The sequence below is a fragment of the Schistocerca gregaria genome, chromosome 4 (genome assembly GCF_023897955.1).
Source record: "Schistocerca gregaria isolate iqSchGreg1 chromosome 4, iqSchGreg1.2, whole genome shotgun sequence".
In the NCBI taxonomy this organism is placed as follows: Eukaryota; Metazoa; Arthropoda; class Insecta; order Orthoptera; family Acrididae; genus Schistocerca; species Schistocerca gregaria.
In genome coordinates this window covers 611,831,087-611,903,175 of record NC_064923.1, presented here as the reverse complement: position 1 = coordinate 611,903,175, position 72,089 = coordinate 611,831,087, and positions in this window count along the sequence as shown.

The following is a 72,089-nucleotide window of genomic DNA, read 5'->3' as shown; positions in this document are numbered from 1 at the left end:
AAAAATTTGCAGTTCACGGTATATTTTGAACTCACGACCCTCCATGCAACAGTCTAGTAGCATAACCACTACACCACGGTCTCTGCAACAATATTTTGAAAAGATTCCACGTCGACGCTTGTACGTGTCATTCACACTGCGTGGTTGCTAGGTACAATGTTGCTATGCTTGCTTACACTGTACGGGTGTGTTCAAAATGGTTGAAATGGCTCTCAGCACTATGGGACTTAACATCTGAGGTCATCAGTCCCCTAGCAGTTAGAACTACTTAAACTTAACTAACCTAAGGACATCACACACACACCCATGCCCGAGGCAGGATTCGAACCTGCGACCGTAGCGGTCGCGCAGTTCCAGACTGAAGCGCTTAGAACCGCTCGGCCACATTCGGTTGTGTTCATTAAGTGCACTGCGAGTTGCTGGTCAGTTAGTGTGTGACAGTGCAAGCAGAAGGTCGTGACTGGACAACGCGATTTACCAATGCAGAAAAGGCCGACGTGTTCTTGTTGAATGTTGAGTGTAGAAAGAAAGCGGTTCGGTCTTGTACGGTGTATGCGGATCTCAATAAACGTCAACTATATCGCCTAACTACTCGTAACGTTACAAATACCAAGAACGAAGTGCACCAATTGGAAAGTTTGTGAAAGAGGGATTTAGTTTTTCGTCTCTGCTGTTCAATCAATAATGATGGAAATAGGAGAAAGGTCCAACAGCGAGATTAAAATTCAAGGTGAAAGGATATCAATGTTAAGATTCGATAATGACATCGGTATCATCAGTGTAAGTGCCGAAGTGTTAGATTTGTAACTGGTAGGTTCCAACAACTGGCAAGAGTTACGGAGAGGCTTCGGGAACTCAAACAGGAATCCCAGGAGGGAAGGCGACGTCCTTTTCGAGGAACACTATTGACAAAATTTAGCGAACCGGCTTCTGAAGCGGGCCGCAGAACTATTCTGTTGCCTCCAATATACATTGTGCGTAAGGTTCACGAAGAAAAGATAGTAGAAATTAGGGCTCTTACAGAGTCATATAGACAGTCATTTTTCTCTCGCTTTATCAGCGAGGGGAACAGGAAAGGAAATGGCTACAAGTGGTGCGGGGTACACTGCGCCACGAGCCATAGGGTGGATTGCAGAGTATCGATGTATAAGCTGATATAGAAAAATTACAGGTGCTGTTGAATGGAAGAACCACTCTAATGAGTACAGAATATAGATAAGAGTTAATCGAAGGAAGACGAAAGCGAATAGAAGTAGCAGAAAAAAAAAATGAAATTATCGTACGGCATTGTTGGCCAGGAGACCCCATGCGGAGTGTTCGTCCGCCGAAATTGCAAGTCTTTTTTTACTAACGCCACTGCGGCGATTTGCGAGTCAGTGATGATGAAATATACACAAGACCCAGTCATCTCGAGGCAGAGAAAATCCCTGACTCCGCCGGGAATCGAACCCGGGACCGCGTGCGCGGGAAGCCGGATCGCTACCGCAAGACCACGAGCTGCGGACATATGTAGCAGAAATGAAAACAGGGAGAAATTTTACATCAGAACTAGGGATCACGAAGTCGATGACTTATGCTACCTAGGCAGCAAAACAACCCGTGGTGGATGGAGCAAGGAGGACTTTAAAAGCAGGCTGGCAGTGACAAGAAGGACATTCTTGGCCAATAGAAATCTGTTATTATCAAACATAGGTCTTAATTTGTGGAAGAAACTTCTGAGAATGTTCGTATGGAGCACAACACTGCAGGGTAGTGAGACATGGACTGTAGGAACTCTGGAATAGAAGAGAATCTAAGCTTTTGAGAAATGGTGCTACAGAAGAATGTTGAAAATTAGGTGCTCTGATAAGCTAAGGAATGAGAAGGTTCTCTGGAAAGTCGGGGACGAAAGGATCATCTGGAAATCACTGACAAGAAGAAGGGACAGGAGGACAGAACATCTGTGAAGACATCGCAGAATAACTTCCGTGGTAATAGACGGAGGTGCAGAGCGCAAAAACTGTAGAGAAAGCAAATAATTGAGAACGTAGGGTGCAAGCGCTACTATGAGATGAAAAGGTTGGGACAGGGCCGCATCAAACCAGTCAAAAGACCGGTGACTCAAAATTAAAAAAAAAAAAAAACTGCGCATTGGGTAGCGTTCATGGTATAAGCGACGTGAGACCAATGCGTTGCCATCCACCGCACTGTCTATGTAACGCATGGTCGCGAGCACTTGGATGATATGCAATGATATTTTTTGAATTCTTCTCGGGTGCGTAGAGTTGAGTGAGGCCTAGTGTTGTCGTGGAGAAGGAGAAGCTCGTTTCATTTTTGTGGCAGCGAATACGCTGAAATGGATTCTTCAGTTTCCAGAGGGTAGCACAGTACACTTCACAGCTGACCATTGCTTCATGAGGTAGAACATCAAACAGAATAACCGCTTCAGAGTCTCAGGTGACTTTCGCCATGAGTTTACCGCCTGAGGGTGCGGCTTTGATCATCTTCGGCGGAGAGATGATGTAGTGCCACTCCATGGAATGCCATTTTGTTTCCGATTCGAAGTGATAAACTTATGTTTCATCGTCTGTAACGGCGTTCAACAAAAAATTATCAGCTTCGTAACGTGCAAGCAATTCCGCACAGATGGTTCGTCGTTGTTTTTTATGGTCTTCCCTCTGGCGGCGAGGAAACCAGCAAGCACACACCTTTGAGCACCCCAGGTGGTGGTGAAACAGTGTGTCAGCATCGCCAGCAGAGACAGCCAGCTGAAGAGCGAGGTGTTTGACTGTGATCCGCCGATCACCTCTAGTGAGAGTGTCCTCACGTTCCAACATTGCAGGAGTCACAGCTGTGCGTGGCAGGCCGGCAAGCAGGGGATGATGATGATGATGATGATGATGATGATGATGATGCTTGGTTTGTGGGGCGCTCAACTGCGGGGTCATCACTGCTCATACAAAGTCCCAATTTCTACACAGTCCAATTTTTTTTACACTGTGAGTCCAATTTTTTTTACACTGTGCTGGGGATGTGACAGGCTTGCGCAACCGTGCTGCGATGATGACACACACCTCGCCCAACGACTCACCTTGCTATTTTTCACTGTCACGTCTCCGTAGAAATTCAGCAAGATGAATATCTGCAGTGCTCTGGTTTTCTGCTTGAAACGCACCTCTGTAACAATATTCATTTTGAAGGTTAGGTATAGCGCCGCCACCTGTCGGAAATTCGTGAAACTATAGAGACTGAAGCGGGAAAATCATATGATGACGCACAACATATTCTGCATTTTGCAACCGAAACTGGCCAAGAAAAAAAGGGTAGCATTAATTATTGAACTTCCGTTGTACATTTTTCTCCAGCAAACAGCAAGTGTCTGTGTACAACGTGTAAAACTACCTTTTCGAATAATTGAGTAATTACCCCTTTTTCTGTCCTTGTTGTATGAGGAACCCGTTTCTGAAGTTTTGCTTTCGAGTTTAGAAACGCCGTGTACATGGAGAAATGTTTGTCCAGTGAAAGTGCGTTAAGAACAGTATTTGTGCTTCACACGATTATCACACCATAATAACAGACACAAAACCAACTACATGCTGCATTGGCTGTGCTGTCACTCACAACAGTGAAGCATACCTCCATACCAGCAATAGAGAACACTGGATATCGATTTCTGACCACTCACTGTCCACCACTACCCCCTTCCAAATACCGTAATAGCCTCTACAGCTGACGAACGGTAAACAAAACGGGTCTACGACATTTTATCTTTAAGTAAATTCTGTATGAATAAACGTCTGAGTATGGTCAGAACGTGATAGAAACGTGTTGCAAAATGTTAAAATAAAGATAAAATAAATAAATGTGACTGCTACTGTTGTGTTGGCAGAAGAGCCAACACCGTGTTACGAGGGGAGGCCGAAATGCATGCGTTTTAGCTCACGCAGGCTGGCGTGATGAGGGAAGGACTGTACTGACGCGAGGTCTGGAACATGCCAAGGAATTAGAATTCAGAAAGCGGACATAATTAGTTTGATACTTAACTTTAATCCATTAATGATTAACGTCGCTCTTGACGGTACATGATTCACAATATGGTCTGTTCACAATACGTTCTTGAAGTTATTACTTATAGGAACTGAATATGGCGCCTTGCTGGGTCGTAGCAAATGACGAAGCTGAAGCCTGTGCTAAACTGTCGTCTCTGCAAATGAGAGCGTATGTAGACAGTGAACCATCGCTAAAGTCGGCTGTACAACTGGGACGAGTGCTAGGGAGTCTCTCTAGACTAGACCTGCCGTGTGGCGGCGCTCGGTCTGCAATCACTGATAGTGGCGACACGAATCACTGATAGTGGCGACACGCGGGTCCGACGTATACTAACGGACCGCGGCCGATTTAAAGGCTACCACCTGGCAAGTGTGGTGTCTGGCGGTGACACCACAGCTACCATAAAAATACTAATAATTATTCCTGACAGTCATGATCCCTGGACTTTGGCAGCATGACCACAAGTCAATACTTGGAGTGGGTATGACTTACGATGAGGCCAGACTTCATCTGTTTAGTACTTATGACCACTCCTTGGTGGGCTTTCGAGAAATGTGATATACTTTACTGCGTGTTTTGTCTAACTGTCCGTGTTCCGTACTATCACATGTTAATCGTTCACTGTACGAACACACTCGGTGCATATCTGATGGGAGTAGCTGGTTCGATAGAAATAGGAAGACACGTGAACTCACGTAAGAAGTATGCGCCCATTTTATGTAATTTGAAGTTTATGCCAGTACTGTTACGGACGCTGTAAAAATACATGGAACTCACAGTTGTGTAGTGAATACTTTCTTTAATTAAGTGTTTCGATTTATACATCATCATCTGATTCATCTGAAAAAAATCCTTAATGAATGAAAAATAATATATAGTGCATAGTAGTAGTTACTGACCACTAAAAACAAAGACGTCATATGTCAAGGTGTAATGTGAAAACACGAAAGTTTGGGGGAACACATCATGCATAAATATAGTTACCTTATCCATAAGACAGAGCAAAACTGAATCATTACCCCAGTTGCGCTGTTCAGGAAGACAGGTAGACGTCAGATGGTAGTTCTGGTGAAAATTGGTTTTTCTCACTTAAATACAATTAGTACAATCCTATGAAAATGACGAAGAGACGACCTGGTGGCCGCGTATAATTACAAAACGAATGTACATCATATCAAACACCATAAAATAACGACTGTATCAGACACAAAACCAGATCACATGTTGTAGAGGAGGGCAGTCAATAGGGGATTGCCAGCTGAAGGTGGAAGGGGACTGACCCATGATTCGGAACGGAAAATAAACTTTTTATTACAAAAGACTTATGATTAAAATAGATGTATTACTCGTAAAACACACCGGGAATACCCGACTGCATACCACATCAGCCACAGGAAATAAATTTTTATGCATGGTTTGCCAAGTAACCCATACATCTAAGGTTATTGACAAATGACAAAAAGAAAGGAAAATCTAGAGATGTTAACATATTTAGGTAAAATTTTCTGGGTTAGATAATCACACAAAAGTAGTACCACGGAGGCTTCACAGGAAACAGTGGTCAACAGAGTAAAATAACAACTCAATAATGATAGGAGTTACAGCATACAATGAAGATGGCATATAAGTGAACATACAATCATACATTATGTAAAAATGGCCCAAGTGAGGGAAGCTGGGGCTAGATAGTGGGCGAAAAGGGGGGAACAGCGGGGTCTGTTGGTGGACATCTGTGTAGTAAAACTCAAATGTGGTTACGCAACTCATACTGTATAAACCTACCGCAGTGATATCGAGTTTTTACTAAATTCCAATTTAAATCAGAAAGTATGTAGTCTTTAAAAATGATTCCCACTAAAACAGGCCTGTAGTTACGTACTCATTACATCACTGAAAATTTTATAGTACCACTATCGTGTTGTTCCTGCCTGTTCATTTACTATTATTGTGGAGTCTTTAAATCGATGCACATGGATTTCAAGTTCCTCCAGAATACCAAGATTACGACCCTTCAGGTCCACAAGTAGAATTTTTAAATCTTTTGAGATGTCGGAAATGACATGGTTCTCATTCTTAAATTACAAAGCAAAGGAAATGTTATTTTTGCACGTATGTTCAATAAATCTGGTTTCAAATTCCCTCACAGTCTGACCTATACAGCGTGTATCACCTAAAACTTGTGCTGCGTGTATTGCGGAAATAGAAAGTGCTATTGATATGCGGTTTCCATATGACTGATTAGTAGTCAAGGGCTCGTATTGCTAGCCAATCAATAGACTGCAATAAAACTTATAATATGTGTATTTTGTACATACATACACTTTTTTTTTACATGGAACAACGCTTGCTAACATTAACAAAATAAAAGTAGGAGAAATTAGAATGTCAATGGTGTTTGTTGCAGGTTTCTATTGCAAGTCATTTATGACATATCGTATTTTGAAAAGTTCCCACATCGACCTCGTACAATACCTGTGGTACTGGGCCGATCAAGGCACAGGTCCTCTGAGACCAATTCGTGAAGACATACCGCAGCACTTCGTGCATGCACTTCGTGCATTATGAAATGGACCGCAATCATGTTGGCACCACACGTTCGTGGTGGTCTGCAGGGAAACGTCTTCCTTGCGTCCGTGGAAGATGGTCTGTTAGGAGTGTGCGATACTTGTGCGCGTTCAGCGTTACGTCTATGCGCGTTCAGCGTTCCGTCTATGAAAAACGGTCCTATGAGCGGATGGTTCACTACCCCGCACCTTACGTTTACACTCCATGGACGCTGGCGTTCCACCTGACGAAGCCAACGGGATTGTCAACGGACCAATAGCGTATGTTTCGGCGTTTTACGGAGCCATGGTTGGTAAACGTGGCTTCATCACTAAACAAGGTACACTGTACATATGGAATATCCTGTCTTAATGCCCATATACAGAAGTTAACACGATTCTCATAATCGTTTGCGTACTGCCCTTGATAGAGAGAGAGTGATAGGTTAAAATTCAAGATGAAACCATCAGCTGTCATTTATTTTGCACAATTCGCATCTAGTTTCGGTCAGTGGTTGTCAGGAAGCTTATCATTGATCGAAGTTAGTTGCGAATTGTGCAAAATAAATTACAGCTGTTGTTATCACCATGAATTTAAATAATTATTTGGCGGCTGAATATCCCCCTCTCCCCCCTGCAAACATACATAAAGACGTGATAGGGGTGGAACCTATGTCGGAGGAAAATGCTTAAGACACTTGCCTCAAGCGTGTCACTTCGCCGTGCGATTGCGCAGGAGCTAACATGATGATCAAATACAACAGTAACAACAACATTAATTCCTCCCTCTTCTGTCGTCACTTGTTATCTTCTATTACGTTGATTAGGTGTTATATTACCAGTTGCAAGTAGCTGGTCGAAGAGGCTGATAAACAATTGCCGAGATTGTTGACGTCTATTGGTATATCTTGCAGCATACCCCGTTCAAGAATGGACCACATTCTTTCTACACTCTTCATACACCATAAGCATGTTGGCGTTTTCTGCATTAGTAAGTACCATTGTCAACTCACGACCAATTGCTTGGACTGTCACACACTATCTGAGTAACAACATCTCAGTGCACTCAAGGAATACTTCAGCACAATGTCAGCAAACATAACAACTTCGTACCTAACAACCGCACAGGTTGAACGGCACATATGTGTCGATGTGGATACTTTTCAAAATACGATACCTAATATACGACTTACCCTAGAATACTGCAACAAACACCAATGACATTCTAATTGACCCTTATTTTAGTCTGTTAATATCAATAGGAATTGTTCTATTTAAAGAAGTGTAAGTTTGTGCAAAAATACACTTTTTAAGTGTTATTACAGTCTGTTTAATGGGTAACAGTACGAGCCCCTGTCTACCAAACCATTCTGTGAAAACCGTACATCAATGGTACTCCCCATTTCAGAAATATATGCGGCGAAAATTTTAGTCGCTTCATCATGCATAAGCATAATCACACGATCCGCAGGTGGTTTTATAGACACCAGTCTTTTTAATTTATTTTTTTCGCTTCGCTTCCTTGACTAAGAAATGAACCAAGTTAAGTGTTCGTTTGATAGCCAGTAGTGGAAACCAAAAGATCCTGAGGAAGATCCCAGCAAAGGGGTCGAAACGTCGAACATTTTAGAAGAAGCAAGACGCGGCCTAATAACCCAGAAAATTTTAACTTTAGTGACAACTGCCACGAAAGCCTGCAGACTTACATAGTATTAACATTTGCCTGTTTGGAGGTGTTACCTATGTTTTCATATGAAATGTCCCCTTAGAAAAACTGTACAAGACTGTGCTTAAACTGACACACATTATTTTTAGCGCAACGCTATCTGACTTTCAAAAATCACTACAAAAGAATGGCCCTATACCTTTCACAAATCACTTACCTCACAAAAATCTTCGTTACTCGAACTACTGCAATACAGCGAGCACCACTACTGCCAGCTAAATAAAAGATTCAAACTACGGAGGGCACTAAGTACTGATAGGTATAGTTAGCAAATGAAAGATTTTAATAGAGAACAAACAATGTAGTTACCTTAATAGTGTTCAAAAGTGATAATATATATAGCAGTTCATGACATCCAGTCTTACAAATTTCAAAACTCCGCCATCTCTCTCCCCACATCCACCACTGCTGGCGGCTCACCTCCAACTGCGCAACGCTACGCGCAGTTAACATCCAGCTGCCCAACACTACAATGGCGAGTATTACAACAATGCCAACCAGCCACAGACTTCACACAGCACAGCCAGTCATTTTCATACAGAGGTGGTGTTACAAATAAAAAAGCCTAAACAGCCTACTTACACATATACTGGAACAGAGTACGGTAACAATGTGAAATTTATTTCATTGTTTTTTAGTAAAACTGTCACGTTTTTCCTACCGTCCTTAAGATTTTTTTCCGCCATTGCCCGAACAGTGTTTTCTGGAAAACCACTTTCCAGTACCACCTGCACAGTCATATCAATCTCCTTCTTAGCGGCATCCTCATGAATTTGTGATTTAGTATGTCTATTAAACATTGCTCGGAAGTGTCAATGGTGTTTAAGAGTCGTCACTAATGATTAAATCTGTGGACGTGCGTTTCCGATAAATACTGATTAACAGTTGAGAACTCTCTCTTTTTAATGCCAGATCCTGGAAATCTAGTGACGGATTTTCCTGTAGCTTCACTGTGAACAGCATATTTTCATGCGTCTGACTGAATAAACCAGCGAAGCTCTTAATGACTTTATTCTCCGCTTAGTATATTCGACAGGTTTCATCTACATATCTACAGTACAAAGAAATATTACCATTAAGATTCAGGCTCAAAGCAAAGAATTTATTTCTCAGTTCGTTGACAAAGGTTAATGCTACAACGACTGAGTGAGAACTGCCTATCGCTACCCCATCCTTTTGATGATACATCTTGCCGTTGAACAACAGTGAGAACTGTAATAAATTGAGTTATTCACTATCTTCTCCAATTCACAATTTATTGCGTTTAATTAAATTTTTCATAGTAAACCAACGTTTCCTCAAGGGGGATGATGATGTTTAAATTTTTGATGCCTAATAATGCCTGTGTCGCGTTCTGTGGGATAATAAGCTCTCTAACAATGTTAGCCAACATGTAAATGTTTTTTCAGGGAATAGGACAAACACAATCTAGGCCCAGGGCATTGGAGGGTGTGGATCAAAGCAGTCACATGTTTTTTTTTATTTAACAAGGATTACAGAAGGAAATTAGAGGAATTAACGTGCCCTTTAAGTTTAATAACAATATATAACATTAGACCAATATTCATTTTTTTCTGGTAGTTACCAACCTTAGCTTTCAATATGGCGTACAAAGACCATCTTCAATCAACATATCAATAAAATTAAACCATTTGAATCGCACTTACATATAACTTTTTGTGATGTTTAACTCCACATATTGCATCTGCTTCTGTGTACTAGCACATGCATGCAAGACAATGTCGGCTGTTAACTGACTAGGCTGGCAGCGTCGAGAAATCTATCGACATCTACGCGATTCGACATTATCGATGAGCTAGTCGGCCGCGGTGGTCTAGCGGTTCTAGGTGCTCAGTCCGGAGCCGCGGGACTGCTACGGTCGCAGGTTCGAATCCTGCCTCGGGCATGGATGTGTGTGATGTCCTTAGGTTAGTTAGGTTTAAGTAGTTCTAAGTTCTAGGAGACTGATGACCATAGATGTTAAGTCCCATAGTGCTCAGAGCCATTTAGAATCGATGAGTTACTCCCTGCTGCCCCCGGGAGGAGCATTTCATTTCAGCCCCATGTATCCTTCCTGAAGTTGCAGATTGTATGCAGACTTCACTTTATTTTTCGTTACAGTCGACAATATTTTCAGAACCATTCATCCAGCGTGCGGATACTGTTGTATCTGCCTGCCTGGTAGTGGTTTCCTTTCCAAACATCGCCACCGGGAGGACTCGCGCTAACAGCTCTCATAAGCACCGGGATTTTTTTCTTGTATGGCCTCGGCTGTTAACCCTGGAGTTACACGAAGCCTCCACACAGTAGTATCAGCAGTTCCGTCTGGCCATATCAGCAGTTCAGTCTCAGCGATTCAGTGTCAGCAGTACAAGATGGCAGTTCCAGCAGTTTCGTCTCAGCGCTCCACACCAACATCACCGGCCCACTAACGTTCCAGGTGTTCATGCAGCCGCCTACCAAGACTCTTCGTTTCGTAGTGTAGGCACATCACAGCCAACGTCACGGGAGATATATTTCTGTTGTATGTAGTTGTATGGATATTCATCCAAGGATTTTATAAGAGAGTTTCGTTTTGGAAATATACACTACTGGCCATTCAAATTGCTACACCACGAAGATGACGTGCTACAGACGCGAAATTTAACCGACGCTTTGATATGTAAATGATAAGCTTTTCAGAGGATTCACACAAGGTTGGCGCCCGTGGCAACCCCTACAACGTGCTGGCATGAGGAAAGTTTCCAACCGATTTCTCAAACACAAACAGCGGCCTACCGACCTCGCCTGGTGACATGTTGTGATTCCTCGTGTAAGGAGGAGAAATGCGTACCATCACGTTTCCGACTTTGATAAAGTCGGATTGTAGCCTATGGCGATTGCGGCTTATCGTATCGTGACATTGCTGCTCGCGTTGGTCGAGATCCAATGACTGTTAGCAGAATATGGAATCGGTGTGTTCAGGAGGGTAATACAAAACGCCGCGCTGCATCCCAACGGCCTCGTATCACTAGCGGTCGAGATGACAGGCATCTTATCCGCATGGCTCTAACGGATCGTGTAGCCACGTCTCGATCCCTGAGTCAACAGATGGGGACGCTTGCAAGACAACAACCATCTGCACGAACAGTTCGACGACGTTTGCAGCAGCATGGACCATCAGCTCGGAGACCATGGTTGCGGTTACCCTTGCCTGCATCACAGGCAGGAGCGCCTGCGATGGTGTACTCAACGACGAACCTGGGTGCACAAATGGCAAAACGTCATTTTTTCAGATGAATCCAGGTTCTGTTTACAGCATCATGATGGTCGCATCCGTGTTTGGCGACATAGCGGTGAACGCACATTGGAAGCGTGTATTCGTCATCGCCATACTGGCATATAACCCGGCGTGATGGTATGGAGTGCCATGTTCGCATTAATTGCACTTTGAACAGTGGACGTTATATTTCAGATGTGTTACGACCCGTGGCTCTACTCTTTATTCGATCCCTGCGAGACCCTACATTTCAGCAGCATAATGCATGACCGCATGTTGCAGGTACTGTACGGGCCTTTCTGGATACAGAAAATGTTCGACTGCTGCCCTGGCCAGCATATTCTCCAGATCTCTCACCAATTGAAAACGTCTGGTCAATTGTGGCCGAGCAAGTGGCTCGTCACAATACGCCAGTCACTACTCTTGACGAACTGTGGTATCGTGTTGAAGCTGCATGGGCATCTGTACCTGTATGCGCCATCCAAGCTCTGTTTCTCTCAATGCCCAGGCGTGTCAAGGCAGTCATTACGGCCAGTTGTGGTTGTTCTCGGTACTCATTTCTTAGGATCTATGCACCCAAATTGTGTGAAATCACATCTCAATTCTAGTATAATATATTTGTCCAATGAATACTGGTTTATCATCTGTATTTCTTCGTGGTGTAGCAATTTTAATGGCCAGTAGTGTAGTTACTCTTCTAAGGCGTCTTCGATCACTTATGAGGACGAGGACACTACATACAAAGACCGCTGAGTCAGACGGCAGCTCAGCTGATGGTGTGTTTGCGCGACCTGCTGGAGACGCCGGGCGTAATGAGGGCTCAGGCGGGCAGCGGCGGCCCTTATCCCGGGGTCGGCAGCGGCGCCGCCGCTCATGTTTTATGCATGATTGATTAGGCCGGCGATCGAGAGGCGCCGCACTGACTCATTAGCAAAGCCGGCCGCGCCGCTCAAAAACTCATCTGTCCGGCAGCGACGCCCGGCGCAGCGACGCATCGCACAGCTCTTTCCCACACGCCTCTCCACCCCCCCCCCCCCCCCCCCCACCCCTACCACGGCCAATGCCACTGCCTTCCGGCTGGCACTGCCTTTCGATAGCACCGAGGAGCTACACTCTCTGAGGCTGACATGCAATCTAAATTTTCCAACAGTACCATCTACATCTACATCTACATACATACTCCGCAATCCACCATACGGTGCGTGGCGGAGGGTACCTCGTACTACAACTAGTATCTTCTCTTCCTGTTCCACTCCCAAACAGAACGAGGGAAAAATGACTGCCTATATGCCTCTGTACGAGCCCTAGTGTCTCTTATCTTATGATGTGGTCTTTCCGCGAAATGTAAGTTGGCGGCAGTAAAATTGTACTGCAGTCAGCCTCAAATGCTGGTTCTCTAAACTTCCTCAGTAGCGATTCACGAAAAGAATGCCTCCTTTCCTTTAGAGACTCCCACCCGAGTTCCTGAAGCATTTCCGTAACACTCGTGTGATGATCAAACCTACCAGTAACAAATCTAGCAGCCCGCCTCTGAATTGCTTCTATGTCCTCCCTCAATGCGACCTGATAGGGATCCCAAACGCTCGAACAGTGCTCAAGAATAGGTCGTATTAGTGTTTATAAGCGGTCTCCTTTACAGATGAACTACATCTTCCCAAAATTCTATCAATGAACCGAAGACGACTATCCGCCTTCCCCACAACTGCAATTACATGCTTGTCCCACTTCATATCGCTCTGCAATATTACGTCCAAATATTTAATCGACGTGACTGTGTCAAGCGCTACACTACTAATTGAGTATTCAAACATTACAGGATTCTTTTTCCTATTCATCTGCATTAATTTACATTTATCTATATTTAGAGTTAGCTGCCATTCTTTACACCAATCACAAATTCTATCCAAGTCACTCAACGACGACACTTTCCCGTACACCACAGCATCATCAGCAAACAGCCGCACATTGCTATCCACCCTATCCATAATATCATTTATGTAGATAAAAAACAACAGCGGACCTACCACACTTCCATGGGGCACTACAGACGATACCCTCACCTCCGATACCCTCACCATCGAGGACAACGTACTGGGTTCTATCACTTAAGAAGTCTTCGAGCCACTCACATACTTGGGAACCAATCCCATATGCTCGTACCTTAGTTAGGAGTCTGCAATGGGGCATCGAGTCAAACGCTTTCCGGAATTGAAGGAATATGGCATTCGTCTGATACCCTTCATCCATGGTTCGCAAGGCTGCCATCGTAGCATATCACTCCTCAATAGATCGTGGCTTTCTGTATTCGAAGTACCGTATGGACTGGAGTATGGCAGGGCAATTTTTATTTCGTCCTTCGTCCTCGGATCAGTCGGTAAATTAAAACCACAGTGGAGATCCGCGATGCTTTGCGCAAGTGGGTTGCTCAGTGTCTCTAGTTGAAACTTCTTTATTTAAATGAGTGTGTCTGTACTTAAATTGCAGAAAGACTGAGAGGATGAAACTTCTACATTATTTCATTATGAAGCAGCTGAGTAAAACTGAACGTACTGAGCCTACTTTCCCTTTACTTTTTCTTATCATGTCAAAACTGACCCATAATATTCTAGTGCAACGCAATCTGACTGTTCAGAAATATTACAACCTGACTTCAAATAATTAATTCGAAAGAATAGCGCTGACTGAAAAGAAATATTAACAATAACCTATACATTTCATTAAGCACTTACCACACAAAAACCTTCATTACGCGAACTACTGCAATACAGCCAGCTAAATAAAAGATTTTAACTACTAAAACCACTAACTACTAACAGGCATGTCGTTAGCAAAGGAAAGATTTTGTTGCAAACCAAATAATGTATTTTTTTACCTTAATAATGTGACATCCACTTCAAACACGAATATAAATCGTCATTGACATCTAGTACCAAGGTACATAATCATGAATAACATTCAATCTCCAACATGTATATATCGTTAGCCTACGCTCACACTTCAGATCTCTACCCTCCATCAGTGCTAACTTCTCACATCTAACATCCATCACTGCTGGCTTTTACCTTCAGCTGCCCAACAACACTGGCGATTAACTTCCAAGCCGGCCGCGGTGGTCGTGCGGTTCTAGCGCTGCAGTCCGGAACCGCGGGACTGCTACGGTCGCAGGTTCGAATCCTGCCTCGGGCATGGATGTGTGTGATGTCCTTAGATTAGTTAGGTCTAAGTTCCAGGGGACTCATGACCTAAGATGTTAAGTGTCATAGTGCTCAGAACCATTTGAACCAGAACCATTTGATTAACTTCCAACAACGATTCCAACCAGCCACAGAGTCTCTTACAAAGAAAGCGCAGTGAGAGATCCAATGCAAAGCGCTACACAATGCTGCCTACACAGAAGCAGCCCACTTACATAATAACTAGTTTTATTTATTTATTTATTTTTTCGGTGGCAGGGGGGGCTCTTTGCAAGAGACTCTGTGGGATGGTTGGACTCGTTGTTGGAAGTTAATCGCCAGTACTGTTGAACAATTGGAAGTTAGTCGCCAGCAGTGATGGAAGTACTGTTGGGCAGTTGGAGGTGAACAGCCAGCAGCGATGGATGTTAAATATGAGACATTAGCATTGATGGAGGGTAGAGGTCTGAAGTGTTAGCGTAGGCTAACTATCTGTACATGTTCGGCTTGGAGATTGAATATTATTCATGTTTATATACCTTTGTACTAGATGACAATGACGATTTATATTCGTGTCTGAACTGGATGTCACATTATTAAGGAAAAATATATTATTTGGTTTTGTAACAAAATCTTTCCTTTGCTAACCACATGGCTATTACTAGTTATTGGCTTTAGTAGTTAGGATCTTTTATTTAGCTAGCAGTATTGACGCTCGCTGTATTGCAATAGTTCGCATAATGAAGATTTTTCTGAGGTAAGTACTTAATGAAATACGTAGGTTATTGTCAGGATTGCTTCTTATTCAGGGCCATTCGCTTGTATTAATTACGGTATTTGAAGTCAGGTTGTAATTTTTTTGAGCAGTCAGATTGCGTTGCGCTAGAATATTGTGGGTCAGTGTTGATATGATAAGGTAAAGAGAAAGTAGGCTCACTACGTTCAGTTTTACTCAGATGTCTCAGGATCAAATAACGTACAAGTATCATCTTTCAGTCGTTTAGCAGTTTGAGTGCAGATTCACACATTTAAATAAAGAAGCGTCAGAGTCTGCCCATCTGTCGCGCCACGTCGCACTTTTCAGATCTGAGCGCACGGTGAGCACTTAAATATGGCTAGAAAACAGTGTCACCCAACAAGTGTGAGGTGCCTGTTGAGAAGTTAAGCCTGATTTCGTGCAGCCTATACAACGTAACTGTTAATCACTTCTATCTCCATGACAGTTCTCGGCTGCACGCTGCAGGGGCAATTAAGATGATCCTGAAGCGTTTACTGTCGGAAGTGCTTGACCACCCACCACACAGTCCGGACATGACTCCCTCGGATTTTCATCACTTCGCTCACATGAACTCCTGCCTATAAGGACGGCATTTCGGCGCAGAAAACGAGTTGCAGGCCAGCGTAGGGAATTGGCGGAAATCACAGGCATTTGCCTTCTACCACTAGTGTATTGCAAAGTTGATACTACACTATCACGAACGTCTAAGCCGGAACGGCAACTATGTAGAGAGGTAACTGGAAGGTGTAGCTAAATGTTGTAAATTAAACTTTATTAATTTTCACTGTAATTACCGTTTCACGACCTGTCGGAGGTTGAAACAAAAATAGCCTTTGTAAGCCACACACTTAGGTTTGAAGGGAGGAGGGAAGAGAGAGAATTTCAATGGAGAAAATCTTATGCCTTATAACCCACTTACTTTTTTTCTTTAATAATCGTGTTCTGACTGATTTGATGTGGCCCGCTACCAATTCCGCTCCTGTTTCAGTTCCTTCATCTCAGAGTAGCACTTGCACTCATCGCCCTCAATTATTTGATGGACATGTTCCAACCCTGCCTCCTTCTACAGTTTTTACTCTCTACAACACCCTCTAGAACCATGGACGTTATTCCCTGATGTAACGCATATCCCATAATTTTGTGCTTTTTCTTGGCAGCGTTTGCCATATATTCCTTTCTTGGCCTATTCTGCGGTGTATATCTTCATTTCTTGTCTTATCAGTCCACCTAATTTTCAAATGGTTCAAATGGCTCTGAGCACTATGAAACTTAACGTCTGAGGTCATCAGTCTCCTAGAACTCAGAACTACTTAAACCTGACTAACCTAAGGACATCACAAATATCCATGCCCGAGGCAGGATTCGAACCTGCGACCGTAGCGGTCGCGCGGTTCCAGACTGAAACGCTTAGAACCGCTCGGCCACCCCGGCTGGCCACCTAATTTTCAACCTCCGTCTATAGTATCACTTCTTAAATGCTTCGATTCTCTTCTTTTCCAATTGTCCTCGGTCCATAATTCACTTCCATGCTACGCTGTGCTCCACACTTACATTCTCAGAATTTCCCTCTCGAATTAACTTCTACGTTTGATACTAACAGACTTCGAGTGACCAAGCTGGCCCTCCACGTCTGTGCTAGTCACCTTATTATATCATCCCTGCTTCATTCGTGGTACATAATTTTCTTCCAAGATAACAGAACTCTTTCACTATGCCTAGTTCATGATCTCCAGTTCTGATGTTGAGTTTATCGTTATTCTCATGCCTGGTAGTTCTCATTTCCTTCGTCTTTTTTCGGTATTATCAAGCTATACTTTGTGCTTATTAGAATGTTCATTCAATTCAATAGGATCCTAAGCTACAATTCTTTCTCTCTATCACTAAAAATAGTGATGTCATAAGCGAATTTTATCATTGATTTTCTTTCACATTGAAACTTCACCCCAATACTGAATCTTTCGGTCTTTCTTTTGTTTCTACCATTGCTTCTTTGATGTACAGATTGAACAGTGATCGAGAAAGACTGCGTCCCTGTCTCACACCCCACACCCTTTTAAGTCCGACAGCTTCTTCTTTTTACGTTATTATGACTATAAATACTAGTCTTCTACTGATATCACTATTAATTTCACTACCGCTATTTGTTTTGTCAAGTCAGTACTTTTGTCACTCTGCTCTCGAAGTATGTTGTTCTCACCACCGTCCAGGGCAATTGACGCGCGGCACTTCTCAATTACCTTGATAATACAAGCTGGTGCTGCTGCGCCAGTAAATATACAAACCTTTCACTCATAAGGCACAACTGTCGTCGGCTTCATTCTTTGTCGTCCCCACAGCTACAACATTGTAAGACTGTTAACTGACAGGATATAACTAATATTGTACAGGCATTATCCAGTGGCATTTCTCCAACAGTTAAAAATTGTAGGGCACCTTTGTTGTCATTGTCCTCAGACATTATTACCAAGCAGAGTCCCTTCCGTTTCCATGCAATCACCGAGAGTCGTAAATATTTGAAAATTGATTAACTATTTACTGCCAGTTTTGTTTGTCTGCTAATGATCAGTTTCAGTCTAGATTTTACTGCCTCAGCAAATGTTCATTCTTGCTTTTGTAACAGAGGCTTAACTAATTTGCAGTTTCGAGTATTAACTTTACTCACTTAAAGTAACGTAATATATCGCTGGAAAAACTATTAAATAAAGATGCAGCACAAATTAAGGGTGCGCAATTTCATTTATTCTGTATTAAGCTTAGCGAGTGACTTCTGCTGTCTTGGTACGTATTTTATAGTTCTGATGTTAAAAATAAAACTAGTTGCTCATTTTCTTAAAGTAAATTTAATTCAATCTTTCAATAAACAAAAGTAATTTGCTTGCCTTTTTACAAATTTTGTATTGTGATGCGCTGAGGTTACTGAATATCATTTTTTACTTGACAAAGTTTTAGTTAAAGCCAGTCATTTGTTTAACCAGCAACTTCATTTAACTTTTTTTCCAAAATTTAGTATTTCAGAACACGTAACTGCTAAATCAGTGCTTTCTGATTCAATTATTTTCTCGTGAACAGTTGTTCAACCTTGTGTTGCCACGCCATGATTATTTGCTTAATTTTCTTTGCCATTAAGTTTTGTAAGGTTCTGGATGTTCATTGCCCTGGCGTGCTGGCGACCGTTTAATTATCCCTTTTTGCTAGTCACTAGTTTTTGTATTGTCAATATTTTTTTCTATTAAAATATTACGTGATACCCTTTTCCCCTGTGTGTGTGGTTCGTGAGCGACTGGACTGTATTCCACCCATTTAAAAAGCTTTATCAGTATTTAGGCTAGGTTTAGAATAGATTCCTCTTTCAGAAGGACCTGTTGTACAGTTTCCTCCTACTAACCGGTATTATTTTCCTTCGGTAACGATAGCCTTACTCACTGTAAAATTTCAGTAAGCATACGCGATCATGGTCAATAATATCGCGATCCTGTAGACCGATTAGGAAGAGGGAGGTATAAGTTCTATTACAGCTTTTTGCTTGGTGACTCCATAAGGAAATTTTTCCTTGTGCACAGTTTTACGCTGCAGAATGACAATGGGGGTAGCTTTCCTCAGTCCGCAGTAACCGCCAACATCATTGCAGTTCCTTGCTTTCCCTATCTGATGGATGGTTCATCACCAAAAGTGTTACGTTTCCTCACTAGATGAGATACTGCAAAGAGGTCCGGAATTAACTCAGGGCATTCTAGCAATGTCCAGTGACCAGAAATTTCTTGTCACCAACTCTTTTTCCAGGTCTAATCCAATGATTGAATATGAGCGTAGACTTCCGGGACCGTTATGACTGACAATCAAATTCTTCAGAATGTGTGACCGCATTGTCAGTGTGTAAGATTCTCCGACGTTAAGACCACCGTTGTAAGTACCTTTTTCAAGATGTTTTGCTAACTGACAACAAAACTCCCTGAGCAAGGCTGTAACGTCGGAGAATTTCACAAACTGCTAATGCGGTTACATACCCTGAAGAATTTTACGGACAGTCCAGGATTTAATGTTATTGGTTTGTGACACGATCGTGTTACACCTTGCGTAAGAAGGAGAAACGTCTACCAGTAACTGTCGATAATCGAAGCGGCAATATTGTGGCTGTTTAACGTTCATCCATACTGATTCTCACGTTGGCCGGTACCCCACGAGTGTCATGCGAATATGAGTTCGGAGGACCTTACTCAACGCCGTACTGGATCTTAATGTCCCCGCCTGACTAGCGCCCGTGAAGACAGACATAAAGGATGATTTAAAAGGTTGCAGACAAATTGAAGGAACTGGTAGAGGAGTCGAAATGTACTAGATTTTGAATACAAACTTAGAGTCTTGGAAGAAATTTTGAGTCAATGAAAGCCTTACAATGTCAGGAACAACAAGGACAGTCAATGCGTATGCATCTTCAAGTTCAACAAAGAGAATGCACTGTTTGTGGTATCACGTATGGATATCACGAAGTTGGCAATTTAATTGCAAGTTTCCGTCAGTCGCCGATAGCAGTCATGGTGGATCTGGCGGACCCAGTATCATACAAGGCAGCTCTCGTTTCGGTTTCCACTTGCCAGAGGTGGATAATCATCTGGGATCCCCGAGCGTTCGCTCATCCTCCCTTCAAGCCCACCACACTTATCGATTACCCAGTTCCACCACCACGGAGAAACCCGGCTTGGGAAAACAACCACCTTTATGAGGGAACCGATCTTTCAGTTTAAGAGTATCTTGTGGGGTGCCCACGGGGAACCATCTGGAGGTGGGGCCACAACTGCTGACAGCGACCTTTTCGCCAACAGTAAAGCGTCCGCTTATAGTATGGTCGTAACTACTGGAGACCTCTGGTGGCCTATAGTCCCCAGGCTGGCCAGCCAAACAAGCTGACGATCATCAGATTTCCAGGATCTTGGCACGTTTCTGACCATGAGACTGGTCAATCTCAACCTTCAACATACCCTACATGCCACTGGCGTCCTAGGATCCAAGTAAAGATGTCATCGGTGGTTTCAAGAGGTAGGGCGTCACTCTTTTACACTCACTCATGCTCCTCAAAGTGTCCAAGAATTTAGAGCTGTATCGGAATCGTTTGGGTCCTGAAAAATTTGCTGTGATTTAATCGTTAAGATGAGCTTTCTTGCCGGCTGGTGAGGCCGAGCAGTTCTAGGCGCTTCAGGTTTGAATCCTACCTCGGGCATGGATGTGTGTGATGTCCTTAGCTTAGTTAGATTTAAGTAGTTCTAAGATCTAGGGGACTGATGACCTCAGATGTTAAGTCCCGTAGTGCTCAGAGCCATTTGAACCATTTGAACCTGCCATTCTGTGACTGGTTCCACCTCTCCTACCCCTCTTCCTGCAACATTTAGTTTATTTGTTTGCGACGTGGTACATCTAAGGTTTTGTCCTACAACAGCTCTCGGAGCCTGGAACTCAGCAATAGCGCCAGGCATTCTGTGTCTACTATCGTATAGTAATGTAAGGCTGCTTTAATTATCTCCACGTTAAATGGCATACATCCCGTTAGTACCTGCAGAGCATCAGTTGACCCAGTTCGACAGGCTGTCGTCATCAGTAAAAGAAATGGTCTTTGGATTGGGTCCATTATTATTTTTACGTATCACTGCTTCGTCTGAGCTGCCCATGGTGCTGCACAGTACTTGTAGACGGACATACATAGACCCTGATATATTAGTTTTAGGAATTTCTTTTATAGACCCCACTCTGTTCTGAACATCCACAGGAGGGAGCCTGAGGTAGCACTTAGCTTACTCCGCATATTTCTCACATGGGGTGTGAACCAGAATCTCTCAGCAAGTGTTACTCCAAGATTCGTAAATTCTGAGATAAATTTTATGTTCCCATCTTCAAATGGTATGGTCAGCGGTATATGTATATCAGAGGTGCTGTTGATGGTCATGGTGACCATTACTCAAACGACCTACTGGGTAGGAAGAAGTACAGACACCAGTGGCAGAAAGCTGTGTTTAAGGGCCAGTAGCCATCTCATCCTCGTTGATGATCGTCAGGCATTGGAGTGACGGAGAGACTGTGCCACCCATCACCGCCACCAGCTCAGGGTCGCACTGTCATCGCAGTAATCGTAATAGTGACTGTCGTAATGCAGGTCGTTGCGTAGGATGCGCCAACTGAGGCTGCCGCTGTAGCCATCACCGTCACTGTCGTCGGACGCTGTCAGTAGGCAGCCGCCTCTAATTGAAGTCATCGCCTGGGGTGCGTTGTGGTAATGCTCTGTCGGCATCATCCTGGGACGCTGCCCCCAAAAACAGCGTAAATGGGGAAGAAGCCAATGCCCTCAGCCGCGATCAAAATAGATGCTCGCGGTGCATGGTTCCAGCCGCCGCGGTGCGTCCCAGCAAGGCCACAGCCCCTCCCAAGGCAGCGGATTCTAGTTATGTTACTACAGCTGCAGTCACAGCAGTGGGTGCAGGTGTGAGCGTCGCCGCCGAAAATATTACAAGCAGAAGCAAACCTCTCCCAGAGGGTCAACAACGATTGTATTGCAGGTGCAGTTTTGTCGTTTCGACATCAGGAGCCATCCATCCATTTCCTCACGCCCAGCTGAGAAACCACATTAGAATCCGGTGATGGGCAGTGGCGTGCCTGTTTACACTGGTGTGAGGAAGACTGCTGGGGCATCATGGAGGACGTAGCTCGTAGAGTTAGGAGTCACTAGTATGGAGCACATAGAGCGACGGTGTACCACACAGCAAGTGCTGATTTCAGTTATATTGGTGTTGAGCCATTCGGGTTGTCCCTTTTTCTGTATTTTGCCTTTATCATTTTTGTATTCTTTGGGTGTACTTTTCTCTTGATTAAATTTTAATGATAGCGAAAGAACTTTCAGCCGATGAGGTTATTGAGCAACTTAGGGATCAGGTAGATAACTTACAGATAGAGATCAATCATTTCAGAGTGGCGGAGCGGGAACAGTCACATCCCAACTCACCCACCCTGAATGGCACTGCTGCAGGATGGCTACCACACTTTCAGGGAAATGGGGGGAAGATGTTTACAGCCTCCAAATCAGGGGGCTGGAGTAATGAGCATTTATTATGTGTTGCTGGGCTGACTGGAGTTAACGGAAAATGCCACAGCTCAAGTTATGTGTAATGAGAAAATGAGAATCTGAGGGAGACTAAAACATTTGAGGATTTTTAGGAATTGTCAGTAGAAGGATATCAAAAGAAAAACACTGCAAGATGATATTGGGAACAATTTACTAGGGTTTTTTGTAAGCAAGATGAATCCACTGAAATTTTCGTCGACTGTTCAAAAATGGTTCAAATGGCTCTGAGCACTATGGGACTTAACATCTATGGTCATCAGTCCCCTAGAACTTAGAGCTACTTAAACCTAGCTAACCTAAGGACATCACACAACACGCAGCCATCACGAGGCAGAGAAAATCCCTGACCCCGCCGGGAATCGAACCCGGGAACCCGGGCGTGGGAAGCGAGAATGCTACCGCACGATCACGAGCTGCTTCGCCGACTGTGTTAGTAAAATCAATGTAGGTACCTAGGAGCTCATGGGTGATGATAGGGTTAACCCAGTAATTTCGGGGAAAGCAGAATAGAGGGCTATTAGCGCATTTTTGAGGTCTCACAACCGGAGATGTCAAGAAAGGTTTGTTTGGAATTTCTTAAGTGTTTGAGTGAAGCAATGGATATTGCGTTGTCACCAGAAGAAATTAAGTCATTCGCAATGTCACATGGACGTCGGACAGTGTATAGTGCGGTCATAAATTGTTTCCTGTGTGGATGAAAGGGTCATGTACAAAGAGACTGCAGACAGCAACGATGCAGGTGTTGTAAGAAAACTGGTTACTCAAATCGGCAATGTCGTAACAAAAATCAGCAACAACGGAAATTGGCAGGGAAGCTTTTTCTGCGGGATAAATTGTGTAAAATACTGTTGGATACTGGTTCTCAGGAATGTATTGCAAGTGAGCGAGTAGTTGGTGCAAACATGTTAAGTACACCACGCTGGAGGTTAGGTGGCGTAGGTGTAGGGCATATAAATTCACTCGGCGATGAAGTGGTAAGTACCAAGTGGGAGAGGTTTAGTTACAAATGGATGCAGAAATTCTTTCCATGATTAGCAGTAGGTTCGACGTTATTCTCGGACTCGATTTCCTGGTTGCACATCGTACCATAGCTGACCTGAAACGGCATACGGTACAACTGGGTGAAAATTTGTTTCAGCTAGGCTCTGCAGCTGCAATACCTTCACTGTAGCTAGGCTCGCCTCATAGCCAGGGGAAACTAATTAAACTGCGCACGAGATCCCGTAAGGTCAATTCCTGGGCTTACATGCCGGAACGTACAGGAAAAGTATTCTGGATTGTGCTGAAACTGACCTGCCAACCTTTGAAGACTCAAGAAGTACTAGGTGCAGCTAGTTGTTTTATACTATGTAGCATGTCCTACGTTCGAGAGGTAGACAACAAGACGGCAGTGCCTGTTAGTATGGATAATTAATGCCCTGAGGAAGTACTGTTGTCACAGGGTACGCTGGTTGCGAATTTCGAAGTGTTAGATGAGGATGAACTAGACGGTTATTTTACAGCAAATTATACAGTACCGGGAGCGTCTGTCTACCAGTCAGTCCTGACGAGTAAGGTAGCACATCTTGAACAACAGGATAGAGCAGTAACGGAAAAAGAGTTGAGTGAGTACGTGGAATTATATAATCTGTCAAATCAATTACCCACAACACCGCTTTTTCAGCACCAAAGTCGTGCTGGGAGAGAAGCGCCCATCTACAAACGACCATATCGAGTTTCAAGGCATTTTCAGCTGATTATGGAAGAGCTTATGGATCAATAATTAATAAACGGCTTCATAGAATCTAGTTGTAGTCACTGGTCTGCTCCCATTGTAATTGTAAGCAAAAAGTCACTAGATGGTGTCAGAGCATAGCGTCTCGTTTATGACTATCGTTTCCTCAACCAGAAAACGGTGTTAGACGCTTATCCTTTGCCTAATGTAACAGAGACATTGGACAAGTTACGCATTGTCAGTAGTTCACAACACTGTATTTGTGTAGTGGTTACAACCAGTTAGAAGTAACGCCAAAGGACCGCCCCAAAACTGTATTCCCAATGTTGACTGAACACTTTCCGTTTTGGTGCATGCCTTTTGGAGTTAAAAATTCGCCGGCGACCTTTCAGCGTTTGTTGGGTAGTGTGTTGAATGAATTTAAACCAAAACCGTGCATGGTGTACCTGGACGACATAATCTTGTATTCAAATGATATTCCAGAACATATGGAGTGGTTGCTGTGTTTGGTCATCTGCACACAGCGCCGTTAACGTTGAGTTTAGAGAAACGCCATTTTGTATTGCAATAAGTTCAGTATTAGTGTAAGTAGGCTGTTTATGTTCTCATATTGGTAACGCCGCCGCCACGTAGCGCTCTGTATGAAAATCACTGACTGTGCTGCGTGCAATCTGTGGCTGGTTTGCATTGTTGTCTGCCACTGTAGTGTTGGGCAGCGGCAGCTGGATGTGAACAGCGTGTAGCGTTGCACAGTTGGAGGTGAGCCGCCAGCAGTGGTGGATATGGGGTGAGAGATGGCGGAGTTTTGAAATTTGTAAGACTGGATGTCATGAACTGCTATATATGTTATGACTATTAAGGTAAATACATTGTTTGATCTCTATTAAAATCTTTCATTCAATAACTATGCCTATCAGTAGTTAGTGCCTTCCGTAGTTTGAATCTTTCATTTAACTGGCAGTAGTGGCGCTCGCTGTATTGTAGTAGTTAGAGTAACGAAGATTTTTGGTGAGGTAAGTGATTTGTGAAAGGTATAGGTTAATGTTAGTCAGGGCCATTCTTTTGTAGTGATTTTTGAAAGTCAGATTGCGTTGCACTAAAAATATTGTGTGTCAGTTTATGCACAGTTATGTATAATTTTTCTAAGGGGGCATTTCATATGGCGACCCTACCAGGATTCGAACCTGGAATCTTCTGATATTTTCTTGTAGTTTGTGTAATTAGTGTAGATTTTGTTTATTGCTAGTGCATAATTGTAGAGAGAATCTCCTTTGTAGTTGTAGTTTTTCATTGTTGTACAGTAAAACAGTTGTGGCATGCATGTAGATTTGCACCAAGTATTTCGCAGCTGCGTTTGCAATTAACTAGATATTATTTTCAGTGCTATGTTAATGTGTTCTCTTATTTTTGCTCTTCAAATTGTGATTTTCTGTGTTGTCGTGTGAAACATTGTGAATATAATGGGGTGTGAAAAACGTAATACTAGGCTCCAAAGTAAACTGAGAAATGACAGTGAAGATGAAAGCAGTGTGTTAGCGCCACCATCTAATGAATTAACTAATGTACAAGGTAGTAATTTGGTAATAGTGCATAGGGAAATGGAGTGGGCTGCAAATAATGGTGTAGGCAGTGAAACAATTAGTGAACAGGGAAGCATTATCGATCTATCGGTTGGCAACAGCTTGCGTCAGGAATCCGAAATGACAGGACACAATCTTGCAAATACTGTACATTCAGGTTTTGCGTCCTCACCGTTTTCCTAAATAAGTCAAGACACATTTTCTGCTTGTAAAAATGTGAATGTCGCCGGTGCAAATGCACTGCCGAAAAGCATAGAGGAACAGAAGCAGGACGCTAATACATTATTATTGCAATTAATGCAACAAATGAAACAAAATCAGAGACAAACACAGCAACAGTTAGGCACAATGGAACAAAATCTTCAAAATTTAGACACAATGGAACAAAATCAGAGACAAACACAGCAAAAGCTTCAAAAGTTAAACACAATGGAACAAAATCTTCGGAAGTTAGACACCACACTTGAACAAACACGTGAAGATTTAACTACTGAGTTACATAACATTGAATCTAAATGTCAAAAAAATCTGTAATGACGTAAAAACACAAATTTGTGAGCATTTTCAACCTATTTTTTCGCGGCATGAAAATGTATTACAGAATCACGAAGCAGCCATAAAAGAACTGCAAACTACTGATCGTGAAAATCACGACACCTTGCAAGCTAAAATGGACTCAATTGCATCCACCGATTCGGTTACGCAACTTGCAAGAACTCAGGAAAACTTAAAGGACACAGTAGATTCGATTTCAACACAAATGGACACGCTGAAACTTGGTTCAGAAAAACACACTGAGGAAATGTGTTCACTATCAGAGAAAGTAGCCGAACTGTCGGATCAGTTCACTAACTTATCTACAAAGGTAGATGATGATTTGAATGACATAAGACGCATAGCCTTCACTGACACAGAAGAGTATGAACAAATTAGAAAATTCAAACAAAATGAAAATCAAATCAATATACAGTACAAAAGAGAAATCCGGGAAGTACAAGCTCAGTTGACGCAGGTAATACAAAAATTACATATTTCAGAGGACACTCGCGCTCCAACACTGGAAGAGGGACTTGTAAATACGGAATAGCCACAAAATAATAACACAGGGCATTTAGGAAATTATGAAAGAAATTATTGGCAAGGTACATCGAATTTTGAGATGGAACCGCCGACACGACGTAACAGTGACCGATATGCGAATCGCCGACACGATGATTTTGACTATAAGCTGTTCATTACTACACGTAAATTCAAAACATTTAAGAATTCAGTCAAAGATATTCATCCACAAGCATGGCTTCATCAGTTCTCTCATTGTTTTCCTCCCAACTGGTCATTGGAGCACAGGTTAGAATTTATGTGTGGCTACTTGGAGAATGAACCAGCTAAACAATGCGATCGGTCATTCACGATTGTCACAGTGAAGGAGAATTTTATCATGCCTTCCTCTCAGCGTATTGGTCTCAAGCTACACAAGACCGAGTAAAACATAGCATCATAATGATAAGCCGTTTCGAACAATCTGAATTTTCCAGTATTGTGAAATATTTTGAAGACATGTTGCACAAGAATCAGTACCTGTCAAACCCATACAGCCCGTCAGAACTCATCCGCATTTGCTTAACTAAATTACATGAACATTTACAACATATTATTTTGGCAGGACGTTGCAAAGACGACATTGAAGCTTTTCAGGGACTGTTACAAGAACTGGAAATTGATATTGACAATCGTGGAACGCGAAAACAGGAGCACGACAATTACAGGTCACATCTGTCACAATTCCGCGATGACAGAAATAATACACGACAAGGCTATTCGTACAATGTAAATCGTGACCAAAACAGACACCAGCCGTAGGACAACCGTTGGCAGAGTAGTAATAATTACAGGGAAAGATCACCTCTCCGCGGTAATGAATATGACAGAGATAACCATAGAAACAGACAATATGGGAACAAAAACAATTATTATCAAGGGAGACAGAATAACTTCAGGCGCAACTGTCCAGCGCGCAGTTACGATTCAGGGAGAAATTCTCCACCACGTGGCCGACAAACAAGAAACTATGTAAACTACCGACAAAAGGACAGACCTGAATTCCATCAGAACTGGCGAGCTTCAAACAAGGCAGGGCCTTCTCGTCAAGGTGAATTTGTAGAAGTTAGGTCTCCTAATCCCAATAACGACCCACGCCAACAAACAGACAGACAATGACTCGCACCGTAGTCAGCCGTTTGTGCCGGCTGGCTCAGAGAAAAATAACATAGACGCTAACCTTGAGAAAAATTCCAGTATTCTTTACCGACGTATACCGCATGATAATTGCGTTCAAGTTGAAACTTTGCGTACTAGGAAGAGTAAATGTTTACACCACATTTCACATGTAAAACCGTTTATTGAAGACAATCTGCTTTTTAACTTTGAACTTGCCATATAACTTTTCACTTTGCATTACTAGTATGCTTTGTCAGACTTAAGAAGTTGTTAACATGCAACAATGTTTGAAGTTAAATATCCAGTCTAGAACCTAGGGAACATTTTTAAACAGAAATTACGAATGCATTGTTATAATGAACAGACGTCACAGTGTTATTGTGCGTGTACATTCTTGCTTGTTAGTTGCACGATTACGTAACGACTATAAGGCTCACATACTTAGATCATTTACCAGTACTGCTAATGAGATTTTAATGCAACATTTTGGTTTACTTGAAAATACATTCTAGATTTAAAGAACTTTCTGTGAGATACCAGATGACACAGTGGTTAGTTTATGCGACAGCTACACGATTTTATCACGACGCTACTAATGAGTGACAATTTACAATGTTCCTTTTGCGGTGTATCTGTTTTATATCTGCACAGTTTTTCTGAATTCTTCTGGAAAGGAAAACATGTTTTAGTAGTAACTTTGTGGTATAGCTACAATGAGACAGCCTTTTCTGTAGCACAACAATACGTTACAGTACAGTACTTACTTCATCACGGCAATAAGCGTAGTAACTACGATATCTATACGCAAAGCATTTCACTTTTGTTTATCATGAGGTAAGAACATTGACTTCTGCAGAACTTAGCTTTAGGAGGAGGATAACTACGACACTTCCACAGAGACAATCTTATAACAAGACGCACAGTTTAGCGCTACAGTACACGTATTTGAGTGATTAATTTTGTACTTAAAACATTTATTTTTAAAGATATTTGAAGTACAATGATACAAAGGTTTTCCGTGATACATTTCATTCCATTGCTGTAATCTGTAACACCTGAGGATATAATTACATTAATCCTCAGGGGGGTACACGCTTACTTTGTGTATGGCAAGTGCAAGGAGACCTAGCTAATATGGTATTTGCTTATACAACTTTACACATTGGTACCATATTTCTCTAACACAGAATTACACAGCTATGTGATCATTTAACTGAGACAGACAAATATTTATTTTACTACATCAGTGGTAGATGTTTACGTAATTACACGGTTGGATAACTTCACACTTATGAAATTGTATTTTGTCTGTACTTTGCGAAATGTTCATATTTTTTCGGAATCATTGTGGTACTATGAGAGCTTTGAAGGATGTATTTGGTACGGGAACATGATTTTTAAAGTACGTTTGAGGCAGATGACACTTGACATGAGTAGAGAATTTTTTTAGGGTTTGAAATTATTGGAGGAAGCTACGACGATTTTAGAGTTGACTGAGTTGTTATGGTGTTATTATTACGATGACTTTGTGTATTATGCTGTTGCGGTATGTTTATGATCAATAAGCTGATGCTATATGATTTATTTGATTATGCTACGTATCTGATGAAATATTGAAGCAGTGTCGACGAATAAGGTAAGGAGTAATGAGTAGTGGTTAGGGACTCTGGTTTGTGAAAAAGGTTGTTGGAAGCCAAGAATCATACTTTAAGAGTTATGAAATGTATGTAAATGCGTGAATGTATTACAATGCCGACGAAATTTTTTTGGACATTGTTATATCAATAGGATTTTGTTTCTACAGATGTGTAACGCAAATTCTTGACCTGTGAAATTTTTTATATGAGACTGCCACTGTAGCGGAAACTTGTGGCGTAAATATTTCGGTAAGACAGTTAAGTGACCACCTGCATGTAATGCGTCGTGGGCACCCAGCTGCGCGACAGCCACCTGACAAAAGAAAGCCATTAGGTGAAAAAAAAGAAGCCATTATCCTCGCTATTGACATTCCTTTGTAGAAAGCAATGCAAAACAGACACGCTCATTACCTGGAAAGATACTTTCTTACATCTGCACACCTGATAATGGCAAGCGTCTTTCTACGAGAGTTGAGAGAATTTGTACTAACTCATGAAATGTCACATGACGATTGAATGATATTTTTATGCTTTGCCTTTTATAGTTGCTTACTTCATTTGATTCTGGTTTCCAGCTGTGTTGCAGCATTGGTTTTATAAAATAAAATTAAATTTATTTGCTAATGTGAACACTTTCTGTCAACAGATTTATTAAATAATCATTTTATGATCCACATTCTTCGAAAAAGGAGCACTTGGAAAGGAAAGAACAATAAGAAGGGATTAATAACAGCTACTGCATACTTAATTTTCTTTTCAACTACTTGGTAATATCTTTTGTTGAATTAGTTTTGTGGTGCACCACTTTAATGACATAGATATTAATATGTGAATAGACAGTTCCCTTTTCTTCATTGTTGTCTTTACTGTAATATTTTTTCTTCTTGAGCTTTGTCATGTTTAGATATAAGTTACTGCATTTGCTGCTGCTGTTTGCCAGGCATAGTGTTACTGAATTTCACTTTGTATTACTCTGTTAAGCCAGTTTTACTATTGATTTATTTTTCTTGTTGCTGTTCATTGCTTCATATTAGTTGTAATGTTGCATTTGCTTTGCTAAGTCCAATGTTGCTGCCTTTTTTTGCCAATTTGCATTTTTTTGTCATTGCTGTTTGTGTTAATTGTTTTGTGCTGTTGCATTGCGTCGTCCCTTAGTTTAGCATTTGAGCTCAGTAGGTTTAAGTTAGCTTAAGAGGGGTAGACTATATAAGAAACTATGATTAACTGGAAGAAAAGCATTGGGAAGCCATAAGAAAATGGTTTGGCCAAAAAAAGTAGTGTACAGTGGAGTAAAACTATTTTTGAAAGAGGATGTGAACAGAATACAAAAGCATGCTTGGATAGGTTTTTTTTTTTTTTTTGGCTGGAGCAAATGTTGAAATAAGACGGACGATGTATGGAATGAAGTTTTGGGTTGGACTGCAGTACCAAATGTTACCCTGAAAACAAACCCTGTCCTTTCCTTTTGTGTTATCCAACTATGTGTTTGTGTACCCTTGTGTATTTATTTTCTTCCTGTCTCTGTGTACTGTTTCATAGAATTTTTTCTCTTCTAATACTAAGCTACATTCGCTATGATGAGGAATACTGTTATCCTCAAATATAATTTACATTAATAACATGTTATTTACTTTATAAAGATGTTTACACATTATTTATTCTGTTTTGTTCTAATGCTCATGTGTGAAGTTGATGTTTCACAAGTTATTCTGATCTTTTATGTATATGTACTTATGTCGTAATTCCTGTAACACTGATGTATATGTTTATTTCTATTCTTTTGTAAATCCTGTATTACTGCAAATGTTATCTGTACTATTATGTTCTTTAATGATATATTTTGTACCTTTCTTATTGTATTCTCATGTTATAAAATTGTAATTGACACCAGTTCATCAAATTAAGTAACTTGTAAATTACATTTCACTGCACACGTTTCTGTAGGTCATAGTATATGGACAATATGTGAGAAGTAGGGACTGATAGTGTTTGCATGTGTGTTAATAATTCAGCAAGGGACTGGATAACAGCATTGCTGGTTCTAAGGACATTTCAAACAAATTCTTTGTGAGTGGACAAGTGGTGGTTTATGGACTTGCTATATTGCCCACAAGACTCTTCGATGGTGATTGTGCACCTGCACAGTCGCAACAGTTGACTGCTAGCCATCTCTACAAGGACTACAGTGGGTCTACACCTTTGATGACTCACCAATACCATTATTTCTACAAGGACTGCAGTGGATCTGCACCTCTGGTGGCCCACCAATAACATAATTTCTACCAGGAGTACAGTGCGTCTGCTCTGTGATGACCAATATACCAATATTCTTCAAAACTTCGACTGACTCTGCTGTGGGTTTGCTCTATTGTGGCCCATTACCTGTCTGCATGTCAAGAGTCAGCATTGTCTTTCTGTTGGAAGGATAACACTACTTCAAGACTGCATGGAAATCCACTACTTCCGTGTGCATTTTCTTTTACGGCTCAGACTTTGAGAAAAACACTGCTATTTTACTGTGGTGAATGATCAGGACTGTCTTTATGGACTGTGAGAAAATTTTAGCTTTTGCCCAACATTGTATCAATAAGTGTGTGCATTTGATTTCTTTGTTATTGTAATTATAATTATGAAAAAAGTTTTCAAATCTGTATTGGCCAGTGCCCAAAACAATTTGTAAAATTTTTTGTGGGGAGCATGGGGGCTATGTAAGTAGGCTGTTTAGGTTCTCATATTGGTAACGCTGCCTCCACGTAGCGCAATGTATGAAAACCACTGGCTGTGCTGCGTGCAGTCTGTGGCTGGTTTGCATTGTTGTCTGCACATTGTAGTGTTGGGCAGCGACAGCTGGATGTGAACAGCGGGTAGCGTTGCGCAGTTGGAGGTGAGCCACCAGCGGTGGTGGATGTGGGGAGAGAGATGGCGGAGTTTCGAAATTTGTAAGACTGGATGTCATGAACTGCTATATATATTATGACTATTAAGGTAAATACATTGTTTGTTCTCTATTAAAATCTTTCATTCGCTAACTATGCCTATCAGTAGTTAGTGCCTTCCGTAGTTTGAATCTTTTATTTAGCTGGCAGTAGTGGCGCTCGCTGTATTGCAGTAGTTCGATCGAGTAACGAAGATTTTTGGTGAGGTAAGTGATTTGTGAAAGGTATTGGTTAGTCAGGGCCATTCTTTTGTAGGGATTTTTGAAAGTCAGATTGCGTTGCGCAAAAAATTAATATGTGTCAGTTTAAGTACAGTTATGTATAATTTTTCTAAGGGGGCGTTTCATTCGGGTCGCCTAAGGGGTCAGGATGGAATTTTTACTGATCCAAAGGTAGCTGAGGCTGCTCAAAGTTTTCTAACACCCACCAAGGTAAAAGAATTGCAATCTTATTTGGGGCTCACGAAATTTTACTGCAGGTATGTTACAAAATTTGCTGTAATTGAATGACCTCTCACACAGTTGCTATGGAAAGGAGTGAAGTTTAACTGGACAGCTGAGTGTCAGGTGACGTTCCAAAAGTTAAAAGTTCTATTGACATCTAGTCCCGTTTTGGCCTATTCGGATTTTGAAGAAGCACTTACTTTTTCTTGTGATTCGAACGATTTTGTGCTAGGAGTTAGTTTGAGTCAGGGAGTACATCTCATTGCGTACACCCTATAGCAGCTCAGTAAATGCTGGAAGAAACTATACTATACTACTACGGAAAAATAAATGCTTGCAATGATTTTTGGAATTGCCTGTACGATAGATGATTTAAAGTGGCAACTGATCACACAGAGCTAAAGTGGCTTTAAAAGACTTAAAGATCCAATTACAAGATTATCAAGATGGGCCATGTAGTTGACTGAGTTCGAATACGAGGAAGCACCTTAGCCAGGAAGGTCGCAGACTGCAGTGGGATATTCAGGTCAAAGAGTAATGGAAAGAAGTATAGTGCAGAGCTATTAGTTGATGAGGTATAGGCAGGATGTGGACCATTATGTGAAAAATTGCAGCCCATGTGCTCAAAGAGTTGAAATTAACCACCAGAAAATTCAACTACAGAGGTTACCAAAAACTGATAAAGCTTTCCAAATGGCAGGGTAGGACATCCTAGGACCCCTAACACAAACACCAGCCAAGATCTTTAAATATTAATCATTATTGACCATTTTTCGTGGTACGTTTCCATGATAGCTTTACTGGACCATCAAGCTGTGACGGTGGCTCAGGCACTAGTCAGCCAGTGGATACGTCCATTTGGGACACCTGAAAACACAATCACGGATCAGGGCACAAATTTTATGTCGAATTAATGCAGTGAATATGTAGGCTGTTGCGCATTAAGAAATTACAGACGAGTGCTTTGCGTTCTCGAGCTAACAGTCGCAGGCAACGAGTCCACAGGACAATTGCGAAAATGTTGAATTTTTACAGACATTCCCAGCATAACAATTATTGGGATGTCCTATTGGCCTACTCACCGCTGCGTACAACACGAAAGTTTACCAGAGCACAGCATGGAGTAATTTTGGGGTGCAAGATGCTCTAACCCTTTGAGTTTTGCAAATCCCTGCCACAAGGAGACATTTCGTCAGTGAAGGAGTTTCCTAGGAGAGTGAAACTTACCTAGGCCAGAAAAAAAAGAGAATGCAAAGTCTTTAAAGAAACAAGAAAGTGCGAAAGATGTGAAGCAGTGTTACCTAAGAAACATGTGGGTCAATGGGTTATGTTAGCGAATGCTCATGTGGCGAGGGGAAAAACGAAGAAGTTCGTGTCACTGTATAATGGCTTTTACCAGGTAACAGAGATGACATTGCCAGTTGGCATTAAATCGCAGCTGCCCACCCGCCCTTTGATAGTCAACTAAGCCGAATTCGCCCGTTTAAGGAGGTATGGCTAATTTGCCTCGTGTGACACCAGTTTCCATAGAAGGGGGGGGGGGGGGGGAGGGGCGAAAAAAAGAAGAAACAGAAATATCAAAGTGAAGGAAACAGAATAACGTGCCAAATCATCGGTATATAATACCTAGGGAAGGGATAAGGGACTGACATGATTTTCTTTCCCGGCAGGACGTTTCTACCCTGGGATGGGAGAAGTTGGAAGCAGCATCCGGGAGCACAATCAGTCCATGGAGGAGGGATGCCGCAATGAGTCTTATCGCGTTAGGCCTCTTGTACTAAGGGTGTTTGGCTGAGGCAGTAAAGGTACGTTCTGTGTTACAAGGTGTCGTGTTTTCCAAGCAGACGGAAATGATTTGGTCGGATCAACAGTAGACATTAAAGGTAAGTCGCAACATTTGGGCACTCGGGAACTAGATTCCGAGACTGGGAGAAACGTTCGTGAAATTGCATAGCACGATGAGTAATCAGTCGTGGTACTACGGCACACAATGAGAGTATCATCTGTTACAACTGAAGTTTGCAAAGCTACAGGTGCAACTACGACAGAGTATGGAGTTGATCCCTGGGGTTAGACGGAAAAGTGGATGACTGACCGCAGGTGGAAGGATCTCAAAGATAGTGTTTAGTACAGCTGATGCGGATGATATAGCTTACGTCAATAAGACATTACAGAAAGTTTGGAAGGAGGCAGAAAGCAACTAGGCATTAGTCAATTTGCACGCAACTCATCTTGCCAGTTTGGAAAGCGATGTGCTCAACAACAGTCGTGAGATGGCCGCATATTAGGTCTTCTGCCGAAACCACCAATCGGGACTAGCGTGTTATTGGTGATTGCTTGGACAATTTTGATGCACAGTTAATGATTGCCACATAACTATGCAATTTTGTTGACACCTTGACGGAAGCTCGTATTGAAACTGGGGAGCTGCAGGAAGAACTACTGCATGTCATGCATGGACACCTTACAGCAGTTCTGGTCGTATTACCATGAGACATCTCTTAGAGCATGTCATAAGCTATAGAAGTAAGCGACGGCAGCAGTTGGTAGTGATTGGTTCATCAATATTAGCCACTTATGTATTCCTTGTGGTAATCAGACACATTTCTTGTTCAAGAGGATAGAGCAGTCAAATGTAAAATGATTTAGAGGCAGAATGCAAGGACACATTCCTCCCAAAGAAGGAGGGAATGTGGAGGGTCTAATGATTTGAGCAATTAAGTTAGTTAAAAGTAGGAGTCTTACAGTAATGAAGTTAGTTAAAATGTGAAGAATATTTGGAGTCAGAAGTCATACGTGTGTTACGTTCTGTTGCACAGCTCAATGGTATGGTACCATGACGCAGGTGGGTCAGTACCGTGCCGAATTAAGCAACAGAAAGGAGAACACAGTGTCACTGACCAGCAGAGTACGTGACATGCCATGGTATCAACCTCAAGGACAATAATCGGGTCAATTATGACAGCTGAGCAACACCAGAATATTCCATCAAACTGCTGGGTAGGTAGAACCGCAAACATCAGTGGCGGATAGCCATATTTATGGACCTACAGCCACCTCATCATCATTGACCATCGTGATGCGTTGGAGTAATGCAGCGTCTGTGTCATTCAGTGCCGCCACCAGCTCGGAGTTGTCACTGTGATCACAGTCATCGTAATGGTCACCATCGTAATGCAAGTCGCCGCCTAGAAGGTGAAAGAGGGATGACGCCACTGTGGTCGTCACTATCACTGTCATCGGAATCTACCAACAGGCGTCTGACTGTAATGGGCGTCATTGCCTGTGGTGCCTTGTGGTAACGTACTGTCGCCATCATCCTGGTACGCTGTTTCCACAAACACCGTGACTGGGGCCTGAGCCAGAGACCCAACCCACTGACGACAGACAACCGCCTCAACCACCACCCACCATCAAAACAGAGGCTCGCATTGTGTAGTTCTAGCCACCACCGTGTGGCCAAGCAAGGCAGAGGATTTAATTTACGCCAGCACAGCTACAATCTCAGCAGTGGGCGCACTTGTGAGTGTCTCCTGTCCACTTCTGTCACCAATGAGAATATTACAAGTGAAAGCAAAACCTTGGCCAGAGGGCTAACAACCAATATATAGCAGTGGGCCAATAAATGTTGTTATTCTGTCATCAGGAGCCATACATAGACACACCCCTACCATCCTCTTCCTCGCACACATCAGAAAACCCATGTTCGAATCTGGCGACGACAGTGGAGTTCCATGTCTGTTTACAGATTGCCTCCTGCAATTTTCTTATCAGTTCATTGACTCCTTTTTGTGGACTTCTGTGTGGCATTTATGACACGTTGGTCAAAAAGGGGCGAAACTTGTACTGTAGTTTACGAGCTCTGCAGCGGAACTATTTCTTTGGGGTACTCTAACTTCATAGTTGATTACCCAATGGTCACTTGATGCCCCATCCTCATGGTTTGCCCATTTGCACAGCATTCTGGTATCTGAGGGGGTGCAGATTGTAACATCAATGTTACTCTACCCATCGGTCCCACAAAATGGTGACAGCTGCGACCTCTCTTTCAGTACTTTGAGCCCATGTTGAGAGATGATCTTTGTGTCTATTTCGTCAGTGATTTGCCTATACCAGGCGGATGAGTTGGCGTTTGTATCTGCTCCTATGATGACTGCTTTCCTTGCCTATGACAGGCAGACGAGCAGGCTCTTGCTCCTATGATGACTGTTTTCCCAAGTAGTTTGTCCAAATTAACGTCCAGATTGTGGAGGAACTAGTCAACAGGTGAACCATACTGAGAATATACGCTAGATACACTATGTGATCAAACGTATCCAGACACACCCAAAAACATACGTTTTCCATATTAAGAGCATTGTGCTGCCACCTACTACCAGGTAGTCCATATCAGCGATCTCACTAGTTATTAGACATCATGAGAGAGCAGAATAGGGCGCTCCGCTAACCCACGGACTTCGAACGTGATCAGGTGATTGGGTGTCATTTGTGTCATACGTCTTTACACGAGATTTCCACACTCCTAAACATCCCTAGGTCCACTGTTTGCGATACGACAGTGAAGTGGAAACGTGAAGTGACACGTGAAGCACAAGAGCGTACAGACCGACCTCGTCTGTTGACTGACAGAGACCGCCGACAGTTGAAGAGGATCGTAATGAGTAATTGACAGACATCTATCCAGACCATCACACAGGTATTCCGAACTGCATCAGGATTCACTACAAATACTAGGAGAATTAGGCGAAAGGAGAGAAAACTTGGATTTCATGGTCGAGCGGCTGCTCAAAAGTCTCACATCACGACGGTAAACGAAAAACGACGCCTCTATAGGTGAAAGGAACGTAAGCATTGGACAATTGAACAGTGGAAAAACGTTTTGTGGAGGGACAAATCACAGTTCACAATATGCCTATCCGATGGCAAGGTTTGGGTATGGCGAATGCTCGTTGAACCTCACTGGTCAGCTTTTGTAGTGACAACAGTAAAATTCGGAGGCGGTGGTGTTATGGTGTGGTCGTGTTTTTTATGGAGAGAGCTTGCATCCCTTGTGTTTTGCGTAGCACTATCACAGCACAGGCATACATAAATGTTTTTAGCACCTTCTTGCTTCACACTGTTGAAGGGCAATTCCGGGATGGTGACTGCGTCTTTCAACACGATCGACCACCTGTTCATAATGCATGGCCTACGGCGGGGTGGTTACACGACAATAACATCCCTGTAATGGATTGGCCTGCACAAGGTCCTGACCTGAATCCTATAGAACACCTTTGGGATGTTTTGGAACACTGACTTCGTGCCAGGCCTCACCGACCGACACCGGTATCTCTCCGCAGTGCAGCACTCCGTGAAGAATGGGCTGCCATTCCCTAAGGAAACTTCCAGCACCTGATTGAACGTATGCCTGCGAGAGTGGAAGCTGTCATCAAGGCTAAGGGTGGGTCAACACAGTAATGAATTACAATATTACCGATGGAGGGCGCCACGAACTTGTAAGTCATTTTCAGAGAGGTGCTCAGATACTTTTGATCACACAGTGTATATATACCTCACCAAAGTTTCCACTTACGCTGATAACGGCAATGTGCTTATTGCAGAAATTTGTAAGCTGCATTGTCGTCCTTGGCTGCCTTGTTACTGAATCTTTGGAGTACTAAATAAGCTGTAAATTCTAGGGATAACCTATAACTTCACTCTTTATACATTATGGTTCCTGGATCAGTAGCACATTTACGTTTCTTCCTTGACCCGCTGTGCCAGTGGCCCCAGTACTATTTTGCCCATTGCCCATTTATGCGTAGGATTCTTATGGCGTTATTTTGTCTGTCAGTCCGTAGTCTCCTTCCAATTTGCAGCACTGCATTGTTTCTACTGGCCATATTCTAACAAAATTTTTCTGTCACTGCATGGTATATGACTTCTTTGCACGCTTCCAGTTTGCACACAGGGATTGTCGTTTTTCTCTGGGAATTCCTTGAAGGGCGTCCATATGCTGTACAGTGACCACAGATGGTCTCAGCACGGTTGCACTTGGCAGCTCCTCCCTAGACAGTGCTAATACTTTTGGCCCAGACTTTTTTGATTTTTCTGAATTAAGTATTCAGGACCATGTACTTTCTGTTTCTTCCTTTGACCTGCGGGAAAGTGTTGATAAGTTATGTGCAGAAGCCAATAATTTTGTTTCCCATGTCACAATGAAGGACAATGCACCACCACGCTTTATTAGAGCTCGTTCTGTCGCTCAGGCTCCATGAGAGCAGGCGATTCAGGAACTTATCTTATTTACAAGCCACTAGAGTCGTTGCACCCATTACTGCCAGTCAGTGAGCTTCCCCTCTTATTACTCTAAAGAAGCCTTCCGGCAGACTCCAATTGCGCACTGAAACCGTGAATCCTCGAACTGCCATTGGCATTTATCCCTTGCCGTGTCCCTAAGAACTGATGGATAAATTAGGTGACAGTCCTTACTTTTCCAGAACTGATTTGTGCGACGCTTAGTTGCAGATCCCTCTGGAGGGCAATCGCTAGAGGTCTTTGTCATTATCACCCATCTGGATCTCTTAAAATATTTTGCACTGCCGTTTGGCAGTGTTTTCACACCTGGCATATTTCAGTGCTTTCTGGAGCGACTGTTACAAAGCTTCCTTGTCGCTTAACTTACTTCTATGACACTGTCTTCTCAGATCACACTCCTGACGAAAACATTAGCAATCTTTGCACTCTATTTCAAATGTTGTCTGCAGTTGGTCGTAGATGTAACACAAACAAATGTGTGTTTTTTCAGACTGAACTTGAATACTTTTAACATGTCATTAATAACCAGGGCCTCCACCCACCGCAATCACATTTGCTTGCAATCCTTTATCTCCAACCCCCCTCGCAATATCTGGGAATTGCGGTCTGTTTTCGGGAGCCTCACATATTGTATCCGATTTGTTCCTAACGCCGCTCAAAGCACTACTCCCTCGCATCGCTTGTGCAAGAAGAATGTTCCTATTGTTTGGTCGCAAGAGTGTATACTTTCCAAAAGTTGAAAGATGCTTTGCTTAGGGATCTGTCACTTGTTCATTTTGATCTAGCCAAAACTGTAGTCCTGGCTGTGAATGGTTCGTTTATGGCGTCGGTGCCATTTTTTCGCATAAATTTGGTGTTGTTGACAGACCGAATGCCTCTGCTTCGAAGTTGTTAAACAACACTCAATTTAATTATTGGAAAATTGAAAACGAGGCTCTCGCCATTGTCTGTAATGTCATTAAGTTTCACCAGTATCTTTTAGGCAGAAAATTTTACTTTGTAACTGACCATAAACCTCTATAACCCCTTTTTAGCCCTTCTCAGTCAGTCCTTACTCGCACAGTGCAGAAGCTGCAACCGCGGGCTCTTCTTTTGTTAAATTGCCAATTGTAAGGTGCCAGGCAAATCCAACACCTTCCATGAAAACCCTGACATGATAAGCAAATCCAGTAGTATGTCACAAAGCTCCGAATAAATCGTGACATTAAATTAACCAAAGTAATTCGAGTAACGAGTGAGCAAATGGAATACCACAGACTAACACAAGAATGCCTAAATGCATGTCATTCCTTCCCACTGTGAGACAGACGCAGTTCCAGGGGGAGAAACGAGAACAGAAGCCGAGAGCAGAACCGTGTTAAGCTAGAAGGCTCTACGATAAGTGACGGACACCCTCGTCACCAGCTAACCACCAGGACCACCCCCCAGCCCATGTTAAAAGTTAGAGCCCGCCAGAAGAACAGTATATATCTTACGATAATACTAAATGGGCCACGCCAGCTGCAAGTTTTAGCGTGAGACATTTTCGCGTCTCTGTTACGTTGCAAACTTAAAAAACATTGCCCCACCACGAAAAGTAACCGCTAGGACCACCCCCTAGCCCATGTTAAAAGCTAAAGCCCTCCATAAGAACAGTATAGATCTTACGATAACACTAAAAGGGCAACACCAGCTGCAAGTTTTAGCGTGAGACTTTTTCGCGTCTCTGTTACGTTGCAAACTTAAAAAACATTGCCCCACCACGAAAAGAATAACGTTTCTCATTGGATAGACAGAATTTTTGTAGGTGGAGCTTAAGGTTAACATTGAGACCCTGATTGGTCAGATGAAAACACAGCCAGACAGTTTTTTTTTTCAAAACCAACTTCGGTAAATTGTAGTAAGGAGAAGTTAGGAAAGAGTTGCTTCCGAGCTGTAGGGAGCTGCGCCGGCCGCCGCTCCCTGACGAACACCGACAAGGTAATGAACGCACGCGATGCCACATTTTTGAACGCATAAGGCTTCACTCAGAGCTGCAGAAGTCTCATCTGTTACATCCCCTTTTTACGTAATACTAGTGTCGATCGTCAATTGAAGCTCATGGTATTCACATCTGCTACGTAAGTTAAAATCAGAAACGCGATGATTTTTTTGTTATATAATTATTTTAGAGGCCACATTAGCCACTTTAATTTACGACAAGTTAGATAAGTAATTAAAGATAATTGAGGGTCACTGTAGACCATTTTGATAGTTTTCTCTTTTGTGAAACTTAATTTAAACCTAGATTATAGATGTGATATGACATAGGTCATCCTTCGATCCATTGTAGAACTTGGAAACCCCTTTCAGGGAATATTCGTTCACATTTTTGTTGGATGCAGTTGGTTTTTATCATCCTGTATAAAAACATTTCCTTTTATCAATAGTGCAATTTATAAAAAATGTTTTGTGAGTAGAATAAAATTTCCAATGGTAAACTTAACTGCTATTTCGACGTTATTTTACCAGCTAACTAAAAATAGGAAAGCCTTGAACCCCCTCCACTAAATTTAGTTAGTATTAAGATTCTTTTACTGGGAGTGCAGTGGAGCTGGCGCTGAAATCATTAAGTATTTGGTTATATCATCGCTAGTCTCACTGAACTCTTCTGAACTCTACAGGTCATGTGTGGTCTGGCGTCTCCTTACCAGCGACAGGTCCCAGGTTGAACTAGTCAATTCCCTAAAAAACACGCTCAGAGCGTCGTTGCGCGAAAGTGGTAGGGAGACATGGTATAGAACAAACAGAAACCACGCAGAATGTTAGACAATATGAGACTGTGCATCGGTATACTTCTAAGCATGCAAACGCAGACGATCTTGTCGCCTCTCTGTAGGCTCAGATTCAACATTTGACGAACCATCTGCTTCTTGTTGCTACACTGATGCACAAGACACAATGCTTTGCGTAGCTTTCCACTTAATCGCCGGATAACTGACCAGGCCATAACTGCGGGGGAGGGGGGGAGGGTGAGGTATGTGGTATCCCATATCAATACCAACCAGTGGGCATCAATTTCGGCAGTGAAACTGCTAGCTTCAGTCAGACACCGTTACCAGTCATATGGTATCTGGCAGAACCAATGGAGCACGCTCGCTGCGCCATGCCTCCAGCGGCTCTGTAACACGAGCGCACTCTGCCGTTGCATTATAGCAGCGCCGGCCAGAAATTCTGCACGCGTGCGGTGCTCCTGCACATGTGCAACTTCCGGGTCACAGCGTGCACGCCGCAGCCGTCAGGGTTCATGAAGTGCATGTTTCTACGCACAGATGTCGCTCCTCTGTTACACAAAGTGCGGTATTGACGCCTCGTATGTATATCACAACCTGGGCTGCAACTGTAAGATCTGTTGCTTCATCGAGTGCAACAGAGAAGGCAACAAAGTATTTAGCCTTATTTATTAGTTGCCTGTGCAGATCGCCAGCCATAGCACTGATACGTCTTGTCACTGTTTGTTTGTATAGATGATTTTTTGAAACGTGATAACGTTTGTGGGACACAAAAGTTCTGTAGCATCAATCAGACACCCTTCCACAAACTCCCCTTCGGAAAAGGGTCTCTCAGATTGTGCATTTCTTAATGCGATTTTAAAACTTGCTCACAGTGAAGACTTAGTGTGGTTGTCCTTCTGAAAAATTGAGAACAGTACATTGTACAGCGTACAGTAAAACAGACATAAATGTAACACAAGAAACTAAGAGTTCAAGAAGTATCAGTTACTCTGACGTACAGTAAAATCGAGTTGTGTCTCATCCATTTTCTGAAGGACATTTAATTTTGCTTGCCGTTCTTCGCTGTTGAGTACACTACACTCGTCTTTGTGATATGTATTGTAATGTCTTTCAATTGAAAACTTATGCTGGACACCTATTATTCGGCGGCACAGCAAACACTGTGAGTTTTCACCAACGACTACAAAAAAGTTTTAAACGACTGAGAACATAGATCTCCCGTCCTTTGCTTTTTCACAGTACTTCCCATTTCTCAGTACTTGCCTGTTAAGGTTACGGTCACCAGGGGTAAAGGAGACTGGATATGTTGCGCTCTTGCTTGTACCACATAAACAGGGAAGTGGAGCCGCCGCCGTTTATTTAGCACACATGTCTAATAACAGATGTCGCTGTCGCACACGTGCGCACATGCGCAGCACTTCTGCACGTCTGCACACTGTACAGCGTTTGGCCGGCCCTGCATTATAGGGTGACCGACGGCTATCGAACTTGAAGTCTCTTTGCAACAAGATATTGTCGGCCGCTGTGGCCGCGCGGTTCTAGGGGCTTAAGTTCGGAATCGCGCTGCTGCCTCGGTCGCAGGTTCTAATTCTGCCTCGGGCATGGATGTGTTTGCTGTCTTTCGGTTAGTTAGGTTTAAGTAGTTCTACGCCTAGGGGACTGATGACCTCAGATGTTAAGTCTCATAGTGCTTAGAGCCATTTGAACCATTTGTTCTCTGTCAGTTATAGTATTCTTTCTTGTCCTCTTTTTGATGTTCAAGCAGCTTGCTCCCACTAGTTCGTGCAATTATCTGGCGAGTCGAGCACTGGCGATCCGGATAAGTAGCCCTATACCGCTTTTCCATTCACCACATAAAAACAGTATACCAACTTCTCCTCATTGGTGTACGTGTCTGCACGCAACGAATGTAGAAGCAGAAATGAGCGGCCTCCAGTGCAGATAAGGAAACAGGCAAATGTGTTGACATTCTGACACCGCGTAAGACAAGGGCTCTGCTTGGCGGCGTTTGGACTGTTAATGACGATTGCGGCCATCGTGCACTCAAATTCTAGGAGATCTTTCGAATTTTTAAGACAAGTTTCAACACCTGCATTGACGAACGCTATATCGCTGTAATTGTCTTCTCAAGAGCTATGGAATGCAGTTAAAAAGGTACACGGTTTCTTTTAAAAAAACTACGTCCTTCAGTATCTCAGTTGATATCAGCGCTAAAAACATTAACCAAACAAAGCCGTACGTGCCCCACAACGCTCGAACAGCTGCAGGAAACTGCGTTTCGATATGTGTAACCGTTCACGTAATGAAAGGGGTGTAACGTCTTACGTGACTCACCCTGTATAACGGGCCAGATAACATAGAGAAAATTTTTATCCTGCGTACTTATCCTCATGATGCCACTTAAAAATAACGCTTACTCGTAGAAAAATTGAAATTATCAATATTCAGTTTGGGTTTTATTCGAAAATTGTTGATTTTTAACGTGAAACATATGAGATTTAAAAATTAAAGGATAGATTGTAAAAATTAAAGGATAGCGTTCACATTTATCATATTGCTCTCGAAAACGCAATTTCCTCAACAATAAGGTGAATTAAACGGTAGCAATTCATGAAAAATTGCTTCAGTACTTCGTCGAACTTACACAAAACTTGTTTCTGTTATTCATAAACGACTTTGGCATTTATCAGTAATAACAGGAACCTCTTGCCTTTAATCACGACGAAGAACGGTCCACTGAGTGCAAAATAACTACTATGATTATATACTTTTTTTGTTTGGCTTGCAAACTGTACTTGCATCAAAAGTAATTGCTTTGTTTACAGAAGATAGCTGAAGTTACGTGATCAGTTAATTTTTGTTACTTATAAAATGCGACTTACGTTCTGTAAAGATGTTGTGCCGTTCTAATCATGTGCAAAACAAACAAATGACCAAAACCCAATGAGAAGTCATTTTTCTTAAACATTCATTTATGTTTCTTTCGCTAGCAATCCTTATAATACTACTGGTAATCCTACCATTAGCTATGTCAATTACGTAATGTACGAAAGTTGCGAATCGTAATTTGGTAGAGTCTATTGGTGGGTCTATCTGTCGTTTCCTTTCTCACTTGTCCTCATATGTCATATACTTGTCAATAGACAGAGCTTAGAAACGCAGTGGATCGTTAGGCCATCAATGCATATTGGTTACTTCCTGTCAGTCGAGACGCATCGTCATTAATGATTTAGTGACACGTACTGCGAAAGACCAGAGACAGTCATGTTGATTCCAACAAACCCTCAGAGCCGCACAGCATACTTCGTTCCTTTTTTAGTGAGTTTTCCAATGATATATATTACTGAGAAGAATGTGTTCTAAATCAGAGTTGCCTTGGCCGACAGGAACCGCGCGAAGAAATACACCCGGCAGGGCGCGCCAGCGAGGCGTTAGCCAGCGGTTTTTGCGACATTATCCATTAACGACACGGCCGGCGACGTCTCTCTTTAGCGCCGCAGCGGCCAGGGAAGAGCGCCCAATTCCTCGATAAACACGCGAAGAGTTGGCTGCGCGCATTTAGTCACATTATCTCCGAGCCGGTCCCTTACTCGCGCGGCCGCGCGGGGATAAGTGTGTCAATACATTACGTGAGGTCGTCGTGTTTTCGGCGTCCGCTTCCTTGCTATCGCGCCGCCCACCTCTTTCCTCTCTTCCCGCAACTCGCAGAGAGGGCCCCCGGAGCGGCGCGTTCAATTTATCTCAATCTGCCGGAGCGGAGCGGAGCGGAGCGGCGTGACTCCCGCTTTTCTAAAAAGGTGCGGTTGCGGAACTTTGGAATTGGCTCATTCGTCTTAGGCGGCCGGCCTGGCGAGTGTTGTTATCAGGGCCGCTAATGTGCCTGCCTGCCTGGCACCGATCCTTCCTCCTCCCTCTCTTCCGCACTCGCTGGCTCCGCAATGCAGTCCCGCCATTCCAGTCGCTCCGGCGCGCTTCAGCCGGGGCGGTGGGGTTTTTGCGCGGCGACAATCTGGTTAACTGGGAGGGTGTGGGTTTATCTGGCGGCTATCCGTCACGGCGCTGCCGGCATTAGAATAGCAGCGACCGCCGATAGCGTCTGCCGCGCCGACAGACGGATGGACGCCGGCCGCCGCTAAGTGACAGCACGGCGCGGCAGTGAAAAATAGACGCTCGCGGCGACAGCTCATCTGGGTGACGCGGGCCGTCTCGCCCTGCTAGACCGGCAACTCTCACGAATTTTCCCGTCCTGCAAGTGTCTACTCTTACAACGCGAAATAAGCAATGACTGGTTGCAGTAGGGCAAGGGTAGGACGAGTGTACCTTGCATGGGGGCTTAATTATACAAACGAAAATGCAATAATAATTGTAGTAGCTGTGTGTCCGGTTACGAAGTCACGCAAACGGTTGGTCCTGAGTAGTATTTGTACGCAATCTGACTGCATAAAATAACAATAAAGGATGAAAGGAAATTTCCGTAAACACAATTGATTGATTAAGTCCCCTGCAAATGTAAAAGCTACGAAACAACAAAGCACAAGTGTTAACTGTAATGTGTGTGGTAGTGTGATTCAACGTACATGTATCTGGCACGGCTCTTCCTCAATACGACAAGAAATTTTAAACACCATTTACAATGAAATAATTTAAAAAAGCCAGAAATACTATAATTGCACATAGAAACCAGAATTACAATCTAATACATGAACACGAGCAAGATACTTTGTTGACTGAACCTGTGACCAAGAGGCGTATTATTAACTAGATTTAAAATTAAAAAAAAAAAATTGTTAGCTCCATATATATTGACGAAAAATACACTGTGATCATTGCAACATCTTCAATATATACATTACACCAACCAAACAGCATCTACTCTCTCGCCCAACAGAACAGTAACTGCACACGACATGCTCTCAACTAGTACTGCTCTCGACATCCTCTCAACAAGCACTGCCCACGGCAACCTGTGAACTACAACTGCCAGTGGAGGCGGCGGAATAATGCTCTTTGGCGCAATCTCTGGCGCTGTGACTCAGTGTAGCCACCTTTCAACCTTTGATATCAAATTGATACAAAATTAATGAAATAATTAATTGCTCATTTAATTGCCCCTAATGACATCATGGGTTCTCCCCAGTCGGAACGTGGTTCAGAGAAATCCCCAGTCACCCTCCCCTCTTTCCCCCTCCCCATCGATATATCGCATATATCGATATATCGCACTTTCTGTACTTCGTGCTTTTGAAGAGAGTTTTTGGTGCACATTTTTCTCAGGATGTGTTATAGATATCAATGTCAAATTTGTTCAGAATGTTTATTCTTAAATCCTCTACAAACTGGAATTTTTTCACCGGAAATGTGGAGGAGCAAATGCGGAAGTGCCGTCGGAACGAAACAAAATTTCGATGTAGACCTACACGCGCGGTATCTCACAGGTCAGCCGGCTCGTCTGAAATCAAAATTGAGTTGACGTTAACGAAGTATATAAGATTCTTTAGAAGCTCACTTAAGTTATTTGGATCATAGGGAACAAAATGGCGCCCATTTCAAAACAAATGGGTATTTTTCATCGATTTTTCTACTTCGTCGGCCAAGTAAAAATACCTATAGTTGATGAATCGGAATAAAAGTGGTAAAACTCCTAGACCACTTAGTTAGCTCATTCGGAAACAAGGAATCATGACAATCGGTTCAGTAGATTTGAAGTTACCATACCACGCGATAAAATTCAAATGGCTCTGGGCACTATAGGACTTAACATCTGAGGACATAAGTCCCCTAGACTTAGAACTACTTAAATCTAACTAACCTAAGGAGCCGGATAGGGTGGCCGAGCGGTTCTAGGCGCTTGAGTCTGGAACCGTGCGTCCGCTACGGTCGCAGGTTCGAACCCTGCCTCGGGTATGGATGTGTGTGATGTCCTTAGGTTAGTTAGGTTTAAGTAGTTCTTAGTTCTAGGGGACTGATGACCTTAGAAGTTAAGTCCCATAGTGCTCAGAGCCATTTGAACCATTTAACTTAACGACATCACACACACCCATGCCCGAGGCAGGATTCGAACCTGCGACCGTAGCAGCAGCGCGGTTCCGAACTGAAGCACCTAGAACCGCTCGGCCACTATTACCAAAAATTGTTCAAATGGTTCTGAGCACTATGGGACTCAACATCTAACGTCATCAGTCCCCTGGAACTTAGAACTACTTCAACCTAACTAAGCTAAGGACATCACACACATCCATGCCCGAGGCAAGATTCGAACCTGCGACCGTAGCGGTCGCGCGGTTCCAGACTGAAGCGGCTAGAACCTCTCGCACTATTACAACATAAACATAAATAAACGATTAAGGGAACTAGTAACTACCAAATGCTGTTTCTGCTTATACATTTATTGTGGATTAAAACCCCTTTATATTACAAATGTTTATATATCAATGCCCAATGGACATGAAAGAGATACAAATTAATTTCTTAACTGAAACGATTGATCAATTGCCCAAATCTGCCGCTTTTCATGGCTACACCATCTAATATAAATAACGCGCGACGTCTGACATCTACGTACCAACCACTAGAAGACACTACTTTCAAAGACGATCTACCATGGTGTGCAACCTCAGTGACAATAAAATTTACGTGAGCACAGCTGTTAGCTTTATAGCCCTAATAAGCCGAAGCAATTAGCAATATCACCGCATGTACTGCGTATGGTGCATCGGAGTGGTAGTTCTCTAACACGTCTACGATGGCGGACGAACTCCAACCACAGAATATTAAAAAACCTCAGTCAAACGCTAGGAGAGCGTAAGACGGTCCTCTGACTAGTATAATCTAATACTAACTTCTGCCCCTGTGTTCTACAGCCGAGAAACGTGAACTCCCAGCCACAAGGACGGCGTTCAGATAACGCCTCAACGTATAGGCAGAAGAAGTGCTGTCAATCACTGAAGGCTGCGTACCCAACGACGACTCCCGACCCGGAGGCGAAGTCCAGAATCGTATAGGTTGGCAACAGTACAGTGCCTAACTGATCTAACTATAAAATCTCCTGAGAGCAAAGACAAGAAGTCCGTCTGTACTAACAAAGCCGATACTGAACGACGGTCAAACACCGGAGCTCAAAACATAAGACCACTCCTCTCCGCCACTGGCTTCTCAGCAAAACTCCCCTCCCTCGCAACGCAGAAGGCGAATCATAATCTCGGAACCACGGAATATTCTCTCTCTCTACAGATTCTTCCGAACCGCGACCAACCATATTTTAGTCTTTTGTCGTCGAGCGTGGAAAGTTTCAAATAGCTTTGAGCACTATGGGGCTTAACATCTGAGGTCATCAGTCCCGTAGAACTTAGACACTTAAGGACATCACACACATCCATGCCCGAGGCAGGATTCGAACCTACGACCGTAGCGGTCGCGCGGTTCCAGACTGAAGCGCCCAGAACCGCTCGGCCACAGCGGAAAGTTTGCGAGGAAATACCTATACTCATACAATGGTACACTTCTCGGAGTAAAAATCCGCGGAAATAACCTAGCCTGCGATTTACGAGGTAACGCTTCCTCGTTCCTCTCTGCTGCATCCAAGATTTTCTGAGTTTCTGAAGTATTATCCGGTTATCCTTCTGGCCCCACTACAAAACCGGCCGGCCGCCGCTGTATTGTGCTTCCGCGCTCAGGTGCCCAGACCATCCGTCTAGGGACTTCCTGTGTGAAGCAGGACCAACACCCCTGTGCCGGCTTTTCCTCCTAGGGCTTGAGTTACGTCTGCCGTTTCATTTCCACTGGCGTTCCAACCTCTACTAGTGTATTCAATCATTCATTACTCCGTTTTGATAATCAAGACACTCCGTCACCTTTCATGCAATAAGCATTAACAATCAAATTACAAGGTGTACGTGAAATTATAGACACCTTACAAGGTATTTCAAGACCGTGATGCAGTGGTATGATATACATCACTACTTAATGTTCACTCACCTGAAGGCACGTATCGTGGAATGTCTGAACAGAACAATAAAAGGTCAAATGTGCATGTATTTTAATCTTCATGGCTCATACAAATGGACAGATTTTGTGCATCTGTAGTCATGTTGTTTGTTGTGGTCTTAAGTCCAGAGACTGGTTTGAAGCAGCTCTCCATGCTACTCTACCCTGTGCAAGCTTCTTCATCTCTCAGTACCTACTACAACCTACATCCTTCTGAATCTGTTTAGTGTATTCATCTCTTGGTCTCCATCTACGATTTTTACCCTCCGCGCTGCCCTCCCATAATAAATTGGTGATCCCTTGATGCCTCAGAATATGTCCTATCAAGCGATCCCTTCTTCTAGTCAAGTTGTGCCACAAATTTCTCTTCTCGTCAATTCTATTCAATACCTAGTCATTACGTATGTGATCTACCCACCTAACATTCAGCATTCTTCTGTAACACCACATTTCGAAAGTTTCTATTCTCTTCTTGTCCAAACTATTTATTGTCCACGTTTCACTTCCATACATGGCCACACTCCATAAAGTTGCATGCCCACGGGAAAAATTACGGCTGTAGTTTCCCCTTGATTTCAGCCATTCACAGTACCAGCACAGCAAAGCTGCTTTGGTTAGTATTACAAGGCCCGATCAGTCAATCATCCAGACTGCTGCCCCTGAAACTACTGAAAAGACTGCTGCCCCTCTTCAGGAACCACACGTTTGTCTGGCCTCTCAACAGATACTCCTCCGTTGTGGTTGCTCCTACGGTGTAGCTATCTGTATCTTTGAGGTACGCAAGCCTCCCCACCAACGACAAGGTCCATGGTTCATGGGGGAGACAAATGGACAGATATCCTCCCAGAAATAATTGTACAGTATAATTGAATCACATATAGCATAATGATAACGAGACCAATGAATGTTCATGATAACGGACTCATGGATATTGTGTACTATCGTATTAAAACGCTCGTTCCACGTAAACAGAAATTTAATGTGGGTCGTTTGGCAAGTATCTCAAAACAAAAGACAATACTTGAGAAATACCTCCTAAACAGGTCTAGTGAGATAACCACAGTTTCCAAAGTGCAGGAGACAAATCCTAGAACATACATGTTAAAGGATAGCAGTGGCACTGAAATTTCAGGGTGCTTTCACACAGAGGAAATGCAGAAGGGCTCAGAGATACATAAGTTTCTCACAGAGCACGTCATAAGACGTCGAGGGAAGAGAGCACTAGTTAAATGGCTTGATTTTCCTGCAACACAAACCAGCTGGATTGACGCTGATAATTTGCTATATAATTGGGTGCACAGAGCACAACAAGCACAGCAGCATAACATGCGTGATAGGAGACGCATTATAGGAGGTGCAGATATTCTCGACAAACTTCTCGTCGAATTGGGCTGTCCCGAATATAATTACTGCAGACCTGGTACAAAGCTTTAGAAAGTTTTGGCTCGTTGTGATAAGGGGGATCAATCTGCTTAAGAGGCACGTTTGGAGCACTACAATCCATGTGTAAAACATAAAGATCAAGACAATACATGCGAGAAAGGATATTGATGTAGGATAGCATCTTTCTGCATTTATATTGATAAAACCATGTGTGGTAAAATTAAGTTGGGTTTGGGTGTGAATTTCAAGCGGTTATGAACGCTGTACGTCGTGCACTGAAGATGAAGAAGACAACAAAAAAGAAAAAAAAAACAAGTGAAATTATCCCCTTCCTCATTACTACGCTCGCGAGTCCCTCAACTTTGGTTCACTGACTGGTGCTGCTGCAGCTACTGGCGGAACAGTCAAAAACGCACAGAACTCCCAGGAGCAGCTAAAGGAAGCAAGAAGACATAACAGCATGATGTAATCAGCAGCCATCGGAAAAGAACTATACCTCAGACCATACAAGAAAGGACTAGGGCTTTTCATAAAAAAATTAAAAATATCCCGTTGGCTACCCTTCCGGATTAACCCCTTGCAAATACAGATCTGCTCAAGTTTGTCAGGGGAAAAAAAATCATCATTCCAAGATTTCATGGTGTTTTCACGCGGGATACATCCAGAGGATGTGGATTTGTTAATTTAGATGTTGCTGGGGGACCAGAAACCCACTGTGTGGCATATGTTAAGAAAAACACGAGTGTCTGCTATTTCGATTGATTTGGAGACTTGCAGCGGCCAGAATACAACGGTACTTCACCTACAGACGACGTGTGTTCTACAGTTTCATCACTACTAAGACTTTAATACCTACTTCCGCGGGCGTTTGTGCATCATATTCCACCTCACATTCATACATAAGTATTTATATAAAGAGAAGCGTTTAGCATCAACCCGTCTATTGAGCTTCAGATGCAATGTCGTATACTCTCACTTAAAAATATCGATCGACAGTATTACACTCGAATTACGTCCCACCGATTGACTTAAGCAACGGGTAATGGAGTATTGCGCTGATTGGACAGGAGACGTACAACACCGTACCGAATATCACAGAGGCTAACAATAAACTTCATCTGGAAATTAATAATGGAAAAGAAATTGTGGAAATAGAACCTGGTGCATTCGATATTATATGACGATTTAAATGAAGTCTTAAAACGGTCTGGAAAAAGGATGCCCTACGTTCAAATATCAATACATTTCAATCTAAATAAAGGTAACGAGTGCAATGACTGACTTTAAGGAGAAAACTTCAATAGTATGGATGCTGGATTTCACAAAATGACAGGATTTGAAGAAGGATCCTAATAAATTCTACAGATATCACCAGCCAAAGGAAAAGATCAAGAAATATTGCTATCAAGATCAAGACAATATTTCTTTCAGTACATTCCGTGTTGAGCGTATCATTATAACAAATTCGTGTCTCGACAACAGATTGATTCATACAATTTACTGATTTTTCTTCGCATTAGTGGGAATATGTAGAAGATCGCTGAGACACCTACCAACGCTAATTACCCCCCAGTGACAGTTCAGACTTTCGACTATCTGGAACTGCGTATTGTGAACCAGGATAATCAATTTGTCGACTTTCATGTCGAGGAAATCATTGTACGGCTACATTTAAAGCAGAACCAGCAGTAATCTCGAACATGCAGAGACCGAGAAGTGGTGGTGGCCTTCACTAGCCGGGGCCTGTTGAAAGCAGAAGTGACAACCTTTAACTTCATGGACCAGAAGCGTCGGCGTCGATCTTCAACCACTCAGGTGTCTTAGCGTCCCCGTATTGTAACGGAGAGAAGATGGGCATAATGTATAAAATCCAAGTGCACAACGCACAGCGCGGCGCTTCAGATCAGAACAGCAAGGCGGGGACACGTGCAAACTTAGAGTTTCTTAAATCAGTAGGTCTGAATCCGTGCAATGACTTCGATATAACTAGTCTGGTGGGATCTGAATAGTGTGTTATTTGCCGTGAATAATTCTCCCATTAATGTTATTCATCAGCTGCATTTAACGAGAAAGATGTAGCTAGGATTAATACAATTTTCTCGGGCTTCCAGGCACTTCAGGTGCTTAAAATCGCACGAGCTTTCGAGCGAGCTCTCCCCGGTCATTGTCAAGTGGTAACACTGATTGCTGTGTCGCCGTGGGCGTGTCGTTACATAGCCGCACTACTGGCTTTGACGTCACTAGTGGTCTCTTCCGCGCCATACATGGTAATGTTTTCATTCCGCGTCCGTCGATCCCGTTTTAACATCGCGGTAGCAGGGTCCTAGGCTGTGCTGTAGTTAGGATTGTCATCCAACAACAAGACGCTTTAACCGTCCCATGCAAGTTTCATATTTCTTGATTGATCACTTTGGGAAAGGAATGGTACGGCTACAGTGGTATCGAACGCTACATGTAATGGTTTAGCGCTCCTGTTTCATGAGATACGATATGATACGAGCGTAACGGGGCCGATATTGAGTGTACACGCATTATAGACATAATTTTAACTCTTAAAACATATGTCTCTGCTTCTCCCGCGAATTTGAACGACTTAGAAAATGCTGGATGGTTCATTGACGAGCCAGTGGAAGAATGAAAGAGATTTACTGCATGTATACCTTTTTAATTGCTTTTGGAATACTTTGAACATATGCGGCGAATTGTTCTGAATGTTGAACAGGTTCTGGTACGGAGTGAAATGGATAATAACTCATACATTCAAGGAGATCAAGAGGAGAACGAGATCACCATCAACAAAATAACGAGGAATACGCCAAATCATTGTATCGGATGAGCAGCTTACAAGCTTTTAAAAGTTCTGAATGCAGGTATATTTCTACAGTCATCTTCCCGTTCATGGGAGGTTTTCGAGTACCCAGTGCTACCGATTGCAAACAGACAAATGTGCTCTGTTAAAACCTCTGGTCAACTGGTTCATCATACTTCCGTTTGAGACCAATAGAAGAGGGAATATAGAAAATGATTCCACCAACTTCGATAATTGCAGGTTAACTAATCCCAGAGTATATGTGAACTCCGGTTTGTACCCATGCGATAATTTACACCTGCAGTAGGATAAAAATTTATACAGTCTAGCATATAACATAATTATATGCGAGCTTCCATGGTTCATAGTACGAAGAGGAAGGATGTGTACTCAGTCCACAGAAATTCAAGGAGCTGGCGCCAGTCATCGCAATAGACTGCTTAAAACAGAATGGGATAATTAAAACTGGAATTGATTCTGAATCTCCAGAGAATTTCCTGGAACATACTGCAGCGTATGTTCTAGTTCTACACGCTCCTGTGGTTAAATACTGCCCACTCAGCAGTGATGTGCAACGAGCTTTATAAACGAAGAGGTGGTGTGCTATACCCAGAACACTTCACAATGGTATCTCAGTGTGCGAATATCATTGCAGACGTTAAAGATCTTTATGATGATGAATGTAGACACTTCATATTTAAAGATATTACATTTGTAGTATACACAGAAGATGCAGGTATAATAGAGACATTCTCAGCGAACATTGCATCGCCGAGGTCTTTCAAAGATGTAAAGTTTGTTCAAATACGGAGGAGTGCAAGGTGTTAAATACATTTCTATAATGGAATTCAATGGGACGATACTGACATACCCTACAAAGATACAGTGACACAACTTGAATTATTCCATCACATTGATATCGTCATGGATGTGAAGGGGAAAGAGCAGATAGCATGGATGCGTCGAATCTTGAAGTCCACTGCCTTTCAAGACCTGAAACACTATGGGTGTCCTGCTCTCCATCAGCTAAAGACGAAAATGTGTGAAACTATTCTCGTGTCTGCTTATGAAAATGTAAAATTACATTCAAGTTAGATGAGAAATAAGTGATTTTTTTATATCGCAATATGTGTGTACTTTTTCTTACTAATTTCACCCTGCTCACACTTCGATAGTATGCAACTTTGCCAAAATACCACGTTTGTAATTTCCTTCAAGCGCAAGAGATATGATTTTAGACATGTTTGCTATATGTCTTTGGAAATGGACACTGTCACATGCCATCTATTCCCACAGTAAATCATGTGCTGCACAATATGCGAAATCCCATGCAACCTTTACATATACACTCCTGGAAATTGAAATAAGAACACCGTGAATTCATTGTCCCAGGAAGGGGAAACTTTATTGACACATTCCTGGGGTCAGATACATCACATGATCACACTGACAGAACCACAGGCACATAGACACAGGCAACAGAGCATGCACAATGTCGGCACTAGTACAGTGTATATCCACCTTTCGCAGCAATGCAGGCTGCTATTCTCCCATGGAGACGATCGTAGAGATGCTGGATGTAGTCCTGTGGAACGGCTTGCCATGCCATTTCCACCTGGCGCCTCAGTTGGACCAGCGTTCGTGCTGGACGTGCAGACCGCGTGAGACGACGCTTCATCCAGTCCCAAACATGCTCAATGGGGGACAGATCCGAAGATCTTGCTGGCCAGGGTAGTTGACTTACACCTTCTAGAGCACGTTGGGTGGCACGGGATACATGCGGACGTGCATTGTCCTGTTGGAACAGCAAGTTCCATTGCCGGTCTAGGAATGGTAGAACGATGGGTTCGATGACGGTTTGGATGTACCGTGCACTATTCAGTGTCCCCTCGACGATCACCAGAGGTGTACGGCCAGTGTAGGAGATCGCTCCCCGCACCATGATGCCGGGTGTTGGCCCTGTGTGTCTCGGTCGTATGCAGTCCTGATTGTGGCGCTCACCTGCACTGCGCCAAACACGCATACGACCATCATTGGCACCAAGGCAGAAGCGACTCACATCGCTGAAGACGACACGTCTCCATTCGTCCCTCCATTCACGCCTGTCGCGACACCACTGGAGGCGGGCTGCACGATGTTTGGGCGTGAGCGGAAGACGGCCTAACGGTGTGCGGGACCGTAGCCCAGCTTCATGGAGACGGTTGCGAATGGTCCTCGCCGATACCCCAGGAGCAACAGTGTCACTAATTTGCTGGGAAGTGGCGGTGCGGTCCCCTACGGCACTGCGTAGGACCCTACGCTCTTGGCGTGCATCCGTGCGTCGCTGCGGTCCGGTCCCAGGTCGACGGGCACGTGCACCTTCCGCTGACCACTGGCGACAACATCGATGTACTGTGGAGACCTCACGTCCCACGTGTTTAGCAATTCGGCGGTACGTCCACCCGGCCTCCCGCATGCCCACTATACGCCCTCGCTCAAAGTCCGTCAACTGCACATACGGTTCACGTCCACGCTGTCGCGGCATGCTACCAATCTGCGATGGAGCTCCGTATGCCACGGTAAACTGGCTGACACTGACAGCGGCGGTGCACAAATGCTGCGCAGCTAGCGCCATTCGACGGCCAACACCGCGGTTCCTGGTGTGTCCGCTGTGCCATGCGTGTGATCATTGCTTGTACAGCCCTCTCGCAGTGTCCGGAGCAAGTATGGTGGGTCTGACACACCGGTGTCAATGTGTTCTTTTTTCCATTTCCAGGAGTGTATTTCGTTATTCTCCATCTTAAAGCTTCACCTCCTTAACAGCATCCATCTTCAGAAAAACTAATGTAATTTATGTCATGCACATCCTTTTTATACATAGTTGGGATAGGTTTTCTGTTAATAAAAACAACAAAGATGTATGGCAAAAATTTTTTCGTTTACTTAGTTACCATAGATACAATTCGATTTTTGAGATTACAATTCAGTTCTTGCTATTACAATTTCGTTGTTGCGGTACAGGACTGATCTTGACGTACAGTTCAGTTCTTGAGGTACAATTTGACTCCTCTATTTCAATGCAGAGATTCTTTTAGCTTACATGCTATTACTAATAACTGCAAAAAAAAAGAATCTCTCAACAGTAACAATGGTTGACAATATTTTTAAAATTTTTCCGTAGGACTGGATGAGAATATTTACAATTTTCCAGGTATATAAATATGCACTAGAAACTAATGCTGAGATTCTTTTTTACTACAAGTAAATTCCACAGTCCCAATAGCATAGGTTTTACAACAATTCTGATGGACTGTGAACCATATATTAAAAATTAATCAATTTTGGACAGCCAGCGGCAAATGAAATACAGATACTATTCTATTTACATAATGCAAATGGTGCATAGATATATTCACATGTGTACGTACGGTGTGTATGAACAAATAAGAATTTGTATGACATAAATTTGTTTATGGTTTTTTGAATTTTAAAGCTTTCTTTAAATTTTTCTGTACCTTTTTGACTCGCTCAATCATCCTTTCTCTCACTCAATCAAATCCCACACCCCTTCCCTCTCTACAAGTGAATAGTATGAGTATGGTCGAGTTTCAATCCTGTCATCACAAATGACCTTTTAGCGTCACCAGGTGACAGGCTAGTTTTAAACTGCAGCACGGTGTACACGTTGTGTCCTCTCGATCAAACATTTTTTGCCATACCACCGGCAGTTGCTGTGGTGCAGCACGGCAAACACCGCTGTACAGGCACTCCAAATAGTCTTCGACTGAGGGCTCTCGATGCCATATGGCACATACCTTTAGCCCAACTCCGGGTGGTATCTTCCAATGTGCAATATCCATACATTGTTTATCTCAGATCTACACAATTAACCGGTCTTTCACATGGCCGTCAACCTTCTTGTTCACCATGACTTCGTGTGGATCGCAGTTCTTCACCCAACAGATTAAGCTATCTGTATCCATACAAAGTAACCCTGAATCTGCAAAATGAAATTTCACAAGCTCGTAGAGGAATCAGTACAAGTGGAGTTTGTATAGGTCTAGTATGCACATCTCTACATAAATAGGCTTCGTAAACTGTACTTCAGTCTTCGCCATCTCCACAGCAACAAATTTCTCATTGCTTCTAGTGACCCGCTTGTAATTTGGTCTGGCAGCGCATTTTCTTACGTCATAACGTCCATCCCACTCGGTTCTAATCAAAATTTCACGCCGTTCCCTCAAATTCTTCATTCTATGCAAAAAACTGAATTATCCGTTAATTTATAAAAACCATTCTTAAATTCTCCACTGTATGCCGAAAACTGGATTTCTCACTAGTTCATAAAAACCTCTCTCAAAGGCACATGCCATGGAAGCTCTCTGTCTCGTATTCAAATCAATATACCCCTTCAACAAGGGTAACTGCTTGAAAGAGATAGCCGAGGGGATTCTAACCAGCTCCATCCCCAAGGTGAGACACTGCTGGAGATTACTATAATGAATAATGCATATCCACATATTCCTCAGCCCTGTCATCCGTTTTGGGGTGGAGCCTCATCATGAAACTAGTTGCCCTGGACACGGCGGCAAATTAGCATGCGCATCTTGCAGATTAATAGGATATGTGAGCTCTGCCTCCACTACATACCCTACATCAGAATCAGCCATCATACTTCCTGTTACATTTCTGCATAGTCCCCTTAATTCGTCTTTGGGCATCCATTTAAACTTTCCAGCCAGTAGTGATTGTTGCATGGCGTGCCTGTATGAGTTGTTTTCCTCCAGGTACATGATGTAACTCGAATCAAGGGATGCGCTGAACCTGTCACCCATCCATGGGTTATTTGCCTTGCTATGCGTATGGACGCATTGGCAGAGTCCCTCCACAGATCCCTTGCTCAAAGAAAATAAGCATGTCAGCGCCAGTCAATAATTCGATGTTCATTTTCTTGAGCTTGCGTCGTAAGACAAACCAGGTACCACGTAATAAAAGGCAGGATCCAGAGAATATTTGGTCATGCATAGATCCTGGAATTTTTCAAAAACATCTGCAAGCAAGAGCGCATACTTGTCCATGTAAAGCCATGTGTACTCTCCTAAATTCGAGGTGTCAGTTTCCCGACAGACATTCACAGCATACTCATATCCTCCATCCGTTATGGCATCGCCTGTAAGGTCGCTGGAGAATGCATCGTCTGTAAGGTTGGTGCAAGGTTTCTGCTTTCGTTGAATTTTGTCATACTATCCAGATACACATATGGGAAAACCTCCTTCCTAGTCTCAAGTTGAAACTTTTTCCTCATTGGGAAATGTAGCTCTAGTGATGTGCACATCAACCTGAGGTAGAGTTTCAGCAACTTTCCAGAGTGATGTCTGCATAAAACGTAGCATGTCAAGTAAGAAGAGAGAAATTCTCGGTGTCATTCATTTGGAAAAAAAAATGGTTCAAATGGCTCTGAGCACTATGGGACTTAACATCTATGGTCATCAGTCCCCTAGAACTTAGAACTACTTAAACCTAACTAACCTAAGGACATCACACAACGCCCAGTCATCATGAGACAGAGAAAATCCCTGACCCCGCCGGGAATCGAACCCGGGAACCCGGTCGTGGGAAGCGAGAATGCTACCGCACGACCACGAGATGCGGACTCATTTGGAGAATGAAATGTATTTCTCGAAGGTCTCAGCTAGGACACTGACTTGATTTTTCTCCCAGCCGAAATCAGCCAAGTGCTCAACAAGAAAGTGAGTGTCTGACCCGCTTAAATTGCGAAAGAAAACGGGTAAGTGCCTTGATAACTGGTATGTCAGATTGCATTTATTGTGAGCTGCACCACAGAATTCCCCTATAAGATGACACTGATCCCTACGAAGAGTTTCTGCTTTCCAATCTAATGGCAAACCACAAATATGACAGTCAACAGCGTCTTTGTACAACTCTTCATTCTCCTTTGATTTTGGTCATGGGAATGTTGGTGCTGTAACACTTATCAACTTCACATGAAAGTTTTTCGAGCTCAGTAAGCTGCCAATCACAGGATTATCCCCGACATAAGATTTGTAGTGGTTAAGACACGAGTCATGGGACGAAACAACTTGGTACACAGCCGCATATGGTACATGTCTTTCTCTGAAGGTAGTATGTGAGGCTGCGAGGTCACCTTCGCAATGGGTCACAGGAGCGAGGAGGCATTCAAAGTCAGTATACACCACAAACAGGCATTTTTAAAGTTAATGAATTTCTTGTCCTCAGTAAGCTTAATAACGCATACTGGGTCCTTGGAAGTACAGCCATCTGGATGTGCTGTTAATAACGTTTCTGAGGAAAAATAATTCAGCCAGCTTAAGCACAGGATATGTCTTTGATCCAAAGATAATGATAGTTGTTTTTCTCCTCATTTTTCTCATCACAGAATAGCAGCACGTTTACAAGCATCTACGCTCACTTGCAAATTTTGAGAAGTGGAGGGAGCGGACGACTGTATGTTTATCCTTCTTGTTCTGCTGATCTGACTTGCGTTTCTCCAGACTATAAACATGAACCGATATACCTGTACTCTGAGACTCAAATTTAGGTAGGTCGAGGCTCTCGACGAGGAACTTAATACAGTCAAAATTACACCCTCCAGAGATCATATTTATACGCATGTGGTATCTGACCCTACGCTGCGGGTCTTCCACGTAATTTCTTTCGCAAACCAGAATTTACCATGCCAAACAAACGTGATTCTTTTTATTTTTGACATTAATGCTTACATGCTTGACTGCTGTATCTTCAGTTACCTCTATATAGCTAGACCCTCCATTTACTGGATCATCGACATGTGTATGGATGTCCAGGCGTAGTATTTGACTGAATGCCTTAGCTCACCCCCTAACTTCCATCTCAGAAAATCGGGCAAATATAGTTCTCAAGGTGGACTCACGAAGTCACTCAGTGATTGATGCGCTCCACATTATCACTCCATTATCCCCCCAAATGTAAAGAAGACTTGTCTCTTCAACGCCAGAGACAACTTTGGGGGGATGCCGTTCAATGCACAACACTGCCCTACATTTTATGGCAGGATACCACAGTTCATTAACAACCTTGAGGAGCTCAATTTCCAGGACAGGAGGCCATGCTCTTAGAAACCAAACAGGATCACCGTACGCTCCTGCCAGATTCTCGATTCTAGTGAACGAAATTCATTCCTCCAAGGCGTCCGCAATCGCCAAATGTATGCTGTTACTGACGTGATGTCCTTAACTAAAAGGATGGGGGTAGGAACTACTACTAGCCACAGGATCATCGCTATTAGTAATGCTATCACTAGATGATGACTATGTCCATCCCACTGGCGAAGGTGACTGTGGTGAGGCTGTGATGAGGTGTTGATCAGCACTCGTTGAGGTGCATGTATCTTGCAAGATCAGCGAGGATGAGAAGGTGGAGGAGGAGACCCTGTGATATCGGGTCAGTACCAGCAGCCTGGCTGTGGCTGCTGCTGCTGCTGCTGCTGCAGCCCTGAGCTCTTGCCTGATGGGTGGGAGCCTGCTCCTCTTCAATAACCCACTGACGCCAGAGTGGTGGTGGGGTGACACCAGGGGCAGCGACGGCTTCTCTCACTGTGACTAGTAGTGCCCTTGGCAGCGAGGCATGCCTCACTGGTCACCACTTTGACGAAGTAGACTTCACTGCCAAGGATATAGATTTAATTAATTAGTCTATCAAAGTGATAGAATGGGAGTGAGCTATTAGAATAATTCCAACCTGTACTGAAGCAGCTCGTGTTCAACGACAGAATATCGTAAGCAGCAGAATAGGTCAACGTCAGGGGGTATCTAAATCAAGCTGTTTCCCACCATTTTTTCGATAAATTTAATTAATTATTCAATTATTTTGATATCAAAAGCAGTGACATGCAACAGAACAATAGGTTAAGGGGGTGAGGGGTGATAAAATAAAGAGCACCAGAAGCCCCTTTCAAAAAAGCGCGAAGTTCAAAAAGTGCGCACATATCGGCAGGAAGGAGGGGAAGAGGGGGGGATTTCCCAAAGGGGAGGGTGACGAAGAGAAGTACGCTTGTATCGGCAGCCACGTGCCGGCTGGGGAGATTTCATGACTTCATTAGGGATTATTAAATGATTAATTAATTAATTTGATATCAATTTAATATCAGAAGTGTGTTCATACCCCCCTTGCCCTACTACTGGCTACCCACTCAACAACATAAAATCTTATGTACATATTCAGAATGAAGCGGCGAATAAAAATTTGTACTAAGGCTGGGAACCATAAACTAGAGCAATTCAAAAAGTTACAGTAAACAATCAGTATTAAGAGAAATTAACACGAAAGCCATTTAAAACTTTTGGGAAGTGTAAATGCATGCTTTGAGAAAGTTCCGGCATATGCCGGCAGATAGCGTATCAAGCTGAACAGCAAGCACATTTCAAACAAAACTGCCGCCTGTGTACACAGTAGAAAAGCGAGTAGTAATACGATTTTTGTGGTCGGAGGGAACTGAACGTCAACAAACCCACTGAAGCTTGTTTAAAGGTAAGGAGACAGCTGCATTAGATAGAGAAAAATGTACGAGTGGATAGATGCCTTTAAAAAAGTGGACTTACGTCGGTTACAGGTCAACAACGCTCTGGACGTTCCAGCATGGCCATTACTGACTAGAATGAGAGACGCGATGACACCACGATTCCTGAGTACCGGCGTATTTATGTAGAAGCAGCAGCCAGGGGACTAAATATCAATGACAGATTCGCTCATACCATTATTAGTGAGGCTCTCACTTACTGTTTGCTGTACGCAGGATAGGTGCCTAGGATGCTCACTGGTGATCACAAGATGATACGTGTTCAGGCCGCCACATCATTTCTGGCGCAATATAACGTGATGGACATGACTTATAAGAGACGAAATCTGGATGCATTTCTAAGAACCAGGAAGCAAAAGACAGTCTTCAGAATGGCGACACACATCTTCTCCAGCCAAGAAGAAATTAAACTATCTGCACTCTACCACAAAGGTCCTTCTCACCCTCTTCTGCTACATGGACGAGCCGATGTTGCAGCACTATCTACAAAGGGGTGGAACAGTGAACAGTATTCAGTATAGCACGATGTTGGAGAATGAGCTAGAGCCAGCAATAAGGAGTCGTCACGGAAGACTTCTGTCTAGATGCGGTCTACTCCTTAACGGCGGCCAGCCGCTGTGGCAGAGCGGTTCTAGGTTCATCAGTCCGGAACCGCGGTGCTGCTACGCTCGCAGGTTCGAATCCTGCCTCGGGCATGGATGTGTGTGATGTCCTTAGGTTAGTTAGGTTTAAGTAGTTCTAAGTCTAGGGGACTGATGACCTCAGATGTTAAGTCCCATACCCCTTAGAGCCATTTGAACCATTTTTCCTCCACGGCAACGCACGCCCCCACACCGCCGCTGCAACACTTGACATCATTCGTAGACTGAGATTTCAGGTCGTATTGCATCCTCCTTACAGCCCTGACCTCACTCCTTCGCATTACCTTGAGTCTGGACACTTAAGGACTTTCTCACAAGACGACCATTTGAAAGCGATGATGAGGTAAAAAAGCGGTGCACTCTTGGTTGCAGCCAGAACCGAAAACCTTTTATTCGAATGGAATAGAAAAGCTGGCGCAATAGTATGAGAAGTGTACCGAAATGGAGCCTAGTTATGCTGAGAAATGGTTCAAAATTGCTCTGAGCACTATGCGACTTAACTTCTGAGGTCATCAGTCGCCTAGAACTAATTAAACCTGACTAACCTAAGGACATCACACACATCCATGCCCGAGACAGGATTCGAACCTGTGGCCGAAGCGGTCGCTCGGCTCGTCTCTGTGGCGCCTAGAACCGCAAGGCCACTCCGGCCGGCGCTGAGAAATGACATCTTGTTTGAGTCTCTAAGTGAAATATATACTTCGCAAAAAATCATTTGTAGTTACTGTTTGAATCACCCTCGTAGTTTACCGATCGAGTTGGAGCAATGGTTAGCACACTGGACTCGCATTCGGGAGGACGACGGTTCAATCCCGCCTTCGGACATCCTGATTTAGGTTTTCCGTGATTTCCCTAAATCGCTCCAGGCAAATGGCGGGATGGTTCCTCTGAAAGGGTACGGTCGAGTTTCTTCCCCGTCCTTCCCTATTCCGATGAGACCGATGACCTCGCTGTTTTGTCTCTTCCCCCAAACAACCCAACCCTCGTAGTTTCGTTTTATTAAAGCACCTATGCCTGGCTTTCAGAAATGATAACCCATTTCGTTCCATGCTGAAGTGCTATTCCAGTTCAATCCGAGAGCCTGTACAATGCTATTCGTGCTTAGGTGGAATACCAAGTGGGCTGAGATGTGAATGAGAATTTGGATTGACGAGGGTGGCGTGAAGAGGATACCGTCCAATTGTGCAAAGCAACTATGCCAGGGAGGCGTAGTGGTTAGAATACCTGCCTAACGAGCAGGAGACACAGGTTCGAATCCTGACCTTGGTAAATAATTTGTATCTGTCGCTTCAGTGATCGTAGATGATTGAGACTTCAAAACGTCTCTGGAACTATATCGTTTCGTCGGAACAAAACATATTAGTGTAGAATTCTAAGATAGTTACACAGGGTGTTTCAAAAGTGATGGTCAATATTCATGGATATGACAGGAATGATCATTCGAAACAAAAAAGTCAAGTAAACATGGGCTCTAAAACTTAAACCTTAAGAGCTAAGAGATATTCTTGATCTTCAATATTGTGAAACAGATCTCTTCTAGTGCAAGCTCTTTGCTTTCCATATTTTGAGAAGTGGTAGTATGGACCAAAACAAGGAAAAAAGTCTAGTGAACATGTGCTCTAAAATGCTTACCTTAAAAGTTTAAGCACTGGTTCATTAGAAGAGTTGTGTTCCAAAGTACCCATAGTAAAGATAACCATGGCAGCGGTAATGATAGAGGAAACGAAGCATTATTTATATGTTTGAGAGTCCTTGCATCAAAAGTCTAGGGGTGTAGATCACGTCGTGAGGAACAACATTTGTCTCTGATATTCTCGGCGGCGGGATGTGTCGTTCATCATTTGTTACGCCCCAGAGAGGCGTATGTAATACGTGTTGCTTTTGATCCAGTCATCTGCTCTAGGTGAAAGACATTAGATGGACTTACCGATTCGCTTCTAAAATATCTTTCTCAGCTTAGAAACACTCATTGTTGAGGTTTTATTGTTAAAAATCATTCTCTTTAGCAGTACGGAAATGGAGCACACATGATCAGTAGACTGTTCTAGTTCTGTGAAATCTCATCCTCGAAAGGCCGGCGAATTCTACAGGTTGGAAAAAAATGGTGCCACGAAATTTTAACCGTGGATAGCTGATGCCAGAAGGAACCAAAATTAGTAATGTTGTATAGGTCGACGGCAACTCACGATTTTTGCACTACGGAAACTTGCGCCACGCGCTCCGATTGGCAGCGGGATTGCCCTGTTGCCGGATGCTCTGGACAACGCATGACCGCGAATGCTTAGGCCTATCACAGCCAATCGGAGCGAGAGCCGCCAAGTTTCCGTAGTTCAAAAATTGTGCGTTGTCAACCTACACAACATTAGTAATTTTGGCATCAGCTATCCAGGGTTGAAATTTCGTGACACAGTTTTTCTCCACCCTGTATAAAAAGATGCCCAGCGTCGCCGGGAAGCGCGAGAGAGCATTTTGTCTCTAAAAATGATAATCCAAATAGCATGATCTGCCACTCTGAAAAGTTTGGTGAAAAGACTTCGAAACACTCCGCAGAGTGACACAGAAACGGAAGATGAAGTAGACGCACACTAAGACAAGATAGTGCAAGCTACAAAACACGTAGCTACATGAACAAGTAGAATGATATTAGTAGTAATAGGGATAGAAATATACACAAACCTAGCATATAGAAACTCACGGAAAATGAAAGTGCTGATCAGTAATATGTAACTCGACGACGCCATTCGGAGAGCTGTCTTCCGTACAAGCCCCATAAAGAAATGGCTTCAGTAGCTGCTATTATGAAATATTGATAGGTTTTTCTTTGGGACCGCCTATCATAACAGAATACAACACAAATTTTGTGCCATACGCGTCTCGCCTTTACTCTTAACAAGGTAACTTCAGAGGCGAGAAATATGTATATACAGGGTGTTACAAAAAGGTACGGCCAAACTTTCAGGAAACATTACTCACACACAAAAAAAGAAAATATGTTATGTGGACATGTGCCCGGAAACGTTTACTTTCCATGTTAATTTTATTACTTCTCTTCAAATCACATTAATCATGGAATGGAAACACACAGCAACAAAACGTACCAGCGTGACTTCAAACACTTTGTTACAGGAAATGTTCAAAATGTCCCCCGTTAGCGAGGATACATGGATCCACCCTCCGTCGCATGGAATTCCTGATGCGCTGATGCAGCCCTGGAGAATGGCGAATTGTATCAGAGCCGTCCACAATACGAGCACTAAGAGTCTCTACATTTGGTACCGGGGTTGCGTAGACAAGAGCTTTCAAATGCCCCCATAAATGAAAGTCAAGAGGGTTGAGGTCAGTAGAGCGTGGAGGCCATGTTATTGGTCCGCCTCTACCAATCCTTCGGTCACCGAATCTGTTGTTGAGAAGCGTACGAACACTTCGACTGAAATGTGCAGGAGCTCCATCGTGTATGAACCACATGTTTTGTCGTACTTGTAGAGGCACATGTTCTAGCAGCACAGATCCCGTATGAAATCACCATTTAGCGTAGGTGGAAGAACATGGCGTCCAATCAAGACATCACCAACAATGCCTTCCCAAATGTTCACAGAAAAACTGTGTTGATGACGTGATTGCACAATTGCGTGCGGATTCTCGTCAGCCCACACATGTTGCTTGTGAAAATTTACAATTTGATCACGTTGGAATGAAGCCTCATCCGTAAAGAGAACATTTGCACTGAAGTGAGAATTGATACGTTGTTGGATGAACCATTCGCAGAAGTGTACCCGTGGAGGCCAATCAGCTGCTGATAGTGCCTGCACACGCTGTACATGGTACAAAAACAACTGGTTCTCCCGTAGCACTCTCCATACAGTGACGTGGTCAACGTTACCTTGTACAGCAACAACTTCTCTGATGCTGACATTAGGGTTATCGTCAAGTGCACGAAGAATTGCCTCATCCATTCAGGTGTCCTCGTCGTTCTAGGTCTTCCCCAGTAGCGAGTCTTAGGCTGGAATGTTCCGTGCTCCATAAGACGCCGATCAATTGCTTCGAACGTCTTCCTGTCGGGACACCTTCGTTCTGGAAATTTGTCTCGATACAAACGTACCGCGCCACGACTATTGCCCTGTGCTAATCCAAACATCAAATGGGCATCTGCCAGCTCCGCATTTGTAAACATTGCACTGACTGCAAAACAACGTTCATGATGAACACTAACCTGTTGATGCTACGTACTGATATGCTTGATGCTAATACTGTAGAGCAATGAGTCGCATGTCAACACAAGCACCGAAGTCAACATTACCTTCCTTCAATTGGGCCAACTGGCGGTGAATCGAGGAATTACAGTACATACTGACGAAACTAAAACGAGCCCTAACATGGACATTAAGCGTTTCCGGACACATGTCCACATAACATCTTTTCTTTATTTGTGTGTGAGGAATGTTTCCTGAAAGTTTGGCTGTACCTTTTAGTAAAACCCTGTATTTTTCTTTATACTATTTAGTTTATATTTGGGACGTTGTGAACATAGAGGTTATAAACAATTCTGGCACTTTTTGATTTAATATGATGTACTAATAATTTAAATTTGTACTTACAAATTTCGTGTAAGTTGACATACATGTTGCGTTCTTGTTCCTTTTTTAAAGCTGTTCTTCGTCTTATAAGTGCGTACAATCACTAGTGCTGTGAAGTGTACAAACGAGAGTCCATATGGCGATTATAAGACGAAGAACAGATGTATCAAAGGAACAGGCAAACAGCATGTGAATCAACGTCCACGAAATCGTTAAGTAGAGGTTTAAATTATCACTGCATCATAGAAAAGCAAAAAGTGACAGAACTGTTTGTAACCAATATCTACAACGTTTTACATTTAAATTAAGTAGTATAAACAAAAATATGTACCTACACACTAGTATTTAGGTCCACTGAAGATACTTTGCAAAGAATAAATACGAAACGCCTTTGGCATAAAAACTGAATTTTATTCAGTTGTGATCAGACGGTCCGGAAGCAATAAGTATCAACATACCGGAATATTATACATATCTCAGGACGACAGGACAACAGATATTCAATAACTACTGAAATAATTGTTCTTAAAATTTCTTTCGTGGTAGTCTGTAAAGAGTGACCGGCTATTGTCGCCTCAGGGTTACTTCAATAATATAACCAATTACGAACATAATCCAGATTTCGTGTGTACAGTGATCAGGTATTGTAGTCTAAGAACCACTTAAATAGGCACATTGCATATTCACCATGGTACCTAGTAAGTGTCGAACATAGCCACGAGTCTAAGTTACCGGCAAGCCACCAGTGAATTTCTGATTCATATAACCTCAGAGTATCACTGAGCGATACTGTCCCCGTATGCAGTATGAAAGCACAGGGGGCCCTGCAGCGTGCTAAGTTTTGCGGCGTGATAACGTGGATTTTCACGTTGCAAGCATAAATGAACGCGAGAATAGAATAGAACACATCACATTTTCGCAAAATCGCGAAGAATTGTTTAGGTGCTCAATGAGAATTTATTGTACGAGGGGCGCCCAAAATTCCTGTAACACTTTTTCTTATCGGCGAATTTCGGTTGGAAAAACGCAAAATTTGCCGTCGGACATCGTGGAAGAATCCAGCTTTAGACCCTATAGTTTTATGAAGTTGCGGTAGGTGACGGCGCCATGCGTAGCCTTCAAAATGGCGTCTGTAACGGAGATGCGTTGCAAGCAGAGAGCTGTCATTGAGTTGCTGTTGGCGGAAACCCAGAACATTCCAGATGTTCTCACGCGCTTGCAGAATGTCTACGGAGACCTGGCAGTGAACAAAACCACGGTGAGTCGGGCGAAGCGTCTGTTATCATCGCAACAAGTCCACGTAATTTTTTTAAAGAAAATTCCGCTCTGGCTGTATGAATGATTTTTATTAAATCTGCGACCGGTTTCGCACCACTTAACGGTGCATTCTCAGCAATCTGTACAAAAAATAATATAATAAGAGCTCATATAAATTATCCGATCCCCCAATTCTGAGGTGTAAATTAAACTTTTAAATAGTCAGTCTTTTTGAATGAAATAGAAAGTACTCACTTACGCTATTTATAACATAGTAACGTTGAACTGCCTGTAGCCACTCTCCACCATTAACGTCCAACATATCGTCATATGGTGAAAGCGATAGTTAAAATTAAAAAATCATTTTTTTTTAAATTTTTGAATGATGGGAGCGGCAATGGCCTAGAAAATAAGAATAAAATACGATGCTGATAAAACTCCCCTAAACAGGAACGACGAAGAGCGGAAACATTAGCATGAACAAACAGCGGAATTAGGGCCATGTAAACATATCAGAACACCGTGCAAGTTTGAGAGGAGCCGCGCGGCAGCGGACACGGCCTGACTGACTGGCCGAAACCAGGAAAGGGCTCACGCAGTGGCTCGAGAATCGTCAGAGGCCGGATGAAGTGTACAAGGTGTGAAGAGTGGGGGGTACTGAACATTTGATAAACAATTCCTTATGTCTTTTTTTTTTAAAGTGTAATACCATACTAGGTGGCCAATATAAAAAATGGGCAGTTAATTAAAACCATGAGAATAATAAATGTGGTGGTTCTGAATGCGTAAGGCCCGGAGTACGCATAAAAATATATTGGACCGAACATACTAATAAGTAACCTATAGGGGTAAGGCTACATGTTTAAGTAACCAAAATTTTCCTAAAAGACTCTTGTGCCTCAGATCGGTCTGGGCATTAAGTGAGGAGCGAGGGGATCTCTTCAGAACTCTGAAGATTTCAACCCCTACCAATACATTAAGGGTGTTGCCCTTACTTTCCAAGTGTAACATCCGCATGTTGTTCCGGATACCGGTGATATGGTGACCCGTTTCCCGCAAATGCGCACCTACCGCCGATTTTGAGCCTGGGTAGCTGATGTGCTCCTTAAAGCGGGTGTCAAAACTTCTTCCTGTCTGGCCTATGTACTCCGCATCACAATCATCACAGGCGATACTATATACCTCCGACGACTTGAAACTATACCACGTTGCCGGCCGCGGTGGTCTAGCGGTTCTAGGCGCTCAGTCCGGAACCGCGCGACTACTACGGTCGCAGGTTCGAATCCTTCCTCGGGCATGGATGTGCGTGATGTTCTTAGGTTAGTTAGGTTTAAGTAGTTCTAAGTTCTAGGGGACCGATGACCACAGCTGTTAAGTCCCATAGTGCTCAGAGCCATTTGAACCATTTTATTCCACGTTGCAGCCTCCTTATGCCTGAGCATCTGCCCGTTGTTTTTAGGAATATAAAAAACCGGATTTGTTCCTTTAGAACTTTAGCATTTGCCGATTCTGCTTGAAATGTTACCATAGAAAGGTATCCTGTGGAATTTACGCTAATGGCAAAAATGGTTCAAATGGCTCTGAGCACCATGGGACTTGACATCTGAGGTCATCAGTCCCCTAGAACGTAGAACTACCTAAACCTAACTAACCTAACGACATCACACACATCCATGCCCGAGGCAGGATTCGAACCTGCGACCGTAGCGGTCACGCGGTTCCAAACTGAAGCGCCTAGAACCGCACGGCCACTCCCGCCGGCTCCCCAATAGCTAATCCGCTATTTGCTGGCTGTAGGGAAGTGAATGTTCCGGGTGTGAGTGGGGTGCGAGCAGTGTTATGTTTCATGTTTATCTTCCATAATACACCACTGTTAATCTTCCCAACAAAAAGTTCACGTAAACCTGGCCGTTCTCCTGCGAACCGGTAGGCCGCACACAGCTGTGACGCCTGCAGTGGTGGAACGAGCGAACACTCTCATTCTAGGTGGTCGAGGATCACGTTCTCCTTCTCCACGAGAACGTAAGGCGTCACACACGTCTGCGCACTCGCGAGGAGCTCACAAAACTTCATTGGACTGTTCTTCGTCGTCCACCCTACAGCACGGATCCCGCACCTTCCGACTTATATCCTTTGGCCCAATGAAACAAGTACTTGGCAGGAAGCAGTAGAAGCAGTACATGGGTGATGGGGAGGTTGTTGATGCAACAAGACGTTGGCTCCGACGTCGCGCAGTGGAGTGGTGCCTTGCGCACATACAGACTATCCTTTGGCCCAATGAAACAAGTACTTGGCAGGAAGCAGTAGAAGCAGTACATGGGTGATGGGGAGGTTGTTGATGCAACAAGACGTTGGCTCCGACGTCGCGCAGTGGAGTGGTGCCTTGCGCACATACAGACTATCCCTGTAACGTGCCGTAACGCATTGAGCGTAAATTACGTTGTTAATATGGTTTTGTAAGCAAAAGAGTGGGGAATAACATGGTATGTTACAATCCTGAATAAAACCGACGTGCTTTCACGAGAAAAACGTGTTGCATTACTTACTGAACGCTCTTCGTACATGGTGATAGACCTGTCATGCTGCCGGAGTGGCCGTGCCGTTCTGGGCGCTACAGTCTGGAACCGCGAGACTGCTACGGTCGCAGGTTCTAACCCTGCCTCGGGCATGGATGTGT